A 72,089-nucleotide genomic window follows, 5' to 3' on the forward strand; every position below is an offset into this window, starting at 1 on the left:
CAAATATTTTCCATTTCCTTTAGCACCAAATCCAAGGTCCTCACTTTGGATCTGGACCTTGCTCTTTTTTCACTTTATTTCTCACCAGTTCCTACTCTGAATTTTAGGTGCCAGCCATAGCGAAGGGGAGTTCTCATGCTAACTCTTGCCTATAAGTCTTCTAACATGCTTGGCTTTTGACCAAGGAATCTGCTCCCCTTACCCTAACTTTTTACTCTGTCTTATCTTTTGGATATTGCCTTATGCCTCATGCCACTTGGAAACCCTTTCTGGGTCCATAAAGACTGGCATAGATGTCCCTTCTCTCTGCTCTCATATCATCCAGGTTTACTCCTATTTTAGGACTTACAACATTGCACTGAAATTTCCTCTTTAGCCTTCTCCATAGACTTTACACTTTCCTTGTGAGTTAGGACTGCATCTTGTCCCCCAGTGAAACCCCAGAACCCAGATCAGTGTTCAAACACATGGCAGGTGCCTCATGTATGGGTATGTTTGCTAAAGTGAATTGAATCAACATGTTCAGTTCTGCCAGAAGGCTTCTTTGAGGGGCTTGCCCTACCTGGGCTTATGCTAGGTTGTTCAGATTGACTGCAGGAAGCATCGGTGAAAAACATGATTTTATGTCTGAACTTAAGTATGTGGAAAATCTTGCTCAAAACAGGAACACTGTTCTGTCCTATAGTGTGTAGGACTCTGGTTATCAACAACAACAAACAAATAAAAGTAACTAAATTAGTTAAAGCAAAAGAGAGATGTATATAGAGGTAACTCATGAAAAATACTGGAAGGTGTATGTTAGCCCTCAGTCCTGAAGAAATTTGGAACTATGAAGCAAAATTGGAACCATAAACTAGAAAGGATTGTGTGCACCTAATATTTGCCTCTTTGCATTTCCATTGCAGACTTCTTCCACTGCAGGCTTTTCTTCTGCTTTTCAGACCACATTGCAGATGCCTGAGATTATATCACCCTATTCAAAACACAGGTCCAGACTGAGATAGAATTCATTCTGCATAACTTCTATGGAAAATACGATTGCTCTAACTTGGGGACAGATATAAATAATCAAGAGCTTTTTTCAGAAGGTAAATGGGTCATTAAGAGAGTTCACTGTGAGTTGAGAAACCACCCAAAAGATGTAATTTCTAAGAATAATGTTGCTTAATTTAGTAACATAAAAACCACCTACTACCTTTTTCTCTAAGACAGTATTATGAACGCAAAGATTTTTTTTTTCTTGCTTGGGAATCACTTGCAAATTTCTCTCTCCTAATTCTAACATTTCATTTGTAATCATACAGTTATAGAAAATATTATAGCTTTTCCTACTATTAGTGCTATCCCAACATTGGTGAGGCTATTTCAGATCTGATGTTTGGATCCAAACAATTCCTACCCATTCCTTTCACTAAGGTTATGGACAAGTCATCAGGATTGTCGTAATGGTCAGAGGATCTGCAACTCACTGACTTATTTCCATTAGATGTAACTTGCCTCTAGTGTGTTTAGTCCTATTTGACTTGTTCTCTGGTAGTTTTTGCTTTTTTATCTAAGGTTAATTTCTCAGGTATTTTGTTCCCTCTTTTTTATCCAGTGGGTTTGAATGTGGAGAATTTCGCTATAAAAACAAAGAAATTTTATTCTAAATCTGTTAGTTACCACATTTCAGATCTTTGCTTTTTGTGTCCTGTTTCCTGTGTCACAATTTCAGTTGTGTCTGCAGAAAATCTGTAATTGAAATTTTGAAGAAAAAAATATGATCCCTTTTCTATAAGGAGCACACTCTCTTCAGTCTTGGTTTCCTTCCTGACTGAGCTTTGAGTTCACTCAGTTTACTGTGATCCCTTTCCCTACGCAGGGCTCATCTATCATCTTGAGGGTCCCTGCATTGGAGCCACTGTGGAACTTCCTGCTAGTCTTCTCAGAGCAGGGTGCTCCACTGTGTTCACCATCTTCTGTTCTCCTTCATGAATTCTTTAGTCCCCTGTGGTCTCCCTGCATGGGACAAAACAATGCCTTTGTGAACAGACTTTCTGCTTTAGCTTCCGTAGAATCAAATCATTCCAGTGTTACTGAAGCAAACTGCAATGTAAGAACTGCCTTACTAACTACATCAGAGACATCAGTCCTTTCTGTTCATGTCAGAATACTTCTGCCTCAGGCTCCCTTGGGCAAGTCTGACCCCATTTGCAGTTTTTCTAGTTTCCCTGTGGAGATGGGCTTCACTGTTTAATGTTTAACAAATGCTCAGCATCACAGGGGTCCAGCTACAACATTTTCTCTAATCACAGTGATGTCATAGCCTGCTCCCGAAGCTGCATTTCCTCTGAAGGATGGTCTGTTTCTGCTTGCTGTGCTCCTGCTAAGACTGGGCATCCTTACGGATCAGAGTCCTGGGTGTCTGAGACTGTAGGGCTCCATGTACTGTAGGTCTTTCATGAGAAAAAGGAAGTGGGCATAGCTTGGTAAATCTAGAGGATAGAACAAGAACCCATGAGTAAAAGTTATTAGAATGCAGATTAAAATCCAACATAAGGAAAAACTGAAGAATAAATTAGGTGTATCTAAGAAGAGAATGGACCAGGTTTCCTTTCACTGTGGTTGATCAAGAAGATGGGCAAACAGTAGTTAGAGGCAAAGAAGAGATTACCAAACCTGTGACCAGATTGGCTTAGAACACTTCTCAGGCTCCTTGCAGTTTTAGGATTTTAATGATTTTATCTTAAGGCTTTTTTTTTTCTCTCTCCTCTCCCTTCCTTCCTTCCTTCCGTCCCTCTATTCTTTCCTTTCTTTTTTCTTTTTCTTTCCGTCATATTTTAAACGAATTTAATAGTTTGAAATTAAATTATACCAAAAGTAATATACTTGCCTTCAACATCAACAGAAAAAAGTAATGGTTGAATCTTTTTCCTCCCTTTTTCTTCTTTGTCTTTCTCAAAAAAAATCACAATAAGTTTATATGTTGAATGATTCTAATCTCAGGATATTTCACTTTCAAGATTTTTACTTAGTTTCAATATATATAGCCAGTGGAAGAAAACACATCAGTCTTTGAACTCCAGGGCTGTCAAACTTCTTCCACAACCTCAGTTCTGAGGTTTTGACGTCGGTTTTCACGACCTCATCATAGTTGAAAGTGTGAGCAGTTACCTTAAAATTTTTCATGGTCTAGGAAGCATTTGTCCTATTCCCCAGAGAAATTCAGATAAGTAATTGACCTTTTAAGCATTCCATTACAGAGCTGGTACAAAACCTGCTTACTGAAGAGCCCTTATTTTAGAAGTTGGCTTTCGACCAAATTGGTGGAAATTCAGAAAGCACTCTTATTTCTGTCTTTTTGCTAAAATATGTATTGCTTTTCATTTCTCAGCCTCCACCCTTAGTTTGGGCCACTTAACTCTGACTCGATCAGAGTGCTTATTGTTGATTTCCCCGGGACAGCGTGTTAGGTGTACTCCCACCCCACCCCCACTTTCAAAAGTTGATCTTTTTGTGCCAAGACATGTGGGTAATTTCTCAGAGAAATCTATGGCCTTGGGGGTAATACTTTGTTTGTAGGAGAGCAGAGTGGTGGTGATCAAGCAGTGTCAAGTAAATATCCTTCAATATTTATCTTTGTGTTTTTTGCCTGAAAAAGTGTAAGTAAATTTTGTTTGCCAAACACACTATGTTGATCTGTAGAACCAGAACAACTTCGAAGAAACAGTCCCTTTGTAAGGCATTTTGCCAAGTTGGAATGCATGGAGCAGAGTCATGGCTTTTATTGTTTCTATTCCACTTCCAGGCCAAATTAGCACACATTTAACATTGTTTCTCCGTTATTTTAAAGATCCTTTTATTATATTAATTGTTTTCTAGTTACTGTGATATATCAATTTTCTCTTTGGGGAAAAAAAAAACACACACACAGCTTGTAAATTATACCTGCAAATTTCAATGTAACATCTCTGTTGTTGGAAGTCTCATAGGCATCTTCTTAATATGTCTAAAACTGAATTCATGACCTTCTCAATTCTACCAATTTTCTAGACTTCTACATCTCACAAAGTGGTACTTCTTATCCCTTTTATATATATTTTTAATTACCTTAAACTTTGATTCACAATATTTAATATAATTTATAAATGTATTTATATTTTTGTAATTATTTTTTAATCATAGTCTAGGTTATACATTCTATGAGGGCAAGAGCCTGAAACACAGTAGGTTGTCAATGAAAGGTTGCTGACTAAGTAGTATAAATACGAAGCTATTCCATGATTTATTAGCTACTTATTAATTAACAATCATTATCTATGTCTCACCTTACCTTTTCAACTTTTCAAACTGTGTAATTTAACAAAAACCCACTGATCTCTAACAAAGTCTTAATGAACACAGAAATTCATTGCAAGTTATTACAGCAATCCTTCTTTTTTTTAAAAAAAAAAAAAAGTAGGTGGGAAAGTTCCAATAATTTTCACTTGCTTTGTCCAAATATAATAGGAAATAATCTCTAGGGTTATATGGTAATTCTTTGAGTTACCAAGCCTATCTATGCCAATTATATACTCAATAGTTGGAAAAACAGAGAAATTTGGGGGCTTCATTACACCTATTTTTCTTTTTTTTTTTTTTTTTGCAGTACGCAGGCCTCTCACTGTTGTGGCCTCTCCCGTTGCGGAGCACAGGCTCCGGACGCGCAGGCTCAGCGGCCATGGCTCACGGGCCTAGCCGTGCTGCGGACCGGGGCACGAACCCGTGTCCCCTGCATCGGCAGGCGGACTCTCGACCACTGCGCCACCAGGGAAGCCCCATTACACCTATTTTAAAGCAAGTGCAAACCAAAACTCAGTTATCATTTGATTCTCACAACTTGCTATTTTCATATACTCTAAAAATGTGGAGAAATTTCTTTCCATGAATACAGTCACACAGTGAGGTTTATTCTGGAGGGTGAGATAAACAGTGCAGACTGAACTGTCTGCTGATTGATCAGGCCAATCTAATGCATTTGTCAGAGCAGAGTTCATCTCACCTTATGTGTGTGATGGCATGCAGATGACACAGACTGAAATAAAGGCCTTGAGGTCCCTCTGACCACACAAATTATTAAATAGAAACTTACTTGGCTGCTTATTGTAACAGCCATAATCGGACATCAAAGCCTCACCATGAAGCAGCATTACCATTTCCAACTAGAGGAAATGTCAATAAAGATTTTTGTTTTATTCACTGCTCTTTAACCCAGTGCTTTAGAATAGAGTCTGACACATAGGCAATACTCAATAAATATTTATTAAGTAAATTAATATGACCAATGCAACAGCAATTCTTTGAGTCATCCTTGTTCCTTTTAGTACCACCGCTATTAGTCACTTTGCTTTTGTCACAATCTTAAACCTAAATCAGATTTAGACCCTACTACGTATGTACCTTCATATTAAGCCTGGTCATCAAGCTAGGTTTGGGTGTAGGATGATGGGAAGTGATTCAAAGTGTTTCACGTGTGTAGTGTCCCTAAACCTTTTAGGTTCTATGAGTCTTCTCATAAGTTTCTAACCCAACAGGTAAGTCTCTCAATCAATAGCCCATTTCTCAGGATGCTCAGGGTATACATGCTTCCTGTGAAAGGGTCATATGATAACTTTGGCTATGTTTTATCTTGCTTTTGTCTGAAACAACTGGGGAAGTGAATTTACTTAATTTACTCATGTAGATTTCCTGAAGCCATAAGATGCATCTCTGCAACTCCACATTTCCTGACCTCTTTTACATCTTTATGTCCCATTAAACTGGCAGCTCCTCTGGGCTTCAGTCACACTCCTCAACTCCTCAGGTATTATAAGCAAGAGCTTATATGTCTTAATTTCTGTGCCACTGAGTACCATGGGGGGATAACTGTCAACAAGGGATGACAAGGAAGCTGTTCATTTCTTCTAATTTGCCTGTTCCAAATCTCCTCTGAAGATCTGTACTTTTTTTGCATATGTGGGGTGTGTGTGTGTGTATCAGCTTCATTTCCAATACTGGTCACGGTTGGCTTGGCCACAAGGGATGGCTGTTTATGAGAATCAGTTGGAATTTGAAGTAAAACAGGATGCAGAAGTCATCTTAGAAGAATTGTGTTTCCCGTTCCCTTTCATACTCTCCAGGTCTTGCTATGACTCCCTTTACAGGGTCTGAATGATTTGGTTTTTGTCATTCTCTTCAGTCTCATCCTGAGCTGCTTATTCCTATGCTCACCATACACTAACTCCACAGGCTTTGATTTCTCTGTTTGTGCTGGACTCCTTTCCACATAGTGCCTTTGCAACTGCCATTTCTTCTTCCTTTCTCCATTTTCATCTGCCAGCTCCCACTCAAACCTTAAATGTTTCTTCCTCAGGAAAGCTTTCTGTCCAAATTAGCAGGCTCACCTAGATTTATCTCAGTCAAGCTAGTAGTACATTAAGACTCCAAGAGCTATATTTACCTCTGCTGTACCCTGGCTGTTTCATTGAATTCTGGCTTCAAATCAGAGGGAAAACATAAGGACTATGTAAATACCTTCTGTGTGACCATATGAATCTGGTTATAGAAGCTCCACCAGATCGGACAGATAATGATAAGAATATAATTAATGATAGCTACTAATTTTATTGAGAATTTACTGTGTGAGGCATTATAATAAATTATCTGAATTGTACTTTTGATCCTCATACAGATTTCCTGTGTTAATAATGATATGAGTCACACAAGCCCTGTTTTACACAGGAGGAAACGGAGGTCCTAGGGTTAAGTAATTATGACAGAGTCACAGGGCTAATAAGTGGCAGAAGCTTGATTTAAACCTAGAGAATCTTCCTCCCGAGTTAGTTCATGCTGGTACACTGCCTCTTGGTGAAATATTAGTGGCCCCTGTCTGTTTGCACACCGGTAACTAAACTACCAGATTTCTCCCCAAGGAGCAGTTTGCAGCTCTGTTAGCAGGTCCTATGCCCAGCCTTGCCATTCCTGAACCCTTGCCTCTCACCTTAGTTCTGCAGCCTTCACAGCTGAGACCTCATAGGATGTGAACTTGGCACGACATTCTCCTTGCAGCTGGAAAGGAAAGAGGGAAGATTTGGGACAGGACAGGTGGGGATATGGGAGAGAAAGAGAAAGAGAGCGAGTCAAGGGAAGGAAGAGTCATGTCTTTTCACTTGAGAAGATGGGTTAAATGTAAATTTGAAAAGTACTTAATCATTTTTCATACGTTCCTCTGAATATTTTCAGTGTCCCAAGAGAAGGAAAGAGGTAGAGTAAATAGTTTTATACATCCATGTTTGGAGAGTGCCTTGGTGAGTATGGTAGAAGGACGAAGAGTAAATTGAAGTCATTAGTAAGAAATTTGAAATTAGTGACAGTAGGGCACAGCTTAGATAGGGAAGTGAGTGAAGGCAGAAGCTGGTAGGTGATGGAACCACAGGAAAAAATCAAGTACTGAAGAAGTATACTCTTCTGAAGTTTGTGCTTGGCTCAGAGGCTATTTCATTTCTTTAGGTCACCAGTTACTTTGGTAGAGAAATTACCGTCCTCTAAGAATTCCAACACAAAAATCATAAGTCCCGGGAAATAAAACAAATACTCTTTATATTATACTTCTGTTCATTTGCCGGTTTCTTATTGATTGATACATATTTATACATATTCATGCATATGTACAAGAAAATTCACTGTAGAAAAATAAGGAAAAGCACGCAGATAAAGTTTAAAATACTAACATCATACACAACAGAATTAATAGCTGGAATATTTTCATTCTTTTTTATGTCTCTGAATACATTTGGAATGTATAATAGCATGTATGTCTATTTAAGATTTTTTAACCGAACAGTGTATCTTATAATTTTTTTCATGCCAAATAATACTCATAAACAAGAATTTATATATATATAAAATATGTGTGTCATAATTTCTTAAAATACTCTCCTAATGTTGAACACTTAAATTATTTACAATTTTCATCTTTATAAACAACTCTGTGTTTAAGTACATAACTCTCTGACTCTATTGCCTACTATTCTCTCAGAACAGATTTCTAGAAGTGGAATTACTAGTTCAAAGGGTAGAACACTTTCAAGATCATATATATACTGTTAAATTGCTTTCAGAAAAGCTGTATTAATTCTTCTCATGTCATTCATAAGAATTCTCACATCACTAAATTCCTGCTCTCAATCAATTTTATCATTATAAGTATTATAAGTGAAAAAAGTACCTACTTTTTACTTTAATAAATATATATATGACTATTACAGACATTAAACCTATTTTTATGTTTATAAATCCTTCCTAATTCTTCTGTGACTTGTTCATGTTCTTTGCCATTGTTTTCATAGAATATTTGAACTTGTCTTATTGATCTGCAGAGTATTCTTTATACATAAAGGATATACATTCTTTGTCATATTTGTTGCAAATATATTTTCTCTGTTGCCATTTCTTTCTAACTTTATTCTTTGATCTTTTCAAAAAATGCAAAGATTTTAAAGAATCACATTGTTGATATCATTTTTGTGGTTTCTTTGCTTCTGTGCTTACAATCACAGTTATATATCACTTATATATCTTTTAATTTTATATTTTTACTTATTTTTCTTTTTTAGAAATTAGAGTTGTATTATATTAATTTTCTATGTAGTTAAAAATAAAATAATACCAATGCAATATAAAATTAACACCAATATAGTAACAAAAATTTTATATCCTCTCCTCCATTCCCACCCCACTTCCCAGGCCCAAGAGCATTCTTTTAGCTCTTTGTTTTCGTGATTACTCCTATGTCTCTGAATATGTGTACTGTTCTTTATTGATTTACAAATTTTAGATATTGTCTATTAACTATCTAATGGCAGATGTTGATTTATCATTTGAGTAAAACCTTACCTCTCATTCCCTCACCTTTCCAGTGTAATTATATTACTATTTTTAGTTAAATCAATGAAGGGTATTTAGATTTTGATGATGTGGGTATTGTTCTATGTCAAGGCAAGCTGTGTATATGACTGCATTTCCTTTACTTGATATTTTTTTCCAGGACTTTCTAATCATTTTTATTTATTCAAGCTATTTCTTTCTTACATTAATTCTCAGATATTTTTTCCAATAAGACCACAATATCTTTTTTTCTTTTTTTTCTCCAAATCACGTCCTCCATACAAATCCCTGTGTCTAATTCTTCCTACCCAAAATGGTTTCTTCTAGGCTTTCTGCAAAGCTATCATCTTGGGCTTCAAGGTTTAACTACATTCTGAGATGAGTCTTCTTCTTCCTTGGACTTCATATTTCTGTCAGTCTTGGTCTTATTATTATTAGATTCCTACTGCTACTGTAACAAATTACTGAAACATTTAGAGGCTTAAAGTAACACAATTTATTATCTTATATTTCTGGAGGTTAGAATTCTAAAATGGATCAGCAGCAGGACTTCATTTCTTCTGGAGGCTCTAAGGGAGAATCTGTTTCCTTGTCTTTTCCAGCTTTTAGTGGCCACTTACAGTCCTTGGATCATGGCCTCCTCTTCCATCTCCAAATCCAGCAGCATAGCATCTCCCAAACTCTTCCTCTCTCTCCTGACTGCCTGCTGCAAGCTTGTAATTACATTGGACTCACCTGGATAGTCACCCCTTCGCAAAATCTTTAACTTAATTATGCCTACAGAATTCCTTTTGCCAGTCCATATAAGGTAACATATTTAGAGTTTCCTGGAATTAAGGCATGGACATGTTTGGAGTGATGTGGTGGAGATTGTTCTGTCTACCACAGTTCTGTTTGGTCTTATGTTTACCTACATTTTTTCTGGATATCTTGAAAAACTCTTCTTAAATGTGCCTAGACGATACATTTTCTGACTGTGCACATCTAAAAATATATATAGTGTAGCCTATAATCCACACAGTTTGTTTGTACCGAGATGCAGTATAGTTCCAAGTATTGATGTCAGTTTCAATTATTTTCATTTGAATTATGACTCTGCTACTTACTAGGTCTGTGTCTTTGAGCAAGTACATGAACCTTTCTTTGCTTCAGTTTCTTCATCTGCAAAGTGGGTATGTTAATAGTATCTATTCATAGAATTGTTAAAGATTAAATGAACCATTCATATACTTCCTGCCACAATAAATGCTATCTATTAGTATCTTCACACCTGATTAATAAGTTGGCTAGGCTTAGAATTTCAGGCTGAATATTATTATCTGTCAGAATTCTGAATTCATTCCTTCTTGTTTTTTAAGGATCTACTACTGCTGTTGAGAATTCCATTACCATTTGATTCATGTTCACACTGTAGACATGTCCTGTCATGTGAAAGCTTTAGAATCTTGTATTTATATTTATTGTTCTAAAACCTCAAAGTACCTGACTATACACGGGTCACTTTTCATTAAGGTAGCAGGACATTTTTCAATTTAATTGTGGGGTTCTTATCAATGCTCAGAAATTCTTTTCCATTTTTTTTCTCTGCTCTGTTCACTTTCTAGATTCTTCCTTGTCTGATATTGGTCCTTTTGGATCAATCCTCTGTGTTTACCATCTTTTCTGTCATATTTTTCAGCATTAAACTACAATTTTTTTAAAAATCAATTTTTTTTTTCCTAAAAATATTTTGATATCTTCTTATCATTCTGTAACTTTTTTTTTCATTGAATTTGGAACAATTTTGGCTTGAGTCCTCTGAGAAGCAGATGCCAGGGCAGAAATAGATATACAAGAGATTTTCTAGGGGAACACTTCTGAAGGAAAAAGTGAAGGGAGCCGCCCAAAGTAGGGGGGTCTTCAGAGAGTAAGACAGATCTGAAATCTGCAATGGAGGAGAAGGAAAGAGGGCAGGGGAAGCAGTCTCAGATGACTGTGCAGTTTTGAGAAAGCTTTGGCCATGCCACTGGAATGTCCTTGAACAAAAGATACACCTTAAAGAAGTCTTGCATCTTATAGTTTGGGTTTGTACTGAAACCCCCGCTGTGCTCACTCACTAGGTGGAAAGCAGCCTGTGGATAGTGTGGCACTAATGCAAACACAATGGTGGATCCACAAGTACAGCAGCTGAGGAAATAAATCAGTTATGCTTCCTGCAGCAGGAGATGGGAGCCATGCCTTTTCCTTGTCACCATGGTCCTTCCTATGTGTCTCACAGATCTGCTGGGTGGGGAGCAGGTCGTCCATGGATCCTGTGGGCCTTTCCTCCTGAGGAGCAGAAAAAAAATGATGAAGGTTAGTGAGATGAACTTGGTCTCTGTTGTGCAGTTAGTCTCAAGACTACCACTGCCACTCATCCTCTTCCTCTTTCACTATCCATTCCAAATTGTGGAATCCTCATTTTCATCTATCACCTCTGGAGGTCCTAGGGGCTTGCTTCATGGTGTGACCCAAACCTTCAGCCCTGTGGGGTCTGAGCTGTAGACTGCTGTTTTAGTTTGTACTACTATAACAAATTGCCGTTGACTGAGTGGCGTAGACAATAATATTTATTTCTCACAGCTCTAGAGGCTAGAAGTCAGAGATCAGGGTTTTATTGCTGTCAGGTTCTGTCTGATGAGAGCCTTCTTCCAGGTTGCAGACAGCTGACTTCTCCTTGTATTTGCACATGGTGGAAAGAAAGGTAGTTCTCTGGTCTCTTCTTATACGGTCACTAATCTCATTCATGAGGGGTGTAATTAGCTCCCAAAGGACCCACCTTTAAAGACCATCATATTGGGAATTAGGTTTCATGTATGAATTTTGGGGGAGCACAAACATTCAGTCCATAGAATTTGACAATCATACCCCTCAGACTGTGGTGGAGCTGCACATGCCCATCGCAGTTACAGTGGTGCAAGGGGCACAGGAGACATCCTTCCTGCACCCACTGTGGAAATGACGTCAGTTATTCCTGTCTTAGCAGTGACTCCTTTTCTTAGCTGTGAGTCTCTGGATACAAAGAAGTCCAACGTGTCCTGGTAGCAGCCATAACTTGTAGTTCGATGGAACCCCATGGCTCTTCCTCACCTTCCTTTGTATCTGTTATGTCCAATGTCTAAGTCTAGCCTTGGTTATGAGCAGAAAATGGCTGCTCATCTTCACACTCTTGATGGAAGTTTTCTCTGGCCTGTTCCTTGTTTGCTCCTCCTGCACTTGCTTTCCACATTCCAGAAACTTGATAAACTCTCTTGAGCCTTATTGATTATTCCCTTCGCACCCCACCCACAATTTTTCTGGTCACTTTGATTTAAACTGTGTTATTTGTTTATTATCATTTCAAAGGAAGCTTTGGAGGGAAGAAAATAATATACATGGTCAGTCTGCCATATTAAAGTGGAAGCTTCCTCCTGAATCAGAAATGTACAAATAAGTTTAATATGTAGTGTTACTTGTCATTATTGTCTAAGCATTCACTCTAACTTTGTCATTTTGATGTCCTGTTTAACCCAGTAGTAATTTAAGGAAATATTTTCTTGGTAGCCTTTTCTCAAAATTCTCAAAATGGTTGTTGTGTGTGTGCATATGCATCATGCTTGTGTGAGTGTGTGTATAAGATTTATAGTTTTGAAAATTGTTTATTTTATTGCATTGTTGTTTCAAAAATGTGACCTGAGAATTTACTCTGTGTTTTTTTGTTATTTGATTAATTTCAGTGGCATAATGTAGAGAATTTGAGTTTCTGAGTAAAATAGTTTGAAGAATTTTTTTCAGATTTGAAAATTTGTATTAACTAAACTCCCTATCAGTTTGTGAGAAGACTTGTTTCAACTTATGCAAGCCCACCCTGATTATTATAAGTTAAAACTAAAACAAAACAAAACAAAAATAAAAATTAAAACCAAATTTATCCATGTTTTTACGTGAAAAATAATATCATGTTATAGATAAAGCAATATCACGTTATCAATTAAATTGGTTTCTAGCCATTCAAATTTCTGTGTGTGTGTGTGTATGATATTTGCATATTGAAAAATTTAATTCGAAGTGAGGTTTTTTCCCTTAAGGAAATAACCTTTTACCTGAATTATTGTTATAATTACTTTCCAGTTTGACATTCTGCTTTTAATTTATATTTTGGTGTTTTTGAAAATCAAACAATTTAAACATAAATGCCATTAAATATCAAATCAATCTGAATTTATATTTTGAAATACTTCCCCTATTCTGATAAAGAAATAGAAATACATTTAGAAATGTTTCCTTGCTTCCTGCCTCCCTCCCTCCCTCCCTTCCTTGCTTTCTTCCTTCATTTCACCACCTTTGAATCATTCAGTAAACTAATGATACTTCAAAGATGTCAGAGATCACTATCTTCTATATAATAAATGAGTTTTGGTTGAACGTACTGGGAAAATAAAGCATGTTAAAAATGCTAGACAGGGCCTTCCCTGGTGGCGCAGTGGTTGAGAGTCCGCCTGCCGATACAGGGGACACGGGTTCGTGCCCCGGTCTGGGAAGATCCCACATGCCGCGGAGTGGCTAGGCCCGTGAGCCATGGCCACTGAGCCTGCGCGTCGGGAGACTGTGCTCTGCAACGGGAGAGGCCACGACAGTGAGAGGCCCGCGTACCGCAAAAAAAAAAAAAAAAAAGTTAGACAATTGCAAGAAGTTTTGACTTGATTGTATAGACTAAAAGGAGTCATTAAAGACTCCTGTTCACAGATGCTTAATGTTAGTTACATGCGTAATTGAGCAGAGGTTTAAAATAGCAAAAATGGTATCCCAGGAAGGCTGTATGCTAGTAAGAGAAAGCCATGCCTAAAAATCATTGCCTTTTGATTCCTTTTTCTGATGTAAATAATAGAGCATACTATATTATATTAGAACAAGACAAGGCTATTCTCAGACTAGTCAGATATCTCTCCATTATTCATTCATTCAGTAAGTATTTATTGTGCCTTTACAATATGGTCAGTATATCTTCTATATGTTAGTGCTACAAAAATGAATAAGTAACATTTCTTCTTTTAAGGAGTTTAAAGTCTGGTTAGAGCAGCCACTTTGTACACAGATATATTACAACATATCAGGGTGACCATAATAACAGAGCTATAAACAATTTGTTATGAGAACACAAAGGAGAGAGGAACTGAATCAGCTACAGAGTTTAAGGTCTGTTTCAAAGAGAAGATGATGTATCAAATTGATCTCAAAAAATGAGTCATGAAAGCTGATCTTTTCACTGGTCACTGACCTCCAGGTTGATTTTGGAATGAACAATTTCCATGGGGAGTGAAAGAAAAAGCCACTCTGTGAGCAGATTTACTTAAAGAGTAAATGGTAGAAAATGGGACAGCCAACTACCCTTTCTAGAATTTTGTTTGTGCTGTGCAAGAGGAATAAGGGCAATCACCACATGTCTCTGAGCCCCTGTCATATTCATGAACAAAGTCTGGATTGTTTGCTGTTCTTCTTATGGCCACATTCCCAGAAGAGTTGGTGCCAAAGTAAAATTTTTGTTAGGCTAACCTCTCTGGTTTGGACAAGATGTACATGCCTTTCCTCTACACAAGGAGGAGTATACTTTGCTATTTTTCTCAAAAGCGTGGAATACACTGAGGCCTTATAACATTCAGATTCAAATCTAACTTATGTTAGTTCAACAGTACTATGTGTCAAAAGCATTCTTGGGCTTCCCTGGTGGCGCAGTGGTTGAGAGTCTGCCTGCCGATGCAGCGGACACGGGTTCGTGCCCCGGTCCGGGAAGATCCCACATGCCACGGAGCGGCTGGGCCCATGAGCCATGGCCGCTGAGCCTGCGCGTCCGGAGCCTGCGCATCCGGAGTCTGTGCTCCGCAACGGGAGAGGCCACAACAGTGAGAGGTCCACTTCAAATTAAAAAAAAAAAAAAAAAAAAAAAAAAAAAAAAGCATTCCTGACCTTTTCCTCATGTATTTTATATTAATCAAAACAGAATAGTGAAATTCCAGCCTAAAATTGTGCTTTTTAGCCCCCACCAAATCTCTCAAATATAGAATTTTCTTTCAGTTGCATACAACTGCTTATGCATACAACATACTAAAATGTAGGATACGTTAAGACAATTTGACCTCCAGACATTTTGTTCCGAAGCTGATGCAGCAAGCATCTTGTTGACAGAGGGCTGAACTTTGCAGGTCCTGTTGAAAAGTTGGTTTGCATAGCAAAGATAAGCTATGAAGAATCACTCACACACACACACGTGTGTGCACACACACACACACACACTTCAAACCAAAAATCACTTAGCTTCAAAATAAATAATAAGAACTTCAGCTATATCTTCCTTCAATACCTGCTTGAGAGGACTTCCTCAGAAGTTGCATAGGGTTGGTTTGTTGGCCAAGGGCAGCTGAGATAAAGTGACAAAGCAGAAAATGGAAAGTGTTCACTAGATCCTCAAAGCTGAAATCACTTTATATCGATTTTAAATTAAATGCAAAAAAAGAAAATGGTGCTATATATTTTCTTCTGCTTCATTTCTTTTACATTGCCTTCTCCTGGGCATTTTGCTATGTAGAAAGGTAATGTGTTTATACATTTTGGAACTAAGCAGTCAGAAAACTGTATAGGCACAGCTTGGAACCACCATCCACAGATTAGAAAGTTTCCCTAGACTTGCCCATTTTATAAACTCTTTAAGAAGCAAGAGAGAAAGAAAAACAAACAAAACCCCAGGAAGACGGTTTAGGGTTTTTCCCCCCTTCTCTTTCTCCATATAACTGCTAAATAGTTTATTTGATAATTGTACAGCACAGAAATAAGATGCAAAGTAACGTAAATACAATTTTCATCATACAATGGAAAATCTTAAAAATTGCCTTCAGCAGTATCAGCTGGGATTCAATAGGTTTTAGGCATTTTTGAAATAGAAACCAAATACACTCTATATTTTATTTTATTTATTTTTACACTCTATATTTTATACTAAAAGCAAAGACTAATTGAAAGAGGCATCAGTAAACATATTTTGGTTTTGTTTCTAAGGTATTTTTCTTGCTGTGAACTAAAGATTTCAGAAGTTATTAGTGGTCAGAAGTAACATTATCTTTTCCAAAATCTCTCTGATGCTATTCTGTACTTTCTAAACAATCTTCTTGCTATTTGACCCATCTAATTTCAGACAAAATGCTGAGCGTTGGTAGCTTGGACAAAGTTTCTAACACTGTTTCTGATGCACTCCCATTAAGATGGCAAGTCATTTGCATCAAAAAATGTAAAATAAACAAAGCATAAGGCACTGCGTGTTGAAAATGTAACTCCAACAAAACAATGAATAACTTATTTACTTGCAACAGCAGTAATTTCCTCAAGATTACTGCCTCACTGCTGTAGGCACTGAAATGATATTAAATACAGCAGTATTAACTGCTGCTTTTGTTTTGATCAGATGAAAACTCAAAACCATGAAAAGTTGAAATAAATATAAAAATTGAAAAGATAAGTACATATTCAAGTGCTGTCAGTGTAGGCTATAGACCCAACATTCTACTAGTACACATGCTTCAAATAAGAGATATTCCATGTTTTGTATTTTGCCAAATTTTGTCATCTATCCCATCTATCAACAAATGACAGATTGAATTATGGTAAGAGGAGGGAGTGATTGTGAATGCTGGTGAAAGAATAGATAATGGTAAATAAGACTGATTTTAATACACTATCGAAGATCTAAACATGTTCCAAAATTAGACTAGGTATTCGGCAGACTGTAGCTACTTAATAAATATCTGTTGAATGAATGGATAAACTATATTCATTGCAAAAAATGCCAAAATGCTCCCCAAGGAAAAGTAAGTACTGCCTAGTATGCTTCTCATCTCAAGTTTTATTTCATAGGGAATTGAGCATGCTTTAACAGAAAATGAGTGGTCTATAGAAGTTTAGGGTGTAGGTAGATTGATAACCACCTTTGATGCTCAGCAGGGAACTCATGAATAGTTAAGCATATGCAAATTACTTGAGAGAAGTTGGTCTTCATTTGTGGTTTTAGGTCAGACTAATGATTTTCTCTTTCAAACAGAATCAAATGGATGTGTCAAAAAAGGTAAAATTCTTAATGGGAGTGGACATAAATAGTTTCTAACCTGCTGCTAAGGTTACAAATGTCACTGGTAGTTGTCATTATAATAGAGCAGAGGGTCCTTCATTATTTCAAATGCATTTCCATATCCACAGGTAGTCAGATAAGTGACCATTACCACATGCACCAAAAGGACAAACAGATGGTGTTCAGATCATTCATTTTTTTTTGAGTGTCTTATAGGATTCAAGCATTTTGGAAGTCATTCAGAGTCATGTGTTTTTTATCAACTTATGTAGAAACATTTACATATATTGAACCCTTGCCCTTTCATTTCTGGCTTTGTTTCCTCCATCTCCCCTTTACTATCTCCCAAGAGTGTAAGTGTGAAAGTGAAGTACAGACCTTTCCGCAGGGTGACTGGGATATCTTTTGTGGAGATTCTAAGTGAGAATTTAATCTTCTGGTCTCCCAGAAACCTCCAGGCATAATAAACAGCCCAATCTAGATCACATGCCAATAGTCTTTCCCCCTCCACCCCCGCACTTGAGTTTTTCACATTCAACAGTTTTGCCACAGAATTTGAAGTGAGGATGGTGACCACATTGACAGAACACAACCAGATCACCCAGCGTAGCTGATTCAGAACTTCCCAGGAATTTCAAAGCAGAGTTTCAAACAGATTGTATCCATTATTCAAACAGACAATGGATATGGCCAAGGAAACAGAATCAGCTGGGCAGAGTCCATTTTAGGGCTGTTTTGTTGTCACCTGGTCATATAGATAAAAACAGTGGGTATCCATTACACAAGGTCTCTTCCTAGCCTGTTGCAATTACCTCACTACATACAGTCCACCATAGAGCAGGTGGTAAGCTTATTTGGCCCAGCCGAACCCAGCTGATACAACCTGTGATATGGAATCTTTCTAGATGTTGCTGAGAATTGTGGGTTTGACAGCCAGGCATGATAGTTCTGGTAGAGGGTGATATCAGATATTTTAGGATTGATATAGCATTTTTATCTGCAATTCTCTCCCACTCAATCCTCAAGCACATGCCCAAATGAAGTCACTCAGAGTGTCCAGGATTGATGTGTTAAGTAGAGTGACATTAAACCACAAGATTTCCTGGCCCAAGAAGAATGTCTTATGTTTTTTCCTAACCAAATTTCTACCTCAGTCTATGCCCTACTGCATTCTTCCCTTTAATTTGAATTTTCTGGTTACATTGCTTACATTTATTGGATTTAGCACAATGAGTTCAATTACCTTCTGCTAAGTTCAGTCTTCAAAATTCAGCCACATTAAAGCCCACTCCCACTTGACCTTACCTAGCTGAGAAAGGTCTGTTAGGATCAGCTTTAGAGATAAACTGGTTCATTTCATATTTAAGTCCTAGAGAAATTAGGCTACATGGATAACACATTCAATAGACACTGAGCTAATCAGGGCCAAGTGTAGAACCTAGTTTTCCCATCTCCACATTCTTTCCAATATATGACAAAATTCAGCACAAAAGTTAGCCCCCCCGCAAAAGAAAAGGTTTATACAGAAGTTTACTTAATCAGTAATATGCATTTCAGTAATCTGTGATATTTGAACTAACGCACCATATGAAAAACATTAAGGAAACCCACAGCTATGAGTAAATCAGAGCATGTGAAATCTCCTTATACAGTTTTTGTTGCCACAGGATTTTGTTTTAGTTTTTCAGCACTTTTTGTAGTAATTAATATTTTTTGATGTTGCATCTCTTCTTATGTGGAAGTATAATACTGTGACATTTGAAACGAGTACCCTAAAGATTGGTTGAATCATCAGTGTATTTCTGGCTACAAACCTTCCTGGTCAAAAATTCTGTATTTAGGCATTACCAAGTTACTGAGGCTTAGAAATGTGCTTTTCAATGCAGAGCTAAGATGCTCAAATTTGTTTAGGTCTTGACTAAAAACTTTCTCCTGTGGTGTAATATAGATAGTAACTTTCTTTACTCAGATTTCTCATGTGAATAGTTCTGCAGTCTTGTTTCAGAGAAAAGGTACTGGATGATGGATTCATTTTTGTTTCTATTTATTTACAGTATCATATTATTATGGATCACAAAGCAACTTTGAACCAACAGTAGATAATCTGAAATCTCCCTCATCATCAAATAGCATAGTTCCTCACTTCTCCATTTTCTTTGAAAGGACTCAGTAGGAGAAGGACAGCCTGGAACACCAAGAACTTATTCAGTTTACCTGAATAATTATCTTTCTTATCTTGTCCAAGATCTCTCTCCTTCTACCAGAGGTGGCCCTAAAAAGTGAGTTAGAGCTCTCAGTTATGGAGATGAGGCTGCTGACTGATGTATTCACTGGGATTGGGAGTGAGGATGTTAAAGCTAGACTTTAATCCACCTGTGGGAATTATTATCTGGAGGTGGACAAACCTGCCATTTAGGTTAAAGGTGGGTACGTAGTCCACAGATTTGCACCGATTCCTCATTCATTCATTCAACAAATTTATTAAGCACTTCTATGTGCTGGTCATACTACCAACTACTAGAATTATACAGTAAAATAAGAGAGACATGGCCCATTCCTTCAAGTTACACATGTGTTTTTCTCCACTTTTATTTATTATTTGGTCATCACACATCCATTCATGTTCTATCTGTGGCTTCTTCATCGATCTCAGCTTTTGCCTTGCCTACTATTCCATCTTTCCTCTATTTTTTTTTAAAACATTTCTTTTCATCCAAGAAAGACAAACACAAAATAATCAAAATCAAAACAAAAAAATTGTAAACCCCAATCTCAAATGTAACCACTTATTTTTCAATGATCGAAGTCAATGATCTTTCCCTCAGTCTTATAATTTCCTGAACTACTGCCAGGTACATTACACATTGGAAGCACAAGCTTTACATAAGAAGTGACCAGCTTGTCTTAACTTTTATTCCACATAATAGTAATTATTACAGTGCCTGGTACCACATCATAAACTCAATGACATCAAGGGAATTTAACTGTTTTTATAAATTTTTTATTGGGGTATAGTTGATTTACAATGTGCTAGTTGCAGCTTTAAGCGTTTTTAAGAAATACATTTTTATAAGTTTCAAATTACTTAGAAATTATTTAACATTATTTAAGAGGAGCTAACCAATGTAATAAACACTGAAGCAATAACAAGTGAATATATTCATAATTTAAAGGCAGATTCTGAAAGATCATTGTTTGAACATAATATAAATATTTACCTAGAAAATTTGTTAATCAAATGACAAGCTGAAAGAAACAATTACTTAAGACATTTAAATGATCCAATATTTGGTTAATGTAAAAATTTGATATTGTAGAAAAATTTTGGTATTGTAAAAAATTGATAGCTTTCTTATATGTCACTAATAGCAAGCAAGAAAGAAAATATAATAGGAAAATATAATAGGAAAAATTTTATTGCAGCGTAAAAAGAAAATAACTATATAAAATAACTCCATGAAACTTAGGACTATAACAGAATACTTATATAAATGTAAAATAAAACAATCATAATATGCATTTTGGTGAGGGGATTCAATGTTATAATTTTTTTTTTATTTTTCCCAACTTAATTTTTAACCTTAACTCAATAAAATGTTGCATGATACTGTTTGACACAACTGTAAACATTTTTTTCTAAATGTCATTTAGAAGAATGTATTTGCAAGAATAGCCAGAAATTTTGACAATAATACAAAAAACTTTTGTCACAGATATTGAAATAAAACAAAACAAAACATACATATAGCTAGAGAAATTAAAGCAGGTTATATTTAGTTTATTTATTTTACATTTGTGGAGGAAGAGACAAAGTAATTGCATTACAGAATAGAGTTCAGACAGCATACACACACACACACACACACACACACACACACACACACACATAAATCCAGATAGATGGAATATTTATATAAAGCATAAAGCAGCAAAACCACTGAAACACAATATAAGTAAATATTTTGATAATATTGAGGCACATGAAACAAAAACCAGAAGTAGTAAAAGAAAAGAAAAAAACAACTTTTATCTCAAACATTTTAAAACATTTTCTCTATAGGAAGTATACATTACAAATAAAGTTAAAAGATAATTTCTTTGGGGAAAATCACTAGAGTCATCAGACATAATATCTATGTTTTATCCACTGCTTACAGATGTAAAATAAAAAGTCCCAATAAAAATGGGAAAATGGTATGAAGACAAAATTAAGAAGAAAAAACTACAAATGATCATTAAACATAAAAAAAGTGCTCAACCTCACTAATACTCAAGGAAATGCAAATGAAAATAACAGTGATACAGTTCACTATCAGAATGGAAATGGAGAAGAGATGGAAAAGCGGTCATTCTCTTAAGGTGGTCCTGACTGAATTACCTTTTATTTGTTGGTTTATTTATTTTGTACTAAAATTTATATAAATTTATTCAGCTATTCTTGTAGAGCTTTGTCCAAAGAGACCCACCCATTTAAAACCACAAAGAGCATTAATTATGGCAATGTTGGCAATGGTAAAAAAATTAGAGACAAGCTAAATACCCATCAATAGGGAACTAGTTAAATAGAATTATACCTTTATAAAAATAATGCAATAAAGCCATTATGAACACTGTATTCTTTATAATATTGAAAGATGACTATTAAATGATTGACCTCTAATGAAACCAGGTGAAGCCAAAAACATTCCAACTGAATCCTTCCTGAATTCCTATCCACAGAATCTTGTGAATAAAAAATAAAAGTGTTGTTTTAAAGCCACTACATTTTGGAAGGATTTCTTATACAGCAATAGAAACCCAAAATAGCCACTAGGACAGAATAACAATCTGCCTATTTTTATGTAGAATGGAGTAAGATTAGCCTGACTGTACAATGGAGAAAAAAAAAAAAAAAAGGATATATAGTGTGGGGTAAAACTTTAGGGTCTTGAAAACTTGGCAAAAGATGCTTTGTATTCTGAAGAACAGAGAGATACTTGTTGTATAGCTGAGTTTCAAAATCATGGTTTTAGAGAAAGAAAGAAGGAATTATATTTCCCTATCTAGCTGTCTCAACTACAGAGCCTTTCTTCCTGGAGAGAGAAGGAAAAGAATTCTGTTGGAAGAGTCAGTCTCAGCAAAGACAGTCAAAACTTCTCTGTCACATCTGCTGGAGAATCTGAAAGCTGTCACATCAAGCACTTGGACCAGAAGACATTTAGCAGTCCTTCCATTTCTTTGATTCTCTAGAAGAAGAGCTTCATTTTCCTAAATTATTTCTCAAATGGCCTGGACAGTGCTCTCAATGTCCTGCTAACTCTCTGTGGATGTTTTTTTTGTTGATGGAGAGACATCTGGCACTGGGTGACATACTCCTGACATGTGGCCTACATAGGGTGGTGGGCACTGAATCTCAAACAATCCCAGTTATTTTGCATGCCAGATTCCCAAAAAAATTCTAAACATTGAAGGACAATATTAATGGAATATCTAAATATTAATTAAGTAGCTAAATGTTAATAATAATAGGGAATACAAAGTCTAAAAATCAATGTATTCTGGACATATTTTTAAAAATGATCTTATTATAGAGGTAGGTTATTATGCTTCATATTTGCAGTTGATCACCATTTTCTTCTTCTGTGGTAGCATCCAAATAGCATGCTTCCCAACATCTTTATCCTTTCACTCACAGCAGATAATTTCACTTCTTCCTTTTTCATAGGAAATTTATTTAATGCAGAACCCCTAAATTTTCCTTCACTTTACCTAGAAATGTTTTTGAGTGAGTCAGGGTCTCTTCTAGTTCTCTCCTTAAATTTCATCTAGATTCTGTCCCATTGCATGTAGTAAGGCTTGCTCCAAAGTCACTCTTACTTCCTCAGTTTTGCCTGTTATATTGATTGACATCCTCCGGTGTGCCTACAAACACATTCCCTAACCCACTCATGGAACCTGTCATCAGATATCCATGCTTTTTATCTTTGTTTCTTCTTCACTGAAATCTTTTCCTTGGTTTAAACGTATGGTAGTCTTCTGACCACTCTTCTGCTACTGATCTTTGCTACAGTGTAGCTTAATGTTATGAGCACAGCTTGGAAGTCAGTCTGCCTAGGTTCAAATCCCAGATCTGTCGCTTATTAGCTGTGTGAACTTGGGTAATTTATTTAATATCTGTGCACCTCAATTTCCTTCACCATAAAATGGGGATACTCTCAGGAGTGATTGTGGAGATTAAATATGTAAATTTTATAAAGCTTAGAACTATACCTGGCACACTGTATAGGCTGATGTTTTCATCCCCTTCATCCTCTACACTTTGATGGACTGCAATCTTCAATTGGATCAGAAATACATTCCAAACGTTCTGTGATCTTCTACCCACTTAAGATCTATGGACATAAATATCTCTCAACTGAATATGATTGGTTGATCTATGTAGGGTTTAGTTATGGCCATATCCAAGCCTTACTCCCTGAATATATATATATACAGGTAAACACTAGTTTATTTCCATTCTGGGAAAGAAAGTACAGATGATGTAACTCTAGTAAAGGAATATTAAGAACCCAATTCCAATGCTATGGTCTTTGAGTTGAACTCTGAGTGGTCATAAACACTCTCAAAAGCATTCAGCCTGTGACTGGGATGTTTCCTTGAGTGAATATTTGAAACACTGACATGGAGTAAAGGGCATATATCAAAAAAATAAAAAATATGCATTTTAGAGCTAAGCAATTTGTCAAAATGCCAGATATGTTATCTGTGCCTAGAAATCTACACTTAAAAAAATTAAGAACATTTCTTTGGCTTGCTAGACCTAAAAGAATAAACAAAACCACACCTGGAACGGTGTTAATGTTGGAGAGAGCACTCAGGTAAATGGATTGTCTTTAGCAGAATTCTTTCCATATAGAAAATTACTTAAATAAGCTTCAATCTGGGAAGAAAAATGAAATTTTTAAGTACTCTACTTTTTTTTTTAACATCTTTATTGGGGTATAATTGCTTTACAATGATGTATTAGTTTCTGCTTTATAACAAAATGAATCAGTTATACATATACATATGTTCCCATATCTCTTCCCCCTTGTGTCTCCCTCCCTCCCACCCTCCCTATCCCACCCCTCCAGGCGGTCACAAAGCACCGAGCCGATATCCCTGTGCCATGTGGCTGCTTCCCACTAGCTATCTACCTTACGTTTGTTAGTGTATATATGTCCATGCCGCTCTCTCGCCCTGTCACAGCTCACCTTTCCCTCTCCTCATATCCTCAAGTCCATTCTCCAGTAGGTCTGTGTCTTTATTCCTGTCTTACCCCTATGTTCTTCATGACATTTTTTTTTCTTAAATTCCATATATATGTGTTAGCATACGGTATTTGTCTTTCTCTTTCTGACTTACTTCACTCTGTATGACAGACTCTAGGTCTATCCACCTCATTACAAATAGCTCAATTTCGTTTCATTTTATGGCTGAGTAATATTCCATTGTATATATGTGTCACATCTTTTTTATTCATTCATCCGATGATGGGCACTTAGGTTGTGTCCATCTCCAGGCTATCGTAAATAGAGCTGCAATGAACATTTTCGTACATGACTCTTTTTGAATTTTGGTTTTCTCAGGGTATATGCCCAGTAGTGGTATTGCTGGGTTGTATGGTAGTTCTATTTGTAGTTTTTTAAGGAACCTCCATACTGTTCTCCATAGTAGCTGAACCAATTCACATTCCAACCAGCAGTGCAAGAGTGTTCCCTTTTCTCCACACCCTCTCCAGCATTTATTGTTTCTAAATTTTTTGATGATGGCCATTCTGACTGGTGTGAGATGATATCTCATTGTAGTTTTGATTTGCATTGCTCTAATGATTAATGATGTTGAGCATTCTTTCATGTGTTTGTTGGCAGTCTGTATATCTTCTTTGAAGAAATGTCTATTTAGGTCTTCTGCCCATTTTTGGATTGGGTTGTTTGGTTTTTTTTGTTATTGAGCTGCATGAGCTGCTTGTAAATTTTGGAGATTAATCCTTTGTCAGTTGCTTCATTTGCAAATATTTACTCCCATTCTGAGGGTTGTCTTTTGGTCTTGTTTATGGTTTCCTTTGCTGTGCAAAAGCTTTGAAGTTTCATTGGTCCCATTTGTTTATTTTTGTTTTTATTTCCATTTCTCTAGGAGGTGGGTCAAAAAAGATCTTGCTGTGATTTATGTCATAGAGTGTTCTGCCTATGTTATCCTCTAAGAGTTTGATAGTTTCTGGCCTTACATTTAGGTCTTTAATACATTTTGAGCTTATTTTTGTGTATGGTGTTAGGGAGTGATCTAATCTCATACTTTTACATGTACCTGTCCAGTTTTCCCAGCACCACTTATTGAAGAGGCTGTCCTTTCTCCACTGTACATTCCTGCCACCTTTATCAAAGATAAGGTGTCCATATGTGCCATGGTTTATCTCTGGGCTTTCTATCCTGTTCCATTGATCTATCTTTCTGTTTTTGTGCCAGTACCATACTGTCTTGATTACTGTAGCTTTGTAGTATAGTCTGAAGTCAGGGAGGCTGATTCCTCCAGCTCCATTTTTCATTCTCAAGATTGCTTTGGCTATTCAGGATCTTTTGTGTTTCCATACAAATTGTGAAACTTTTTGTTCTATTTCTGTGAAAAATGCCAGTGGTAGTTTGATAGGGATTGCATTGAATCTATAGATTGCTTTGGGTAGTAGAGTCATTTTCACAATGTTGATTCTTCCAATCCAAGAACATGGTATAGCTCTCGATCTATTTGTATCATCTTTAATTTCTTTCATCAGTGTCTTATAATTTTCTGCATACAGGTCTTTTGTCTCCTTAGGTAGGTTTATTCCTAGATATTTTATTCTTTTTGTTGCAAAGGTAAATGGGAGTGTTTTCTTGATTTCACTTTCAGATTTTTCATCATTAGTATATAGGAATGTCAGAGATTTCTGTGCATTAATTTTGTATCCTGCTACTTTATACCAAATTCATTGATTAGCTCTAGTAATTTTCTGGTAGCATCTTTAGGATTCTCTATGTATAGTATCATGTCATCTGCAAACAGTGACATCTTTACTTCTTCTTTTCCGATTTGGATTCCTTTTATTTCCTTTTCTTCTCTGATTGCTGTGGCTAAAACTTCCAAAACTATGTTGAATAAGAGTGGTGAGAGTAGGCAACCTTGTCTTGTCCCTGATCTTAGTGGAAATGCTTTCAGTTTTTCACCATTTAAGTTGATGTTGGCTGTGGGCTTGTCATATATGGCCTTTATTATGTTGAGGAAAGTTCCCTCTATGCCTACTTTCTGCAGGGTTTTTATCATAAATCGGTGTTGAATTTTGTCAAAAGCTTTCTCTGCATCTACTGAGATGATCATATGGTTTTTCTCCTTCAATTAGTTAATATGGTTTATCACATTGATAGATTTGCATATATTGAAGAATCCTTGCATTTCTGGAATAAACCCCACTTGATCATGGTGTATGATCCTTTTAATGTGCTGTTGGATTCTGTTTGGTAGGATTTTGTTGAGAATTTTTGCATCTATGTTCATCAGTGATATTGGCCTGTAGTTTTCTTTCTTTGTGACATCCTTGTCTGGTTTTGGTATCAAGGTGATGGTGGCCTCGTAGAAGGAATTTGGGAGTGTTCCTCTCTCTGCTATATTTTGGAAGAGTTTGAGAAGGATAGGTGTTAGCTCTTCTCTAAATGTTTGATAGAATTCACCTGTGAAGCCATCTGGTCCTGGGTTTTTGTTTGTTGGAAGATTTTTAGTCACAGTTTTAATTTCAGTGTTTGTGATTGGTCTGTTCATATTTTCTATTTCTTCCTGCTTCAGTCTTGGCACATTGTGCATTTCTAAGAATTTGTCCATTTCTTCCAGATTGTCCATTTTATTGGCATAGAGTTGCTTGTAGTAATCTCTCATGATCTTTTTTTATTTCTGTGTTGTCTGTTGTAACTGCTCCTATTTCATTTCTAATTCTATTGATTTGAGTCTTCTCCCTTTTTTTCTTGATGAGTCTGGCTAATGGTTTATCAATTTTGTTTATATTCTCAAAGAACCAGCTTTTAGTTTTATTGATCTTTGTTATTGTTTCCTTCATTTCTTTTTCATTTATTTCTGATCTGATTTTTATGATTTCTTTCCTTCTGCTAACTTTGGGTTTTTTTTGTTCTTCACTCTCTAATTGCTTGAGGTGCAAGGTTAGGTTGTTTATTTGAGATGTTTCCTGCTTCTTAAGGTGGGCTTGTATTGCTATAAACTTCCCTCTTAGAACTGCTTTTGCTGCATCCCATAGGTTTTGGGTCGTTGTGTCTCCATTGTCATTTGTTTCTAGGTATTTTTTAATTTCCTCTTTGATTTCTTCAGTGATCACTTTGTTATTAAGTAGTGTATTGTTTAGCCTCCATGTGTTTGCATGTTTTACAGATCTTTTCCTGTAATTGATATCTAGTCTCATGGCATTGTGGTTGGAAAAGATACTTGATAAAATTTCAATTTTCTTAAATTTACCAAGGCTTGATTTGTGACCCAAGATATGATCTATCCTGGAGAATGTTCCATGAGCACTTGAGAAAAATGTGTATTCTGTTGTTTTTGGATGGAGTGTCCTATAAATATCAATTAAGTCCATCTTGTTTAATGTATCATTTAAAGCTTGTGTTTCCTTATTTATTTTCATTTTGGATGATCTGTCCATTGGTGAAAATGGGGTGTTAAAGTCCCCTACTATGAATGTGTTGCTGTCAATTTCCCCTTTTATGGCTGTTAGTTTTTGCCTTAGGTATTGAGGTGCTCCTATGTTGGGTGCATAAATATTTACAATTGTTGTATCTTCTTGTTGGATCGATCCTTGATCATTATGTAGTGTCCTTCTTTGTCTCTTCTAGTAGTCTTTATTTTAACGTCTATTTTGTCTAATATGAGAATTGCTACTCCAGCTTTCTTCTGGTTTCCATTTGCATGGAATATCTTTTTTCCATCCCCTTACTTTCAGTCTGTATGTGTCTCTAGGTCTGAAGTGGGTCTCTTGTAGACAGCATATATATGGGTCTTGTTTTTGTATCCATTCAGCCAATCTGTGTCTTTTGGTGGGAACATTTAATCCATTTACATTTAAGGTAATTATCGATATGTATGTTCCTATTCCTATTTTCTAAATTGTTTTGGGTTCGTTATTATAGGTCTTTTCCTCCTCTTGTGTTTCTTGCCTAGAGAAGTTCCTTTAGCATTTGTTGTAAAGCTGGTTTGGTGGTCCTGAACTCTCTCAGCTGTTGCTTGTCTGTAAAGGTTTTAATTTCTCCATCAAATCTGAATGAGATCCTTGCTGGCTAGAGTAATCTTGGTTGCAGGTTTTTCTCCTTCATCACTTTCAGTATGTCCTGCCTCTCCCTTCTGGCTTGCAGAGTTTCTGCTGAGAGATCAGCTGTTAACCTTATGGGGATTCCCTTGTGTGTTATTTGTTGTTTTTCCCTTGCTGCTTTTAATATGCTTTCTTTGTATTTAATTTTTGACAGCTTGATTAATATGTGTCTTGGCATATTTCTCCTTGGATTTTTCTTGTATGGGACTCTCTGTGCTTCCTGGACTTGATTAACTATTTCCTTTCCCATATTAGGGAAGTTTTCAACTATAATCTCTTCAAATATTTTCTCAGTCCCTTTCTTTTTCTCTTCTTCTTCTGGAACCCTTATAATTTGAATGTTGGTGTGTTTAATGTTGTCCCAGGGGTCTCTGAGACTGTCCTCAGTTCTTTTCATTTTTTTTTCTTTATTCTGCTCTGCAGTAGTTATTTCCACTATTTTATCTTTCAGGTCACTTATCCATTCTTCTGCCTCACTTATTCTGCTATTTATCCCATCTAGAGTATTTTAAATTTCATTTATTATGTTGTTCATTGTTGTTTGTTTCATCTTTATTTCTTCTAGGTCCTTGTTAAATGTTTCTTGCATTTTGTCCATTCTATTTCCAAGATTTTGAATCAATTTTACTATCATTATTCTGAATTCTTTTTCAGGTAGACTGCCTATTTCCTCTTCGTTTGTTAGGTCTGGTGGGTTTTTATCTTGCTCCTTCATCTGCTGTGTGTTTTTCTGTCTTCTCATTTTGCTTACCTTACTGTGTTTGGGGTCTCCTTTTTGCAGGCTGCATGTTCGTAGTTCCCGTTGTTTTTGATGTCTGTCTCCAGTGGCTTAGGTTGGTTCAGTGGGTTTTGTAGGCTTCCAGGTGGAGGGGACTAGTGCCTGTGTTGTGGTGGATGAGGCTGGATCTTGTCTCTCTAGTGGGCAGGTCCACGTCTGGTGGTGTGTTTTGGGGTGTCTGTGGACTTATTATGATTTTAGGCAGCCTCTCTGCTAATGGGTGGGGTTGTGTTCCTGTTTTGCTACTTGTTTGGCATAGGGTGTCCAGCACTGTAGCTTGCCAGTCGTTGAGTGAAGCTGGGTGCTGGCGTTAAGATGGAGGTCTCTGGGAGATTTTCGCCATTTGATATTATGTGGAGCTTGGAGGTCTCTTGTTGACCAGTGTCCTGAAGTTGGCTCTCCTACCTCAGAGGCAGAGCCCTGACTCCTGGCTGGAGCACCAAGAGCCTTTCATCCACATGGCTCAGAATAAAAGAGAGAAAAAGTAGAGAGAATTAGTAGAATTAGGGAGAAAGAAGAAGGAAAGAAAGGAGGGAAGGAAGGAAGGAAGGAAGGAAGGAAGGGGAAAGAAAGAAGTAAAGAAGGAAAGAGGACAAGAAGGAAAGAAAGGAGGGAGGGAGGGAGGGAGGAAGGAAGGAAGAAAGGAAGGAGGGAAGGAAGGAAAAAAGATAGAAAGAAAGAAGATACAGTAAAATAAAATAAAGTAAAATAAAGTTATTGAATTAAAAAATAATTATTTAAAAAAAAATAAGGATGGATAGAACCTTAGGACAAATGGTGGAAGCAAAGCTATACAGACAAAATCTTACACAAAAGCATACACATACACCCTCACAGAAAGAGGTAAAGGGGAAAAAATCATAAATCTTTTTCTCAAAGTCCACCTCCTCAATTTGGGATGATTCATTGTCTAAAGGAGGGAAGGATGGAAAGAAAGAAAGAAAGAAGGAAAGAAAGAAAGAAAGAAAGAAAGAAAGAAAGAAAGAAAGAAAGAAAGAAAGAAAGAAAGAAAGAAAGAAAGGGAGAGAGAAAGAAAGAAAGAAAGAAAGAAAGAAAGAAAGAAAGAAAGGAAGGGAAAGAATGAAAGAAAGAAGGTAAAGTATAATAAAGTTATTTAAATTAATTATTAAGAAAAAAAATTAAAAAAAAAAAATGGACGGATAGAACCCTAGGACAAATGGTGGAAGCAAAGCTATACAGACAAGATCTCACACAGAAGCATATACATACACACTCACAAAAAGAGGAAAAGGGGAAAAAATCATAGATCTTGCTCTCGAAGTCCACCTCCTCAATTTGGGATGATTCGTTGTCTATTCATGTATTCCACAGATGCAGGGTACACCAAATTGATTGTGGAGCTTTAATCCGCTGTTTCTGAGGCTGCTGGGAGAGATTTCCCTTTCTCTTCTTTGTTCTCACAGCTCACAGGTGCTCAGCTTTGGATTTGGCCCTGCCTCTGCATGTAGGTCGCTGGAGGGCGTTTGTTTTTGGCTCAGACAGGACGGGGTTAAAGGAGCAGCTGATTCGGGGGCTCTGGCGCACTCAGGCTGGGGGGAGGGAGGGGCACGGCGTGCGGGGCGGGCCTGCGGCGGCAGAGGCCAGCGTGACGTTGTACCAGCCTGAGGCCCGCCGTGCGTTCTCCCGGGGAAGTTGTCCCTGGATCCTGTGAACCTGGCAGTGGCAGGCTGCACAGGCTCCCCGGAAGAGGGGTGTGGATAGTGACCTGTGCTCGCACACAGGCCCCTTGGTGGCGGCAGCAGCAGCCTTAGCGTCTCCCGCCCGTCTCTGGGGTCCGTGCTTTTAGCCGCGGCTCGCGCCCGTCTCTGGGGTCCGCGCTTTTTCAATACTCTACTTTTATGGCATTGTATTTTTAAAGGGTTATTATTATTTATTTACGTGATCTCTGACCACAAACAGTTATTGAAAAATACCACTATAACCACTTTAAAGATAGACAAATGGAAGAAAAAGACAAATAACACTGAGACCTCACTTTAATCACAGGCTTAGTTAATGAAAAAGTGAGGAATAAACTCACTTTCCATTTAAGTTCTCTCAAGTCCACCCACTCAGGTTTTCTAGCAACAAAATACATTTCAGGAGGAGAGAGGTAGCCTCTTACTAATCTGCTGGTGCAGACTTCATCAAATAATTTCAATTTCAATATTCCTATGCTATAGAACTCATCAGAGCTACTATGTGGTTGGTTAGGGCAATACTATCAAAATGAATTTGAGAATCTAATATAATGACTATTATCACTATCAGAATGTTTTGTATTTATTTGGATCAAGAGTGATATTACTCTACAAAATCATAGATAATTTACTGGAAAATGGATAAAGAAAAGAAATAACATGGTCCTTGAGAAGTTGTGAGCATAAGGAACCACATCCTTTGGATATATGTGGTGGGAAATTTAGAATCATTGAAGTGAAGGAGTTTCAAATATTGTTCCTACAAAATCATCCTTTGAAGTAAATAGTTAGCTAAACCTCAACAGAATCCACTATTCTACATAAAATAAGTATACCTGGGCAGTTAACTTCATTGAACATGAGAGTAGATCAGAGTTTAAAAGTCATGAAAATGTTCAATACAGGTATCCCCTGCTTTTCAAAAGTTTGCTTTACACCACTTCAACTTTACTAAAGACCTACTTATTTTCACAAACAGAAACAAATCCTAAGAGGATTTTCACTTTTATGAAAAAAAGGCAATTGTTTCTTTGCTTTATGGCCATTTTGGCTTACAAAAGATTTCATAGGAATGCTCTACTTTTGGATAGTGGGGGAAACCTGTAATAAAATATTGAAAATAAGCTACTGTAAGAAAGGGAAACTTATTTCCACCATTTTGGTATATTGCATTAGCTACAATTTATTTGGTATTGTTTAATTAAGAGAATTTCCCAGTTCTTAATCTTACTTGTTTATTCATTCACTTATTTGCCTTTATTCTGTTTCTCTTCTCATCAATTTTGTATCGACAACAATCAATACTATGTCTAGATGTGAAACAGGAGTCAGAGCATGGAAAGATGAAATATTCTGCAATCTAGCTGGTTAGGCTCTGTGAAATTTCACTATCTAAGCACAGAAAAACTCTTGAACAAAATGTAGGGAGAATGTAAATAACATATAAGGATTTGCAATCATATGTGATAGATATAAGAAGAATGGTAGAACAGCAGAGTTGAAGTGTGCTTTTTGCTAGTGTCAACATGACATTGTTCATTTTTTACCATAGACAATCCCTCACCATCTCTGATTTTTTTGAATTCTCTCCATTACATGCATATATACATGCACATACTCAATCACCAAGATAATTGCCATAATGCTATGCCAGAAAATACATGGACTCAAACACTATGCTTCCTCAGTTTGAATATAATGAGAGAGAGAAAGGGGATGGTGAGGTTCAAACTATGGGGACTATCCAACATGGACCTGGGATGAGAAGAACATATCATCTAGACCTTGTAGCATCAGTTATCTCATCCTGATGGAAGCAAGCCATTAATGTATGGAACTTTGAGCTAGACTCTAAGGGGTAAGTTCTAGTGGATATAACCTTCACCAGAAAGTAGAAATCCCATATTCTTCCATTTCTGTTGCTAATTTACTGTGTAATTCTGAGTAAATCACTCAGCTAGATTTCTGTCCTTTCTGTCTCATAGGGTTTTGACTCTTATTTGTCATTGCACACTCCCCACATCCAACAAGTCACTTGGTACTGTCAGTTATTCCTGTATTTTATATTCGGTGAGGGCAGGGCCTCCACATTGCATGCAAAGTAGTAGTAATGGTAGATGATTAAGTTATAAAAGGGAGAATAGTGAGACAAAGATGCCTTAATTCACATTAAAAACTTATTCTGATATATAAGCCAATAGAAAAGGCATTAATTGTAATCACAGAAACAATTCATAATACAACACAGGGTTTAGTTGCAGGGTGGAGTATATCATTTCATATAAATCAGAATATCATTTTGTTCATCCATTCATTCAATACATAATTATTTAGTGTGTGTGTGTGTGTGTGTGTGTGTGTGTGTGTGTGTGTGTGTTAGCCTCTATTTATTCTTGGGAATATTTTGTTGAATGGAACAAGGATTTCTGAGCTCACAGTTCTTATGTCCAAGAGGAGGGAGGCAGAAAATAAACTATTAATACAATAAATAAGTAAATTATTTAATGTGTTCTTAGGTAATAAGTGTTATGGGGAAAAGTAGAATAAGGCAAAGGAAATCAAGAGTACCAGGGTTTGGTGAAGGGAGTTAGACTGCCATATTAAATACTGAGGTTAGGGTAGCATCATTGAGAAGGTGACATTTGAGCAGAAATTTAAAGAAAGGTAGGGAATTAGAGATGCATACATCTGGAGGGAGAGTGTTATAAGCAGAGAACTCAGTTAGAGCAAATCCTTTAAGGTGAGAATGTTTTCATCATGTTTAAGAAAAAGTAAGGAGATGTCATAGCTGTACTCGGGGGTGGGGGGAGGAGAATATTAGGAGATGAATTTAGTGGGGTAACTGCATTCAGGTACAGAGGTAGGGGACATTTAATATTCAAAGAATTTTGGCTCTTAGTCTGCATGAATATGAAGATATTGCACAGTTTTGAATAGAGGAATGATATGAGTTGTATTAACGTTTAAAGCATTACTCTGGTTGCCATGTTAAACATAGACTGTCAGAAGAAGAACGTGGAAACCAATTAGGAGGGCATCACAGTAATTCAAGTAATAGATCGTGGTAGCCCACACCAGGATGGTATAAGTGTGGATGAAGAGAAGTGATGAGATTCTGGCTACATATCAGAATTTACTGATAAGATGGATGCAAAGTATGAAAAAAGAAAAGGCTCAAGGATATACACACACACGCACACACACACACACACACACACACACACACATATATATATATATATATATATTTTTTTTTTTTCTGAGCAATTAGATGGATGAAGTTTCCACCAATTGATATGTAAAAGGTTGCAGGCGGTGTAGTCTAGTGTTTATTTTAGGGCAAAATCTAATTTTGAGATGTCCATTAGATATTCAAGTGGATAGTTAAGTAGACAGAGATATAAATGTGCTATTTGGGATAGATGCCTGGGCTAGAGATATAAATTTGTGAGCAGTTGCCATATGGGTTGTATTAAAATCCATGTGATTGGGTGGGATCATCAAAGATGTGAACGGAGATAGTGAAGAGAAGTCTATGGACAAAGCTGTGGGGTGCTCCAACATTAAGAGTTTGGGGAGTAGAAAAGAATCCAATAAACAAGGTTGAGAAAAGAAGAAGAACAAAAATCAAGGGAGTGGGTGGTATGAAATGCAAGTGAGGAAAATATATCAAGGAAGTGGGTATGCTGCTGATAGTGGCCACTGGATTTACCAATGTGGACATCAGTGGTACACATGATGAGAACATTTTGATGGAGTGATGGAGGAAAACACCCAACTTGTTTGGGTTTGAAGGAATATGGAAGGAGAGAATTACAAATGACAAGAATAGATAACTCTCTCAGTGTTTTTCAATAAATACAACAAAGCGATGGGTAGAAAAGTGACAGGGAAGATGAAACAAGAGAATTTCTTTAACTGTACTTATATACAGTGATTTCAACTATATACAAGAAAGAGAGAAAAATATCTATGTAGGAGGAAGAAGGAAGAATTGCTGGAGTGATGCTGTGCAAGGAATTCCTGGAATGATGTCCTTAAATAAGCAAGAAGAAATAGGATTTATGCAAAGGGAAGGAGTTGGCTTCAAACAGAGATAAAATTAAAATCTATGGCTTACTCTCTTCAGCATTTTCTATTCCATATTATACCATGAATATTATGGAGTGACTAAACATTCACTGAGAGACTATAATGTGTCTCTGTGTATTATAGAATAAGATTCCTATTATAGTAACGATGATGAAGTTGAGAAAATTTTGAAAAGTCAGAAAGGATCAACCTGTTGTCCATATTAGGTTTTTAATCTATAGGGAGCCTTTGCCAACAATGTGGAAATGGACATTAAAATGAATCTCATGCCCTTTAAACTGTTTATATCTTTATATTAATTTCTTATCCACTAGACCACTTAATGCAAAACAGTCTTGGAACTAATTTATCATGTTTAAATCCATAGATTCCATTTCACTTTCAAGTAACCAACTAACTGAGTTTGAGCTGTCAAAAAGTCCTCTAATTAAGATACTAACATCTAGAAAGATTGAGAACCTATTCTTGAATATGGGCCTCAGAATGGTTTCATTGTCTGAGGCTCTTCATTAAATATCAGGTTGTGAAGAGATACCCCCCTTGCATTTAACCATTTTTGTTGTTGTTGTTCAATCTTTTGATCTTGTATTCTGTGCTGCTACTCTCCTTCTGCTGTAATCTGTTCATGAAAACGTGGTCAATTTAATTTTCCTAAATTAGTAGAACTCTGTTCCTGTCACTATCTGCCTGCTTAAAAGCCTTTAATCATTCACCATTTTCTAGAGAATTAAATCCAAATTGCCCTGATTCTGTAGCCTTGTTTTCATCCTCACTATCACTTAGTCCAAGCTGCTATTATGTCTTATTGCAATAGCCTGAAAATCATTCCACTCTCAAGCACACTATATACCACTGCCTATCCATTTTCCACATTTACCACTATATCAGTTATCTATAGCTATATTTATGCCACCTAGCAATCACAAATACTAGTGGCTTAAGACATTAAATATTTATTTAGTTCACAAATCTGTGGATCGATTGGGTAGTCCTTTTGGGTGCACCTGAGGAGCTCTACTGATACAAGCAGGACTTAGCAGGATTCATTCACTAGTTACAAATCAGCCAGGCTGCTTTGCTTATCTTTACTGGGTTCTTCCAAGGGTCTGGCTGGTGGTTGGGTGGCCTGAGTTGCCCTCAGCAGAGACAACTGGGCAACTCAGCTCTGCTCCACATTTCCTCATTCAGCAAGCTAGCACAAACATGTTCTCATGGTGGAGGGACAGGAAAGAGCAAGGTGCAAGTGCTATTTCAAGTCTCTGCTTGGGTCCAGCCTGCTACTGTTCTGTTGGCCAAAGCAAGCCACAGGGCAAGCTTGGAGTCATTGTGGGGAGGCAGTAGAAGGGCATGAATTTAGGGAGGTGTGATAGATTGGGGCTGTTAGTGTAATTAATCTACTACAAAGACCTCAGTCTTTCACATGTACTAATATGGTCTCTGGATCACAGACCAATCTCACAGTTCTCTTCCCTTACCTGTCTAGACATGACTTCCTTTGCCTCATCAATTTAACCTAGTTAATTCTCGTTTATCCTTTATCTCACTTAAGTATCAGCTTGTACAGGAAAACTTCTTTGACCTCCCAGGCTATGTCAGAATCCTTTGTCATAACCCCTCATGGTACTATGTTCCTATCACAGAGTACTTGACTTGTGTTGAATTATTCATGTGGTTATTAAATTAAACTAAACTAATACCTTTCTAAAAACAGGAACTTTGACATCTCTTGTGCAACATCTAGTGTCCAATGTTGTGCATGGAACATAATAAATGTTCAATAAATATTTCTTGAATGACATCATTTAAGCTGACTGGATTTTCATGATTATTATTTCTTTCTTTTTCCTCAAGAAATCTTACCCATTCTGTAAGAGTTATTAAGATACATTTTTTTAATGCTGAAATGATCATCTCTTATTCCATGGACCTAATACACTGACTATTTTTCTTTTTTGCTTATTCTCTTAGACCTTTAGTTCAACTTTGTTTCTAAGTTCCTGGTCTCTCAGTGATGATTCCTTCATTAAATAGCACAATTGAATGATAAAGTAAGTAAGAAATTAATTGTCATCCCTCAGGCCACACCCTCCCCAGTTTATTGTAGTCTTTGAGAAGAAAGTAATAATGTGCATATTGGTCTTATGAATTAGGGACACACTACCATGTATTTCCCAAAGGGGTGTTTGCTGTAGTCAATAAAACATTAGATTTGGAATTTGGAGCTGTGAGGTAAATGAGCTGTGGGTCCCTGCATGAATCATGTTATCTCTTTAGGTTTTAGTCTTATCCATAACATTTAGAGAGGACATAAAGTCAGATGAAGTCTAATGTCATTTGTAGCTGTAAGAAAATTTTCCAAGGAGGGTTTTGGCATGCACAAATCACATTTCTTCTGTGTTCTGCCTTAAATGGTTGCATATTTCTCTGATTGAACTTACTTCACTATGCTGCCTAAATTCTAGCTTCTATATTAGACTGTGATTTCTTTTTAGCATAAGGACCATATATTTTTCCTGGCACTTGGCACAACTGGGTGTTGACTTTTTTTTTTTTTTTTTTTTAACCTCGGTGAAGATTTCCATCTAATTCTTATTTGTTCCTGTACATTATAGGGCACATATTTTCAGAGAACTCCCTTGTGTGGAGGCTATTGCCTTAGGTATATGTTAGACACATTGGAGACTCCAACTGGGAGCTGTTAACTCTCATTCATTTGTCCTTCCTTGAGCATGATAAAGTTACATTGAATGGGTGTCTTGACATGCTAATTTGAGAAACAAGTGCAAATCTAAAATGCAGAAATATAAAGAGCATTTTTCATTTACAACTTTGCCTTTTGGAATCACATATATTGGAGAGAATGCCCTTAAAACCAAGTTTTGCAATATTTAACATATACTAGAGTGACATGAAAATGTTAATTTCAGGTTGTGAGAGTTCCAATTATTGAAGCCATCCACCAATAACTACACTGAAATAATGTCAAAGAATCCCAAGAGTGTGCCAGTGAAAAAAGAGTTTATTATGGAAAAACTAATGGACCGTTTTCTGTAGCTGTCCCTGCTGGTGCTGCTATGATGGGTAACATACACCAAGTGAAATATCCTTCTCATATGTTAAACCACACATTTTCACCCCAGGGAAATAGAATGGGTTTCACCTCTGTTAAATATGTTTGGCTGTTTTTGGATATTTTCTCTCCTTTTCTGTTTTTTCTATCACTGTTTTTACTTTAATAAAAATATTTTATAGCATTTGTGCAAAAAACAATTCAATTGTATCTTTTTTTGTAAATAATTTTATGTTTGGAATCAAGTTAAATGGCTCTCCTGTGGCATCCATCTTGTTATGATCCAGTGGTCATTAGAATTTTGCCTTGAGGGTGTTAGGCTAATGAATCCAATGTTTACCATAATAAAAATGACCAGGTTCTAGTGGTGCAAGGTGAGTGTGCTCTACTTTTTAACTGGTCCAAAAAATAAAGTTGTCTGATGGTGGTCAATCTTTGCTACATGCATGGGAAGTTGTGTTGGTTTGCAGAAGTTTAAAACTTTACATATGTTCTCCATTAACATTACTTTGTTAAGAAAATAATTTATGAAAATAATTTCTTCAGGAAACCTGCTTAGTCTTGATTATTCCAGGATAGTAAAGAGTTAAGAAAGCTGAAATCTCCTAGACCTTGAAAATAAATCACAGTGTTTTCCTAAACATATTGCACAATTCTTTGCAGATGTTAGGAGGAAATGTATCACAATGGAAAGCCCAGTCATTTGTAATTCCACAGAGCATGAATGGGAATATCAGTTCTCTGCCGAAGCTATTTCTGTTTTATTCTGTGCCTGCTTCATGGACTGTTCCAGATCCTTAGAGAGCAATCAGTGAGTCTACTTTAACCTATTAGATTATGGACCCAGGTCCCTTTTTTTAAAAGGAAAAAATACTTTTTAAAGATCTATGTTTTCTTTGAGGAAAAGGAAGAATTCATCATTTCTACTTTCAATTTATTTCATCTGAAAACTCTAATTCCAGCCCTTACCCCTGCAGGGTTAGTAGGTAATTAGACTAATGCAACATATAAAGTCCATAAAACTTATTGCTGATTAATTTTTAACCCAGTCTCTAGTGGAGAACTTTGACAATCATTCCAAATGCGTTAGAACTCAAAAGTTGTTCTAGAATATCATTCAAAAGTCAAAATTGATGGGTGTGTTATTTGTAACTCATTATCCTTAAGAGATAACTTGTGGAGGTTATTTCACTCGCAGATTCATCCAGTACAGGATGCAGGAATCATTTGCCTTTGCAGTGTTGATTAGTAATTTTTCTGCAGTCCTTTCATGATTGCTTTTGGGTTCAATTCCACAGAATTTTTACTTATGGTGTGTTTCTTTGGCTTAACTTCCCATTCTGTCTCTATAGATCACAGTGCTTGACAGAACCTCAGAGGAGAGAAAGCTTTACTACCAGATTTTCCACTTGAACTAAAGATTAAGTCAAGTTCACACTGAAGATTCCTTAATCAAAGTTGTCAGCTGACATATGGTCACTAGGTTTAATGTAGTCAAGTGTATCTATATTAAATGTAAAGAGCAAATTTAGGATTCAGTGACATACCTGGAAAACACTTTGGATCACAGATTTATTCTCACTTCTTTCATGAAAGTAAAAAAGAAGAAGAAAAGGAAGAAGAAGGAGAAGAAGAAGAAGAAGAAGAAGAAGAAGAAGAAGAAGAAGAAGAAGAAGAAGAAGAAGAAGAAGAAGAGGAAGAAGAAAAACTATTACTACCTTTTACTAAGTGCTAATTATAGCACCATTCTATTAAGTGTTTTATTTCAAGGTAGGATTTGTGGGACTATAGTTATTTACATTTTATGGTAGTTCAGAGAGATCAAATATCTTGTCCTTGATGATATTGCCTTTAAGATGTTTAAAGTGGAAAATGGTACCAGACCCATCTCCCTTCAAGGTCAGTATTCCTAATCATTCAGAAATACTACTTCTCATTTAGGTGACCATAATGCTTTTCTCTAAAGATGAATAACTGTGTATCTCAAGGAGTTTCCAAACCCTTAACATTGTATAAATATGTGATAAATCCCCTCTAAGGGTTTCTTTAAAGGTAGTCTCTACCAGGATAGAGGATCAAACTAATTTGATTATATAATATGACAAGTATTGTCATATTATATGCTGTTAGTGTTGCTGGGGTTCTTCATATTCACTAACCTTAAAATTAATCTTTGGGATTTTCCTTGAGTAAAAGTCAATAGGCAAAAGCCTAGAATCAATTTTTCCTAACCCTCACTTTCTGCACGTTGAGTCTGTGATAGATCCATGCCCAAGGAATCACATGGCCTTTGTAATCTGGTCATCTAGGAGAAACATGTGCCTTTGTAACTGTGCCCTCTTGGGATCCCAGACCAAGGTAAAGACATGGCTCAGTCTGGTACCTGTGATGTAAATTATGCAACATCTCAATCTTGACACAAATTTTATAAAGATGTATCCTTTGTCTACATCCCAATATCTTCTCCAAAGCCTCCAAATTTAGTTCATTCTACCCACCTAAACAAGCCACATCCAGTAAATAGCAGCTGAGTCATTTACAAGGTAAATGAAGCCTGTAACTCCTCAAACACGTTGTCACTTATTCTTTTTTTGTCACTTTTTCTTGAACAACAATCCGAAGCCTCATCATCCTCTGGTGAGCTCCAAACCAGTCATAGTTTATAAAAGTTAGATCTAAGATAAGGTGGATGCATGCAATCCAGGGATTATGCAAAATGATTCATGAAATAGTAGAAAAAATATTAAGAACTTTCATTATATTTATTTTATGTCAGCATTTAAAGCTTTTATTTTGGGGTATGTTTTATAAAATAAATTATATGTAAGTATAGTTGTACATTTAAATTACATAGTGGTATATTATAATATAAATACACAAATACTGGGAATTTGCATGCAAAAATATTTGACAATTTCTGATCTATAATACTATTAGGCTAAAAGAATTCTAGGTGGAAAGTATGTGGCTACTTATATCATACTATAAATCCATAGGTATTGATACATCAATTATCCAAAAATTACATAAATCCTATACTGTAAAGAGGGGGCTAAAACTACTGATGTTATACATTTGTTTTCAATCAACCGGTAAAAACCAAACTTCTAAATCCAAGACTCTCTTTTGAGAGAAGGAAAAATGTAGAATGAGGTTTTCCATCTAAATACCTTTACTTGTAAGGGAAACGATAAGGGAGTGGAGGAGGTGTGTTATATCTCAGAACAGTATTTTTCAGCAAGTGCCCCTGTGTGTTACTAGTTATTCTAAAGGAAGAGAGGGATTTGTTAAACAGATTTCTTTACTAGAAGAGTTCTTGGAGCTCTTAATAGGAGCTCATGATAGGCAGTGTGAATCTGTAGAGGCAGAAAATATTGGGCAAAGTTCTTTAACCATGCTATCATGCTTTTGAGAAGCATTTTATGGGGATGGTACACCATTGAATGTACTTGGAAAATGTTGGCTAAAATAAGTTGTTTTCTCTGAAGTTTTCTGCCCAGAAGCCAAACCTCTACCCTTAAATTAGTGTCCATTCTAATTTAAGCTCATTCCAGTGTAATGTAGGCCTTTCCAACAGTCAAGATAGTCTTTCTCTTTTCTCTTCTACCTCATTCCTCTTACACTCAATCAATATTTATTGAGTACTGTGCTAAGAATAGGAAGACAATTGTAAACCTACATGATTTTTGTCCTAATTGAGTTCAATCTGATTAGAGAGATAGACATTATACATATAATTATTTACAATTGTTATAAGTGAGAAGTTTTAAGTAGGTATTACAGCGATACTGGACTTAAATTTGGTGGGTTAGGGAAATACCCATGAAGAAGTGGTGTGTCTGCTGAGACATAAAGGAAGCGTTCTAAGTGGACATGTGAGGAGCAAGAGAGCTCCTGAAAGCAGAAACAAATGTGTGAATGCTCTGAGATGGGAGAGATTTGGTTATTGTCACCATTAGCTAGAGGGCCAGTGTGCCTGGGACAGAGTGGGTGAGGTGGAGAACAACGTGGAATGAGATGGCAAAATCAATAGGAACCAGATTACACAGGGCATTGAAGGCTACATCAAGGTATTGGGGTTTAATCAAGAGCAATTGAAAAGTATGAAAATGTTTTAAATAAGTAGTGACAAGGTCAGAGTTCTCTTTAAAATGATCACTCTGGATGTTGTGTGGATAACAAACTTCAGGGACACAAGAAAAGACACATTTCCTAATTCCTCTACATAAACTCCACAAAGACAGGGATGCTTTCCCCTCAAAAAAGTAGTCAAGCATCTATGACAGTGCTTGGTACATGGTAGAAGTCCCATATATATTTGCTGAAAAAGGGAATTAAGGTATATATTCAGTTAAGATTCCATTTTAGCAGTTCAGGCAAAAATGTTAGTATTTTGGACTTAAAGCTGACAGTGTAGAGAAGCCTAGACGTATGATAGGGATGCCTGGTGGGAAGAGCAACAGCACTTTGTGCTTTTGGTTGGTGAACAACCATAGGTTGGAAGAAATCTTAAGTTATTTTCAACACAATTTTTGTGACTAATGATTGGCTTGATCTGCCTCTACTTTCTGAAATATGTGCATTTCAGTGTGAGACAATCTTTTGTTGGAACATCAGATATTAGTCAGACACTGGCAGTGTACATATATTGGAGGTATGAGCAATTCTTAGCAGCTCAAATGCATCTTACATCATAGACAGATGTCCACTTAGCCTATGAACCTGAATAGTAGTGTTTAGTCACTTTTCAGTTTCCAGTTCATTTGAACTTTAAATGTTTCAAAATTAAAACAAACAACTACAGAATCTAACTTTAAGTATTTCATGTATTATTTTAAATCTATACATTTTTTCCAGCGTTTTACATTTTTTCTTTTTATTTCTTATTTTTCAGTTTTATTGAAGTATGATTGACAAAGAAAATTGCATATATTTATGTTGTACAATGCTATTTTTTTTAAAGATGTACAATGTAATAATTTAGTACATGTATATGTCACTGAAATGATTACCACAATCTGATTAGTTACATAAATTGCTTCACGTAGTTACCTTTTTCTGTGTGTGAGTGGTGAGAACACATAAGGTTTACTATCTTAGCAACTTTCAAGTATACAATATATAATTGTTAACTCTAGCCATCATGCTGTACATTAGATCTCTAGAACCTATTTATCTTTGTTTTGTTTTGTTTCTGAATTTTATTTATTCTTTTATACAGCAGTTTCTTATTAGTTATCCATTTTATACATATTAATGTATATATGTCAATTCCTATCTCCCAATTCATCACACCATCACCTGCCAACAGCCACTCTGCCCCCCCCGCCCCCGGTGTCCATACATTTGTTCTCTACATCTGTGTCTCTATTTCTGCCCTGCAAACGTGTTCATCTGAACCATTTTTCTAAGTTCAACATATATGCGTTAATATACAATATTTGTTTTTCTCTTTCTGACTTACTTCACTCTGTATGACAGTCTCTAGATCCATCCACGTCTCTACACATGATCCGATTTTGTTCCTTTTTATGGCTGAGTAATATTCCATTATATATATGTACCACATCTTCTTTTTTTTTTATTTTTTTTATTTTTTTCACATCTTCTTTATCCATTCATCTGTCAATGGGCATTTAGGTTGCTTCCATGACCTGGCTATTGTAAATAGTGCTTCAATGAACATTGGGGTGCATGTGTCTTTTTAAATTATGGTTTTATTTGGGTATTTGTCCAGTAGTGGAATTGCTGGGTCATATGGTAATTCTATTTTTAGTTTTTTAAGGAACCTCCATACTGTTCTCCATAGTGGCAGTATCAATTTACATTCCCATCAACAGTGCAAGAGGGTTCCCTTTTCTCCACACCCTCTACAGCATTTGTTGTTTGTAGATTTTCTGATGATGCCCCTTCTAACTGGTGTGAGGTGATACCTCATTGTAGTTTTGATTTGCATTTCTCTAATAATTAGTGATGTTGAGCAGCTTTTCATATGCTTCTCGGTCATCTGTATGTCTTCTTTGGAGTAATGTCTATTTAGGTCTTCTGCCCATCTTTTGATTGGGTTGTCTGTTTTCTTAATATTGAGGTGCATGAGCTGTTTATATATTTTAGAGATTAATCCTCTGTCTGTTGATTCGTTTGCAAATATTTTCTCCCATTCTGAGGGTTGTCTTTTCATCTTGTTTGTAGTTTACTTTCCTTTGCAAAAGCTTTTAAGTTCAATTAGGTTCCATTTGTTTATTTTTGTTTTTATTTCCATTACTCTAGGCGGTGGGTCTAAAAAGATCTTGCTGTGATTTATGTCAAAGAGTGTTCTTCTTATGTTTTCCTCTAAGAGTTTTATAGTGTCCGGTCTTACATTTAGGTCTCTAATCCATTTTGAGTTTATTTTTGTGTATGGTGTTAGGGAGTGTTCTAATTTCATTCTTTTACATGTAGCTTCCCAGTTTTCCCAGCACCACTTATTGAAGAGACTGTCTTTTCTCCATTGTATATCCTTGCCTCCTTTGTTGTAGATTAGTTGACCATAGGTGTTTGGGTTTATCTCTGGGCTTTCTATCCTGTTCCATTGATCTATATTTCTGTTTTGTGCCAGTGCCATATTGTCTTGATTACTGTAGCTTTGTAGTATAGTCTGAAGTCAGGGAGTCTGATGCCTCCAGCTCTGTTTTTTTTCCCTGAAGACTGCTTTGGCTATTCAGGGTCTTTTGTGTCTCCATACAAATTTTAAGATTTTTTGTTCTAGTTCTGTAAAAAATGCCATTGGTAATTTGAGAGGGATTGCATCAAATCTGTAGATTGGTTTGGGTAGTATAGTCATTTTCACAATACTGGTTCTTCCAATTCAAGAACATGGTATATCTCTCCATCTGTTGGTATCATCTTTAATTTCTTTCATCAGTGTCTTAAAGATTTCTGCATACAGTTCTTTAGTCTCCTTAGGTCAGTTTATTCTTAGGTGTTTTAGTCTTTTGTGTGCAGTGGTAAATGGGAGTGCTTCCTTAACTTCCCTTTCAGATTTTTCATCATTAGTGTATAAGAATGCAAGAGATTTCTGTGCCTTAATTTTGTATCCTGTAACTTTACCAAATTCATTGATTAGCTCTAGTAGTTTTCTGGTGGCATCTTTAGGAGTCTCTATGTATAGTATCATGTCATCTGCAAACAGTGACAATTTTACTTTTCTTTTCAGATTTATATTCCTTTTATTTCGTTTTCTTCCCTGATTGCCACGGTTAGGACTTCCAAAACTATGTTGAATAATAGTGGCGAGAGTGGACATCCTTGTCTTGTTGCTGATCTTAGAGGAAATGCTTTCAGTCTTTCACCATTGAGAATGATGTTTGCTGTGGGTTTGTCATATATGGCCTTTATTATGTTGAGGCAGAACCTATTTATCTTATAACTGAAAGTTTGTACCCTTTGACCAACATCTCTCCATTTCTCTCACCTCCCAGGCCCTGGCAACCATTGTTCAACTCTTTCTTTCTATAAATTTTTGATGTTATTATAAATGTGATTGTTTTCTTAATTTTTTTTGGAGAGTTTATTGTTAGTGTATCAAAATGCAGTTAATTTTTGTATATTGATTTTGTATTCTGCAACATTACTGAATTCATTTATTATTTCTAACAAATTTTATTTTTTGGTGGAGTCTTTAGGATTTTCTCTATAAAATCATGTGATTTGAAAACAGAGGCAATTTAAGTTATTCCTTTCCAATTTGGATAAATCTATGTAATTGTGAAGAACCATCCACATACTATTCCAAATACATATTTTATAATCTATATATTTTAGACAATAAACAAATAAAATAGTTAATAATATTTCAAATAAAAATGAGGAAAGTGCCTGTTATGTGGTGAATTGTGTCCCCTCAAAATTTATATTTTGAAATCCTGAATCCCAATATGTCCAAATGTGATCTTATTTGGAGAAAGAGTCTTTAAAGAGGCAATCAAATTAAGATGAGGTCCATTAAGGCAAGTTCTTATCAAAGATAAAGGGAAATTTGGAGATAGATATATACACAGGGAAAACATCATGTGGACGCAAGATGGTGATCTACACTGTAAGGCAAGAGGCCTGGAGCAGAGCCTTCCCTTACAGACCTCGGAAGGAACCAACTCCACCAACACATTGATTTTGAACGTCTAGTCGCCAGAACTGTTGGTCAATAAATTTCAGTTTGCAGTACTTTGTTAGGGCAGCCCTAACAAATTTGTATTATATCTGTAATAGCAGCAACTTAAAGTCTTTAACTACTAACTGTTATTTGTGTTTCTTTTTCTGGTTAAATCTGCCGGACTTGGGGGAGAGGCAGCCTCCGTGATGTATGTGTTCCTCATGATCCAACGCCACAAGACCACCATCTTCACAGACGCCAAGGACTCGGACACCTTGTTCGAGCTGAAGCGCATCATTGAGGGTATCCTCAAGTGGCCACCAGACAAGCAGCAGCTGTACAAGGACGACCAGCTTCAGGACCACGGAAAGACATTGGGAGAGTGTGGCTTCACCAGCCAGAGAGCACGACCTCAGGCCCCAGCCACTGTGGGGCTAGCCTTCAGGGCAGATGAAGCCTTTGAAGTCCTTAGCATCGAGCCCTTCTCCAGCCCACCCGAGCTGCCAGATGTGATGAAGCCGCAGGACTTAGGAAACAGTGCTAATGAACAAGCTCTGCAGTGAGAGCCCACCACCACCTGCCCCCCTCCAATAAAAGAGATTTGGGTGTCCAAAAAAAAAGAATAATAAAATAACCAGATTTAACAACATATACTAGTTCCTACTGAGTACAGTATAGAATAGCTCTGCAGTTTACAAAAATATACAAATTGTATTTTAAATGATATTTTAAAGTTGGAAAAGTGTTGGAAAGCAGGAGTAGCAATCAGCATTTCAGCCAAAGCCTGTTTCTGACCCTTTATTATTGTTAGAAATATAAAAAAACAGAATGAATACTATTTTATATTGAAAAGCCCGTTCTTTCCCTGTGTGGCTGTTCAGAGTAAATATTATTGGCAAGGTCACTGGAGGATTAGTTTGAGATGGTGCAAATGTTATATGAATTCTCAGCATTTTGCTTTTTCTCAAACATGTTTTTTTTTTTCCCATTTAGCTATGAATACACTCACTTCATTTTCTTTAGAAAAAAATTTTCTTCATTATGACTGAGTCATCATTTTTAAATGTATTTAAACATTTAATGGTTGAAATGACATAAAGAACGATTTTAATTTATTTCTTCATTTTGGGGGAATTGGAGGATATAAAATTTAAATAATAATACACAAGGGTTTAAGGGTTATCTTGAATTTAATGCTGTTAAATTAACACCATGCAGATCAAATCTGTATTTGTCCTCAATGTTTTATCTTAATCAGAAGGTTCAATACTTCAAAGAATTTTTCAGATTTTGTATGCTAATTTTTAAAATCACTGTTAATGCAGATGCTACAAAAAGGCAGATCCAAAGTTATATTTCTTCAGTGTTTGAAAAATTACATATTGTTCTCTTTTCATTATTTATAAATTGCCTAGAATAACAGTATATATAATGGAAATTGCCAACAAAATTGAAGATGCAACTCTTCTTTCAATAGACAATAAAGGTTTTACAGAATAAGTTGAATCTGAGTTCAAGTAAAAAAGACTCTGTGTGGGTGCACATATGTATGTGTGTGTAAGTGTGTGCATACACTAAAAGAATAGCATGAGCCAAACACAAGGCCATGGTGAGTACATTTTTGAAGATAAGTATATTTGTCTGATTAGAACATAGATTTGATGTTGATGAGACCTGAGTTTCATTAGAATATACATGTGAGGAGAGATTACTGCAGGGCTCAAATACCAATAATGAAGTTGTACCTGAGGCTAACAATAGTAGGGGACTTATTACAAGGAATCTAGAGTCTGACAACCTACCTTTCTATGCTGGCTTCATGATTTCCTACCAATTGCATTGCATGCACTTGCCCTGATTTATTTTTATAGCATGTATCACTCTACCAAATATTGTTATAAGATCCTTTGTTAAATTGTTTTATTAAAATGTTTAAATTTTTAATAGTCTATTTCCCCAAGAAAAATGCCCTGCTTCTAGGACAGAACTTTATTTTGTCCACTGTTACTTCCTAGGTGCTAAGAACCATGCCTGGGACATTATAAAAACTCAATAAAAATGTATTGCTTGGATGGATGAATCAGTGACCTTGAGCAATTGCTTAAAGTATCTCTCAGTTTATATGGATATGGTGGTTATGATTATTATATTAATAATAATAACAATAATAGTACACACCTAGTGGTATTATGAGTATTACACATAAATACACCAAGCATATAATATATGCTAGTGTTTTGCATATAATATATGCTAGTGTTTTGCATATAATATATGCTCAATAAATTTAGACATTATTTTACTTATTGCAGATTTTTGCATTGAAACCAACATTACAACAACATTCTAACAGGAGTCTTGTATATTTATTTTAGGATGTTGATCATTTGTAATTTGTTCATTAAAAAGTGAAAAACTCAGGAGTATAATAGGTACATAGTCCTGATCCTCAAGAAACAAAAATGTTACTTGAAATTAGACTTAAATGTAAAAGTAATGAAGATAATACAAGAATTGTGAGATCCAGAATATACCAAAGCATTTGAGAAAAGAAAAATACCAGTGAGAGCAAGGGCAAGATGCAAGAAAGTCTCCAGGAAAGACTTCGTGGGAGAAGAGAGGGTTTGCATTTGTAATTGAATAGGCTTGATCTGAATCCATGAAGAAGATCTTTCAATGGGAGAAGAGGAGCAAAGAAGAACAGAGTTCAGTTAGAATGACTATGGGATAAAGGTGAGGGTGGTGTTGATGGAAAAAAAAAAAAAGTTGGGCATTTGGAAAAGGACTATACTTGCATATGCAGGATAATATGTCCTTGAGGAAACATGAAGTATACTGTTTTAGCCCATTTAGGCTGCTGCAACAATATCACAGATGGGGTGCCTTATAAACAGAAATTTATTTTCCCACAATTCTGGAGTCTGGAAGTCCAAGGTGAAGGTGCCAGCAGATTCAGTATCTGGTGAGGACTCTTTCTGGCTCAAAGATGGCCATCTTCTTGCTGTGTCCTCAAATGGTAGGAGAGGTGAGGGAGCTCTCTGGGTCTCTTTTATAAGGACACTAATCCCATTCATGAGGGCTCCACCCTCATGACCTAATCACCTCCCAAAGACCCCACCTCCAAATATCATCACCTTGGGGATTCGGTTTCAACATATGAATTTTGGGGGGCACAAACATTCAGTCTATAGCAGACACTGAAAGTCAGGCAAAAGAGCTTAATTTTGATGTCATAAGAAACAAGTAGTTACTGCTAAATTTTGTGTGTGTGTGTGTGTGTGTGTGTGTGTGTGTGTGTGTGTAGTAAAATGTCATAACGTCACCCAGGAGGACTGGAATTAAGTAAAGAGCTCAGAATAAGGAAAGCTTTGGTGGGAGACAATATTCATGTCCTTCATCCCATCCTCTATTTTCCAACCTCTTTCTTACCAGCATGACCATTCTTGGATATAGACCTAATTATGCACTTGGCTGCTCAAATTCCGATCATCTATCCCACCTTCAGGGTCAAGTCCAAACTCCTTATCAAGTCATTCAAGATCCATAGTAAACCAGGCTCAATATCTTTCCAGTCTCATCTCCTAACAACCCTTCCAAACCCAAACAAGTTACATAAACACTGTCCCCCACCCCACAGGCACACCAAAGTTCTTGCCACTTCTTTAAATAAGTTATGAATATTTATTGCCTGGAATAATATTTCTCTTTCTATTATGCCTCATATGACCTTCAACTTATCTTTCAAGACCCATCTCAAATGTTGCCTCTCCTTTTAAGCCTTTTCTAATATTGTCCCATGCTTCTCTGGACTCCTTTTCTCCTTCCATAACAACTTAAACATCTTGAACTTGTAGTATACAACTTATTTAAATTTTATGTTTAACTCATGTTAAATCATGAGTTTCTTGAAGTTCAAGCAACATTGCATCTATAGTGCCTGCCAGGGTAGTGACATATTCTAAGAAATTAATAAGTGGTTGATGCTTAATATGTAAAATGTCATGACAAGTGGAAAGCAAATGCATACAAAGCACTAGAAACACTTATATTTTAAACATGAAAAAAATAATGTTGCTACATAGAGCAATAGGGTCATTAGTAAGTAGAGACTAGGTGTGGATTCTAAAGGAATGAACATGAAGGAAAATAAATATCTGATTAGAACTTGGGATTTGTGACATGAGAGGAGCAGTGAAATCACTGGATCAGGAAACAGTGATCAAGAGAGTAATCTGAGAGGTGGGAGGAGAATAAGAATGATGTGGCACAGAGGACCTGGAGCAGAATGCATTCAAGAAGATAATGAACAACACTATCAAATGCCTCTGAGACACTGAGGGAGTTGAGTCTGAGAAATAATCAGAAGGGAGTAATTGCTAATTTTAGAGTGAGAGATTTAAGCAGTGTGATTGGAATAGAGGATGTGGAATTCAGATAACAAAGAAAGTTTTTGAGCAGGAATTACAGTTTTCATAAGTGGGTTTCAGTCATGTCCACAGCTTCAAAAATGGGAAATAGAATGTTGTTAAGTGTGAGCATACTATCTGCAAGGTTTTTTTTTTTTTTTTGATGCTACTGCATTCTAAAGGCTGAGTTTGTAACTTCAAGTTCAGTTATGGGCAAAATAGAGCATATTTGGAGTTGGGAACTCCCCAAATGAGATTTTCATTCTCTCATCTGTCACTCGTGAATATTTCAGAGTTAAGAATTCCCTTTATAAACTTTGCTTTTCTTGTAGGTAATTCTACCCTTGGACACATTTTCCTGTGCATAATCTCTAAAAGAGTTAGACTTTGTAGGTGAGTTCTGCAGAAGTACTGAGAGCAGCATTTCCCAAAATATGCAACACTAGTGCCATAGGCTGTTAACAGGTATTAAAGGAAACAAAGTTATCCTAGTCAAATGTATTTTTGAAATGTGAGTTGAAACAAACTCAGACAGCTTTTTTATACTGCAGCACCTCTCAGAACCTCTACTATATCCACTGTGACTATTGAAGAAATATATATCATTGCAGTTGTTTCTCAAACATTTTTGACCAAGAAATCATTTTGTCAGACACTCACTTTGGGGTGTACTGGCCTAGACATATTTTATCTAATATTTTCCATTTCCTTTTTCCTCAGACTAAATGTTGCATCATATTCATATGTTGTACAATGTACTATAAAAATAACTCGGTAATAATAATATTTATACATAAATCCATTGCCTTTCTTCCTTCCTTCTCCCTCCCTTCCCCTTCCTTCCCTGATAGGTTCCCTATAAAAAGGACATTGTTTGAATGGACTTTCTAGCTTTTATTTAAATTAATGAATTTTTGCCAGTGAATTAGATTTCATTTAATAACTATATATGGAAAAAAATATAAACAATCACTCCTGGGAAACGCCATTCACAAAATCTGTGGGACTGAGATATCTAAATTCCCTCATTTCCAATTTGTAAGTTCTAGAATTGTAGGGTTCTAAATTTCTTTGAAAACATCTGAGGGTTTGAGGTGCTGGCATGCATCAAATTCTTCAGTAAAACAAGGATATTGAATATGCTTTCAACTTTAACACTTAGCATTGCTATGATTGTCTCGCAGCTCTTTAATCATATCTTGACTGCAGTAGATCTCATCATGTGGATTCATGAGGAGGGCATATGTCCTTAGCAAAGACATGTAGGATGACTCTGCATTACATCACCACCACCCACCTTCATTTATGTTCTGGAAAAAGACAACCTCTACCAAATGTTTCCAATTTTTATTCTGCTTCAGTCTCATACAGATACTTCTCAGGAATGTTCTTATCTCATCCACCATGACTTTTTTGTTTCTCTACTTTGTTCGTCTGCCCTTCACTGAAGTTGTACAATCAACCCCTCTTACTCCAAGTCAGCTCTGGATATATGATCCCCTCAGTTATACCCCTCATCCCTTCTCCTGCTTTTGTGGCAGTTTCCTTGGTACCCAGAGGCTGTCACCTGGTTTCATACTGAACTCACTTATGTTTCCCCTGTTTTTGATTTACAGCTTTTCCCTACCTCTCTATGTTTTTTCTGGGCTATGTTTGACCTCCTTACATTTTTTAAGCCACTACAAAGGAACATTGACATTGTCTATTTAAATTATTCAGATTGTTCTTTATAAAGACATTCTTTTGTGAAACTTACCTTTCCAAATTCCAAGGTAAATTGACCACTTAGAATTCTGCATTCCTGTGGTCTGAAATTCTTATGCTAGCTCAGCAGAAGAATATTGGAATGCTGCCGCAGAAACTGTGATAGTCTCTGTGTTGTGATAAAACTTTAATCACTCCTCTTGGGACACCTTTTCCCAGAAGCCCTTCCCCTAAAAAAGCCCTGTGCCCCACCTCTGCTCCTATTGTCTCCCCCAAAATGAAAAGAAAGGCCACCCCTTCCATAAATGGGCACCTACTTCAGATAGAGCTATTTAGGCTGAAGTCACAGGATGTCTGAAAATACCTATTTCACAAGCATAAAACACTCTTAGTGATTGAAATAGAAACTCAGCCTTAAGTGTTTCATTAAAACCACTGCAGGGCTTCCCTGGTGGCGCAGTGGTTGAAAGTCTGCTTGCCGATGCAGGGGACATGGGTTTGTGCCCCAGTCCGGGTAGATCCCACATGCCGCGGAGCAGCTGAGCCCGTGAGCCATGGCCGCTAAGCCTGCGCTTCCGGAGCCTGTGCTCCGCAACGGGAGAGGCCACAGCAGTGAGAGGCCCGCGTACCGCAAAAAAACAAACAAACAAAAAAAACACTGCAAATACTATGCATAACAATTTACACAGAGCTCACGGAGCTGCTTGTTTAATAAATGAGGTTCATCTATAGTAAATGGCTTGGTGCAACCAAAGTGGCTCTAATCAAATTGGGGACAGATGAGTTCTTATTTCATTAATTTACTACTGTTTAGGGTTCACAGTCAATGACCAATTGATATTATTTGTGACAACACTAAATAAAATAAGTAAAGGAAAATAAGTTGCATAATGTATTGCAGAGATAAATCACACCCCAGCATGTGGGGTGATGAAACCCTCCAGCAGAAGCACTTAGCACACCTCATTTGATTCCCATTCGTCAGCCTCAGTGCCAGTGGCTCAAAAAGAATGCAGAGGTAAATGAACACCAAAATATGATTTACAGAGTTGAAAAACAGTCCTACCCAAATAAATCAAGGTTCCACTCCATTTCAGCCACTGGCTTATTCATAATACAGGGCTTTTACAATCAAACCCACCATTGTAAACAAACCCCCATGTAACACGTACTCGCCCCAGGAGACAGTCGTGAAACTGTGTGCGCACAGAGAGCGAAAGAGGTTCAAAAACAACAGCATCTATTGGGTGGATTGAAAAAGGAAACAGACTGCACGTTTTAAAAGATCTTGCTGGTTTAAGCAATAATGTTGCGTCCTGCTCACATTGTTAGGGCAGGAGAAGCTACATCAACTTTCAGAATATGTATATTTAAAATGTTTAACCAGACTGTGTTTATATACATAGCTTTCTCAAAACTCCTGTGAAGTCTTCCTGGAAGGTCCATTCTCTATAAGATTTTAAGAATTGAGCGAGGGCTGACATAAAAGGGGAAAGAGAGGGATAAGTAAGGGATAAGTGAATCTATTAAATGGGTGTCCTCTAAAATGATTTAATGAAATTTTATTCTAAGCTGAATAGATTATAACTACCATCTTGCTACTGGAGAACTTTTCATCTGATAGAAACTAAAGATAATAAAAGACAAAAATGAAGGGTTGCCCTCACAAACATATATCTCTTTAGAAAATATAGGTGGTTGTATGACAAACATAATTCTATGTTGATTTTTAAATTAATAATAGGCTTAAAGTAAGGAAGGTAATAATTGAAGACAAATAAACAAAAAGAAAATCTTAAGATGGTAAGATTTTAGAATGAGAAGGACACTTACAGATCATTTAGAAGTCCACTTACCAAATTTCAAACAGGAGATCCCAAGTGGTAAAATGAATGATTTAGCCAAGGTCCCACCACAGAATAATAACAGAGCCAGTCTCCAACCTTGGGTTTCTGGCTCTACATTAAATACATGCTGTAGATCCACCCAGATCAAGGACTGATCACGGAAGAACTTCAATTTCTTAGAAAGTTGTAAGCAAGCATGTATTGAAATCTTTATATCCCACAGACTTATTGTGATATACAATTAAAATACATGGAAATGTTCTACCTTCTTACATATCCTGTGAGTGTGCATGCATGTGTGTGTATCACAGACTTTTTATTTTTGGTTTTCTGTCTTTCTTATAAACCTATTACCATGTTTTATTTACTTTTATTGTTTTCAAACAATTTTCCCAGGAAGCATTTAGTGTGGCTTCCAACCTGGAAGTAGCCTCTCGCTAAGATTATTTTAAGCATTGTTGCACTTTAAATGGCTTTGTTTCCCTCTTTCCTAATTATCTTCTGAGAAAGAGATGCTAAACTGATTGGTTGTCTACTTAGTGCCTAGTCTCCAAAGGTTATGCGTGGACTGTGATTCCTCTAATATGCTGCAAAGCAACTGCCTTGAGAAGCACTGAAAGCCAAGTACAGAGTGTCTACATATATACATATATATATGTGTGTGTGTGTATCTATATCTATATACACATCTTTCTTGAAAGATAATGTGCTTTTTCAGTATTTGTACTACAGATACTGCTTATATTATTGAAAGTTAATATTTTATCCCTAGCTGCATAGGTATTACAAATTACTGAACCCGCAAAACCATGCTGCCTGAAGTTAGGATTATACATCATTGACGTTTGAATAGGTGTTCGCCTAAGAGCAGCATTCTCCGTAGAAAATACATTTTCAGAAGGAAAGCAGAAACAGTTGGGTTTTCATTCTATTACCATTGAAATTGCTCTTCTTTTTGTTAATGATTGAATAAATCAGAATTTCAGTGGTGTATTCTCAACATTTTTTCCTATTTATTCCATCTGTTGTGGGAAAGCACCGGCATCCTGAGAAATGACCCACTTTATAGTCAAAAAGTATAGTCTGCAAATTTAAGCCGTTTATTGTGGGATAAAAATAACCATAAAACAAACAAGCTCTCCTTGAATATTTGTGCCCCTGGTTGGAAAGCCCTTCCACACCCTTGAAGGGTTTTGGCTATAAACCACCCTGAAAAACAAATTCTCACAGTCCTAGCTCACATGTAGGAAGCTGTTTCCCTCATTCTGATTAGCTTGACTTCAGGTTTGCCTGGGGATTAAATAAACTAGCTCACTTCCAAAACCCCTTTCAGGGAAAAAGGTCTCTCTTGCCTTTTGTAGCTTTCAGTACTAGCCCTTGACACCCAGGCGGGGGGTTTTACTTGGCCTGAACTGAACACAGAAATAAAACCCCGAAGAACATGAAGGTTTCCTGTGGCACTGCTGGGAAATAAGATTCTGGACCATTCCTCTTGGTTCACGTTTTCCCTACCTGTTACAAGCCATTTATTTTTATAACACCTTTAATGAAAGTGACCTATAGCATGGGCTTTATCTGGGCTGTGGTGAACTAAGGAAAGAAAAAGGAAGTTGGAATTATAGTGGTTTAAGTAACTATCAAGTAAATAAGAGGAATAAGAGAAACACGTTTTCACAAGGAAAGATAAGTTATTAAAAACATTATTTTAAGCAAAATAATATAACACACGACAGGAAGAAACGACTGTGTGAAATAATATAACACACGACAGGAAGAAAAGAAGCCCTCTTTTCAACCAAAATTGACTCAACAAAAATGCATTCAATCCCAGTCACCTGCAAGCTTCACTTCTTTGTCTATTCAGTGTCTAAATGTTACCTCTGTTATAAATATCTGTGCTTCAAAGTTCACATTTTTGTAACTTAATAAATACCATTGACCCAGGTTAAATATTTTCCCCAAATTTACAATCATTAAACAAGTTAGTATTTTGAATGATGGAGAGGCTGGCATAACACATTTTTTTTTTCTTATATTTATCTGATACTAAAGCTTGAGGGCAATTTCTAAGTTTTCCTTCCAAATATGCTTGTAGATTATTTCCTTGTTGGCAAGGGAATGGAACTTACCATCACTTGGGAAAATTCTGAAGTCAAGCTGTGAAATTGAACAAAATTTTCATCAGCAAAAAATTGAATTTGAAAAACATGTGTTTCCCCTTTGGTAACAGGAGGATGTGAGGTAGAGAGGAAGCAGAATGGGAGAGTTTAAGCCTTCATTATTCTTTCCTGTGGAGCTCTTCAGTAGCAGGCAAAGAAAGGAGAGGAATGCCAGCTGCAATGCCCAAAGCAAAATCTTTATGAGAGTGAGTGATAGAACTCGGAGAAGCAAAACAGGTGTCCACCTCCTTGATCTTAACACACAGCATTTGTATACGCAACAGAAAAGGAAAGACAAGCCAAGAAAGGCCAGCTCACTGGGGAGAATGGGAAAAAGGAGAGGGTAAAGAATCATAAGAGGCTGCTCAGCCTCCTGATTGTATTCATACAGGCTTGCAGAACATGTCCAAGATCACATTTTTCATAAAGGATATGGCATAATTGGCTATTTCCTTAAGTCATGTAAGCCCAGCCCAAAGGATACATTTTTTGTTGATAACAGTAGCTTAAGCTTTTATAGCACTTTATGTCATCTTGTTTTATCTTATCTGAGCCAAACAACAAGTCTGTAAGATGGGTTACAAGTACTGAAGAACTTAATGCTCAGAGAGGTTAAATCATTTCCTCACGAGCCAGAATCACTATAATTTTTTGTACCACTGAACCAAGCAAATTTAGACTAAAAAGTAAAATGCCACAGCCCCATCATTCTCAAGAAACATACATAAGAATTACATAGCTTGCAATGAAGGACACATCTTTTGTAAGAATTGATATTATGAACTTAAATATATAGAAAAACTTAGGATGAGTGCTCTTTCTTGCACTCATGCCCTTAAGTGTCGGTCCAATGGTCCTTGTTATGTAAATGTACAGTAACTTTTATGTCCCACTGCTCAAATCTATTATTCATGACTATCCTTTCACTCTTGAGTGTCGACATTACACTGTAGATCTTAAATTCTCTTGCGAGAGAGAAAATCAACAACACCATAATCATTACAGTAAAAAACACTTAGTGAGGCCCAATCTGAGCACCTGCTGTTGTTCTGCAGAGTGGGTCACCAGACGTGGTTCTTGTCCACTGGGATCTTAAAGACAAAAGAAGGCCACCTAAAGGACATACAGACAACTAAACAAGCAATGAGACTTGTACACAGGCACATATGTGCTAGTTCCTATTTGCATATGGAAATGTTGACTTTGTAGATTCAAGTTAATGATGTTTTGCTTTTGTCAATCCATTATGAGTTGTCAGCTATTAAAATCTGGCCCCAAGTGGTGTCTCAGTACAACAACTTGCCTGATCCTGCTGTTCTGTTGTGTAGGTTAAGATCTCAAGGGCTCCTATTGAGCTTCAGGGAATTATTCGCTTGTAAAGATTGTGCATTCAGGGTCACTGATGTTTCAAGAAACAGCTCAGCCAAACATCAGTTTTTGTCTTAAATTTTTTAAAAATTAGTTTAACAACTGGTACACCAAATCATCTGCTGGCCTCTTCTTATAAGTTAGAGTTGCAAGGAACTTTGTGAATTGAAAAGGAAGCTTAAACCAATTTCTATTTTGAACTCTGATAGAAGATTTCAGACCACATATAGCATCTTATTTTTTCAGTTTTTAGTACTATGAAAACTTATTCCTACCTTAGGAATCCTCAAGTCATATTAAAATGTGTTATGCTTCATGGCATTATTTGATACATGAAAATAGGTGGAAGTAAGAAAACAGGGAGATTGTCAATTTTTACCTTGTTCAAGAGCTGATAAATTTTTTTTTTTTTTCTGATACGGTACCTTTTCAAGACAATGAGCTAGGTGGTACACATACATAATCTCATTTAGTATTCAGCATTGTTGGATGTGATAGTGGCTATTTTACCTCCCCTCCCTTCCAGACTAATCAGGAAACTTTAAATAAATTGACAAATGCCATACAATGAATACAAATTTGAGAGTGTTCAAATTACAATTTATCTCATTCCAAAGCCTATATATTTATCTCTACCTAATCTGTCCACTCTGTAATTCTAAAAGGATGCATTTTAAAAGATTTCTTAAGATTATCTTGTTTTCAAGTTCCTTCCCTCAAAGAAGGTGCACCTCCTTGAGGAGGCACTGGGTATTGAGTACCATAAGGGCAGAGTGTGCTAGGCAGTTAGACATCCCACCCTGACCACTTCACATTCTCTCAGCCTCATCTTTTCATCCAGTGTCTGCTGTACCATTCAGTTGCACGTAGGTTCTGACCAGACTCACACAGGGGAACCTACAGTGTTTTATTTAGACCCCATGAGACTTGCCTGATGCGGCAGCATGATTGTTCCCTTGTGCCACTCATACGCACACAACTGGGTGGTGTAGGGAAGTTCCTGCCCATGAAGTCACACTTAACAACTGGAGAAAAGGAACCAATGAATAGAATCACCTCCCGTTCCAAGGGAACAATTCTGAGACATATTTTATTGGTCCCCTTAGAAAATCTGGCAGGATGGAACACCATTTGCCCATGGTGGTGACCTAACCATTCATCTTTCCTCTTTCTTCTTCCTTGTTTCACTCCACTGTTTCTCAGTTCATGATCCTCGTATGTTCTCAATAAATAACCTTCATGTGAGCTCTTTCTTAAGTCTTTCATTCGGTGTACTTCAAGCTAAAACACAGGTATTGTGCATTATTTATTATTATTTGCTCCTTTCCTAATAATATGCCTGACAGAGCATATATACAGTGATGATAGAATTTTTTTTTTTTTTTACATTTTCTACTAAAAGCTTAGGTTAAAGGGAGTTAAGAAATTGTTATTTTTTTCATATTTGAGAAGCTATAATGATGCTTAGTTGTTGCCATGGATATGTTGCCTTGGAGGCTGGGGAAATCAGACAAGGCTGAATCCATTATGGACATTTCTAGGGTGTTAAGTGGGCACACACATCCAGAAAAAGTAACTTCTAATTCCCTTGATGCCAAGACCAATGTACCCAGCACTACCGCTTTCTAATTGTAAAAGCCATATTCCTATCACTAAAATTTGTAATACAGTTTCTATTACTCATTCTTTTATGCCCTACCTCAAAATGAGCTCTATAGTAAATTCCTTGCTTTTTCTGATATGGATAATTATTTTTGAGTAACTGGATAGCTCATATTCTAAATTAAAATATGCCCAGCTTATTGGTCCATATCCAATTTGTTATCAGATAGATATCAGTCTTTAAAAATAGAATTATAATTAGGATTAATTAAAATAATTTAAGAAGATCTTGTAAGGCAAGCCATACACTGAAGAGCACTTGAAACTGAACCCTTTCTCCCTGTTACTTCCTGATCAATGTTTCAATGCCTGGGGGCGTTCTGGCAATAACTGTTCTGGTGTGAAGGATTACAACTGGGCTCCCTTCAAGAGCAATAAATCCACTTAAAAATATGTAAATGTGTTTCACTTACCATTGACCTGGAGGTGAAAAGTTCTATATCAAATTACTAACAGCCTGAGATACCCATTCTCCTATTCTGATACTAATTAAAACGAGCTGAGAAAGGAGCTATGTAAGACTTGTATTACAGTGAAAATGTAAGGAAGATTTACTAAGTGTACTTGCCACACAAAGCTGTAACTGCAGGAAAACAAGAAGAGACATTGATGTTCCTTCTAAATAGTACATGTTTTTCTGAATTTATCCCCCCCCTTTTTTTTATTTTCATCACCGTAATCTAAGAATTTATTACTCTTTTGAAAAATTTTCATCCCTGTAAGAACTTATTACCTTAAATTGATCTTTTGTAAAGGCCTTTTAATTGTATTTCCCGAGACAAGGAGTTTCCTTCAAGTGTCTTTACACTCCTAGAGTAATGATGCTAAATTTTGTGTAGCACACAGCACTCCTATGTCCCCAAATTGTCAGTTGTTGACCCTTATCCAGAGTAGAAAATTCAAACTTTTTAATCCAAGAATTCTGGTTACCTTGCTACATGTCCATCCCATAGCTAATATGACTGCTAGGAGAGGCAAATACAAATCCTTTACTAAAAATAAAATGCCTTCTAAGTTTATTGTATCATAATGGTCAATCACATGTCCATTTATTTTCCTGGTCTATAGAAACTCTGTAAGGTCAGGAAACATCTTTTTCACTGTTTTTTTTTTTTTTTTAATAGATACTAGATACCCAAACATCCTCTTATTAATTGAATGTGTTATTATATCTCAGGGTGTTGCTTAGATGCTGTCCCACACACCTCACCTTTCATATACAATGATTTTAATGAACAAATTGACACATTTCAGATATGGTTATACTGAAAACCTACAGTAACCGGGGTAATATGGACAAATTAAGGACCGAATCCCGTCTCTGACACAAGGCCTCTCACACACCCCTACCCTAGGAGAGATGCAGGATGACACTTGCCCAGCAATTCTTGGCGGCCCTGCTGACCTCTGCTAACCTTATAGATTTGGAAAAGTTCCTTAACCTCCTCACTTATGAATAGGGGACAGCATGCTACCTTATGATTGTTGAGGATAAAATCACATTTTATTCTCTCCCAACACTATTTGCAATTATGAATTTGGTGAGTATCTGACTGCCTCACTAGAATATATATCCTTCATGAATGTAGGGAGTAGGTTTATTTTTGCTGATTGCAACCGTACTCTTTTTTTTTTTTTTTTTGTCAGTTTGTATTGTTATGTGCCAGCTCTCAAAACAAGTATTTGGTAAGGAATGAATAAATGAATGTATAAATTAAGTCATACAAAGTACCTGGCACATAACAGGGGCTAAATAAATGTTCGTGCCTTCTCTTATCCCCTTTTATTGTTTACTGAAGACGAAAGTGTCTAGGTAGACATCAACAGCATTGAAAATGTTTACAACGTTTTTAACCTATGTATATGCTTCTTTAGTGTTCTAGGAAAATAGGAATATAGGATTAATTGTACTGGGTTTTCAAAGCATTGCCTTTGGAATTGATTTGAGATTTTTTTTAACATATTTATTGGAGTATAATTGCTTTACAATGGTGTGTTAGTTTCTGCTTTATAACAAAATGAAACAGCTATACATATACATATATCCCCATATCTCCTCCCTCTTGCGTGTCCTTCCCATTCTCCCTATCCCAACCTTCTAGGTGGTCACAAAGCACCGAACTGATCTCCCTGTGCTCTGCAGCTGCTTCCCACTCGCTATCTATTTTACATTTGGTAGTGTATGTATGCCCATGCACTCTATCACTTCATCCCAGCTTCCCCTTCCCCCTGGCCGTGTCCTCAATTCCATTCTCTACCTCTGCGTCTTTATTCCTGTCCTGCCCCTAGGTTTGTCAGAACCTTTTTTTTTTAGATTCCATATATATATGTTAGCATATGGTATTTGCTTTTCTCTTTCTGACTTACTTCACTCCGTATGACAGACTCTAGGCCCATCCACCTCACTACAAATAACTCAATTTTGATTCTTTTTATGGCTGAGTAATAGTCCATTGTTTATATGTGCCACATCTTTATCCATTCATCTGTCAATGGACACTTAGGTTGCTTCCATGTCCTGGCTATTGTAAATAGTGCTGCAATGAATATTGTGGTACATGACACTTTTTGAATTATGTTTTTCTCAGGATATATGCCCGGTAGTGGGATTGCTGGGTCATATGGTAGTTCTATTTTTACCTTTTTAAGAAATCTCCATACAGTTCTCCATAGAGGATATATCAATTGACATTCCCACCAACAGTGAAAGAGGGTTCCCTTTTCTCCACACCCTCTCCAGCATTTATTGTTTGTAGATTTTTTGATGGTAGCCATTCTGACTGGTGTGAGGTGATATCTCAATGTAGTTTTGATTTGCATTTCTCTAATGATTAGTGATGTTGAGCATCCTTTCATAAGCTTGTTGGGAATCTGTATGTCTTCACTGGAGAAATGTGTATTTAGGTCTTCTGCCCATTTGTTGATTGGGTTGTTTGTCTTTTTGATATTGAGCTGCATGAGCTGCTTGTAAATTTTGGAGATTAATCCTATGTCACTTGCTTCATTTGCAAATATTTTCTCCCATTCTGAAGGTTGTCCATTGTCTTGCTTATGGTTACTTTTGCTGTGAAAATCTTTTAAGTTCCATTAGGTCCCATTTGTTTACTTTTGTTTTTATTTCCACTACTCTAGGAGGTGGGTTAAAAAGGATCTTGATGTTATTTATGTCATAGACTATTCTGCCTATGTTTTCCTCAAAGACTTTTATAGTGTCTGGCCTTACATTTAGATCTTTAATCCATTTTGAGTTTATTTTTGCGTATGGTGTTAGGGAGTGTTCTAATTTCATTATTTTACATGTAGCTGTCCAGTTTTCCCAGGACTACCTACTGAAGAGGCTGTCTTTTCTCCATTGTGTATCGTTGCCTCCTTTATCAAAGATAAGGTGACTATATGAGCATGGGTTTATCTCTGGGCTTTCTATCCTGTTCCATCAATCTATATTTCTGTTTTAGTGCCAGTACCATATGGTGTTGATTATTGTAGCTTTGTAGTATAGTCTGAAGTCCAGGAACCTGATTCCTCCAGCTCCGTTTTTCTTTCTCAAGATTGCTTTGGCTATTTGGGGTCTTTTGTGTTTCCATACAAATTGTGAAATTTTTTGCTCTAGGTCTGTGAAAAATGCCATTGGTAGTTTTATAGGGATTGCATTGGATCTCTAGATTTTGTTGGTTAATATAATTATTTTCACAATGTTGATTCTTCCAATCCAAGAACATGGTATATCTCTCCATCTGTTTTTATTGTCTTTAATTTCTTTCATCAGAGTCTTATAGTTTTCTGCATACAGGTCTTTAGTCTCCTTAGGTAGGTTTATTCCTAGGTATTTTATTCTTTTTTTTTGCAGTGGTAAATGGGAGTGTTTCCTTAATTTTTCTTTCAGATTTTTCATTATTAGTGTATAGGAATTCAAAACATTTCTGTGCATTAAATTTGTATCTTGCTCTTTTACCAATTTCATTGATTAGCTCTAGTAGTTTTCTGGTAGCATCTTTAGGATTCTCTATGTATAGTATAATATCATCTGAAAACAGTGACTGCTTTACTTCTTCTTTTCCGATTTGGGTTCCTTTTATTTCTTTTTCTTCTTTGATTGCCATGGCTAAAACTTCCAAATCTATGTTGAATAATAGTGGTGAGAGTGGACAACCTTGTCTTGTTCCTGATCTCAGAGGAAATGGTTTCAGTTTTTCACCATTGAGAACAAATGTTGGCTGTGAGTTTGTCATATATGGCCTTCATTATGTTGAGGTAAGTTCCTGTTATGCCTACTTTTAGGAGCATTTTTGTCATAAATCACTGTTGAATTTTGTTGAAAGCTTTTGCTTTTGCTCCATCCTGTAGGTTTTGGATAATTGTGTTTACATTGTCATTTGTTTCTAGGTATTTTTTGATTTCCCCTTTGACTTCTTCAGTGATCTTTCAGTTATTTAGTAGTGCATTGTTTAGCCTCCATGATTTTGTATTTTTTTTAAAGATTTTTTTTCCTGTATTTGATATCTGGTCTCATAGCATTGTGGTCGGAAAAGATACTTGATACATTTTCAATTTTCTTAAATTTACCAAGACTTGATTTGTGACCCAAGATATGATCTATCCTGGAGAATGTTCCATGAGCACTTGAGAAGAAAGTTTATTCTGTTGTTTTTGGATGGAATATCCTATAAATATTAATTAAGTCCATCTTGTTTAATGTATCATTTAAAGCTTGTGTTTCCTTATTTGTTTTCATTTTGGATGATCTGTCCATTGGTAAAAGTGGGGTTTTATAGTCCCCTACTGTGATTGTGTTATTGTCGATTTCCCCTTTTATGGCTGTTAGTATTTGCCTTATGTATTGAGGTGTTCCTATTTTGGGTGCATAAGTATTTACAATTGTTATATCTTCTTCTTGGATTGATCCCTTGATCATGATGTAGTGCCCTTCTTTGTCTCTTGTATTAGTCTTTATTTTAAAGTCTATTTTGTCTGATATGAGAATTGCTACTCCAGCTTTGTTTTGATTTCCATTTGCATGGAATATCTTTTTCTCTTCCCTCACTTTCAGTCCATATGTGTCCCTAGGTCTGAAGTGGGTCTCTTGTAGATAGCATATGTACTGGTCTTGTTTTTGTATCCATTCAGCCAGTCTATGTCCTTTGGTTGGAGCATTTAATCCATTTACATTTAAGGTAATTATTGATATGTATTTCCTATTACTATTTTCTTAATTGTTTTGAGTTTGTTATTGTAGGTCTTTTCCTTCTCTTGTGCTTCCTGCCTAAAGAAGCTCCTTTAGCATTTGTTGCAAAGCTGGTTTTGTGGTGCTGAATTCTCTTAGCTTTTGCTTATCTGTAAAGGTTTTAATTTCTCCATCAAATCTGAATGAGACCCTTCCTGGGTAGAGTAATCTTGGTTATTGGTTTTTCCCTTTAATCACTTTAAATATGTCCTGCCACTCCCTTCTGGCTTGCAGAATTTCTGCTGAAAGATCAGCTGTTAACCTTATGGGGATTCCCTTGTATGTTGTTTTTTTTTTCCCTTGCTGCTTTTAATATTTGTTCTTTGTATTTAATTTTTGATAATTTGATTAATATGTGTCTTGCTAGGTTTCTCCTTGGACTTATCGTGTACGGGACTCTCTGTGTTTCCTGGACTTGAGTAATTATTTCCTTTCCCATATTAAGGAAGTTTTCAACTATAAGCTCTTCAAATATTTTCTAATTCCCTTTCCTTTTCCCTTCTTCTTCTGGGACCCCCATAATTCAAATGTTGGTCTGTTTAATGTCCCAGCGATTTCTGAGACTATCCTCAGTTCTTTTCATTCTTTTTTCTTTATTCTGCTCTGTGGTAGTTATTTCCACTCTTTTATCTTTCATATCACTTATCCATTCTTCTGCCTCGGTTATGCTTCTATTGATTCGGTCTAGAGATTTTTAATTTCATTTATTGTGTTATTCATCATTTTTTTTTTTGCTCTTTAGTTCTTCTAGGTTCTTATTGAACGGTTGTTGTATTTTCTCCATTCTATTTCCAAGATTTTGAATCATCTTTACTATTATTACTCTGAATTCTTTTACAGGTAGACTACCTATTTCCTCTTCATTTGTTGGGTCTGGTGGGTTTTTACCTTGCTCCTTCATCTGCTGTATGTTTCTCTGTCTTCTCATTTTGCTTAACTTACTGTGTTTGGGGTCTCCTTTTCACAGGCTGCCGGTTTGTAGTTCCCATTGTTTTTGGTGTCTGCCCCCAGTGGTAAGGGTATTTCAGTGGGTTGTGCAGGCTTCCTGGTGGAGGGGACTGGTCCCTGTGTTCTGGTGGATGAGGCTAGATCTTGTCTTTCTGGTGGGCAGGACTGTGTCCAGTAGTGTGTTTTGGGGTGTCTGTGACCTTATTATGATTTTAGGTAGCATCTCTGCTAATGGGTGGGGTTGTGTTCCTGTCTTGCTAGTTGTTTGGCATAGGGTGTCCAGCACTGTAGCTTTCTGGTCGTTGAGTGGAGCTGGGTCTTAGCATTGAGAAGGAGATCTCTGGGAGAGCTTTTGCTGTTTGATATTACATGGAATTGGGAGGTCTCTGGTGGACCAAAGTCCTGCACTAGGCTCTCCTATGTCAGAGGCACAGGCTTGACACCCGGCCAGAACATGAAGACCTGTCAGCCACATGGCTCAGAACAAAAAGGAGAAAGGAAGAAAGAAAGAGAGAAAGTAAGAGGAAAAGAAAGAAAGTAAGAAGGAAAAATAAATAAAATAAAGTTATTAAAATTAAAAAGTAATAAAAAAAGAAATAAAAGATAAGAAAGAAAGAAGAGAGCAACCAAACCAAAAAACAAATCCACCAATGATAAGAAGCACTAAAAACTATACTTTAAAAAAAAAAAAGAAAGAAAGAAACAGGCAGACAGGACCCTAGGACAAATGGTAAAAGTAAAGTTATACAGAGAAAATCACACAAAGAAGCATACACCTACATACTCACAAAAAGAGAAAAAGGAAAAAATATATATATCTAAATATATAAAAAAAGGAAGAGAGCAACCAAATTAATAAACAAATCTATCAATGATAATAAACTCTAAATACTAAACTAAGACAAATGTAAGACCAGAAACAAATTAGATGCAGAAAGCAAACCCCAAGTCTACAGTTGCTCTCAAAGTCTACCACCTCAATTTTGGGATGATTTGTTGTCTATTCAGATATTCCAGAGATGCTGGGTACATCAAGTTGATTGTGGACATTTAATCCTCTGCTTCTGAGGCTGCTGGGAGAAATTTCCCTTTCTCTTCTCTGTTTGCACAGCTCCTGAGGTTCAGCTTTGGATTTGGGCCTGCCTCTGCATGTATGTTACCTGAGGGTATCTGTTCTTAGCTCAGAAAGGTCAGGGTTAAAGTAGCAGCTGATTAGAGGGCTCTGGCTCACTCAGGCTGGGGGAGGGAGGGGTACAGAAAGTGGGAAGAACCTGCAGCCGCAGAGGTCAGAGTGACGTTACAACAGCCTGAGGCGTGCTGTGTGTTCTCCCTGTGAAGTTGTCCCTAGATCATGGAATCCTGGCAGTGGTGGGCTGCACAGGCTCCCAGGAGGGATAGTGTGGATATCCCAGTGTGGATAGTGACCTGTGCTTGTACTCAGGCTTCTTGGTGGCTGCAGCAGCAGCCTTAGTGTTTCCTGCCGGTCTCTGATGTCTGCACTGATAGCGGCAGCTCACGCTGGTCTCTAGAGCTTGTTTAGGTGGTGCTCTGAATCCCCTCTCCTTGTACACCCTGAAACAACGGTCTCTTGCCTCTTTGTCAGGTCCAGACTTTTTCCCGGACTCCCTTCCGGCTAGCTGTGGCCCACTAGTCCCCTTCAGGCTGTGTTCATGTAGCCAACCCCAGTCCTCTTCCTGGGATCTGACCTCCAAAGACCGAGCCTCAGCTCCCAGCCCCCACCTGCCCCAGTGGGCTAACAGAGAAGCCTCTCAGGCTGGTGAGTTCTGGTCGGAACCGATCCTCTGTGCAGGAATATCTCCGCTTTGCCCTCCGCACCCCTGTTGCTGTGCTCTCTTCCGTGGTTCTGAAGCTTCCACCCCTCCCACCCCCTGTCCCCACCAGTGACAGGGCTTCCTAGTGTGTGGAAACTTTTCCTCCTTCACAGCTCCCTCCCAGAAGTGCAGGTCCCATCTCTATTCTTTTGTCTCTGTTTTTTGTTTTTTCTTTTGCCCTACCCAGGTACGTGGGAGTTTCTTACCTTTTGGGAAGTCTGAGGTCTTCTGCCATCATTCAGTAGGTGTTCTGTAAGAGTTGTTCCACGTGTAGATGTATTTCTGATATATTTTTGGGGAGGAAGGTGATCTCCACATCTTACTCCTCTGCCATCTTGAAGGTCTCCCTGATTTGAGATTTTGAGACCATGCTCTTAATAGTGTAACTGAGGCAGTCTGAACTCCATTGTAATTAATAACACATGTAGTCATTACCTATCTCACAGGTTGATGTAAGAATAAACATTTTGCCACTGTGACAGAGGGTTCCACACTGTGGCCCAATAGAACTTCAAGGCCTTGTGAGGTGTTCAAGGACTTATATCCCTAATATTTTAAAAGGCTTATATTTCCCCCACCTCACCAAAAAACAAAGCAAGGCAAAATATAACAGAAAAGCATCAATACGTATACACTAATACATTTTTGTATTTTCCCTCTCAAAAGTTTTTTTTTTATATCTTTGTTGCTTTTTATTATCATCTGATAAATTCTAGGATGATAGCTAATGTATCATACAATAATATTTCTAGTTGCATAAAATAAGATATACTTTTTTTCTCATTTTACAGTATAATTACTTCAAGGCCTTTCTAGGTCTTCTGCCACCCGACCAAGTTGAGAAGCATTACCAACAATGAACAGTGTCTGTAACTTTAATTATAAATGTCCTTTATTTTTAATACACAACTAGCCTGGATTGTCAGGTACAGACTTCAGGAAGATTTTCATCAGATTGAAGAGACAACCCATATACACAAAGACAAATAACTACAAGCAGTGATACTAAATGTGAGTGAACTGCAGAGAATAGTATCAGAATTTGGCAAAGGCAGCATGATAGGACAGTGTAGTCAGGAAAGGCATCCTGAGAATGAGTTTAAGCTGTGCTCTTTAGCTAGGGAACATAGTTCCCTTGAGGGGAATAACAAGACAAGAAAAGCTCAGAAGAAAATAAGGCATATTTTCATGATGGTGGATTGTTAATTTATAAAGAATCAATTCATATCAACTCAGTGGAAAACATATCAATAAATGAGTTTTGAGAGTACCATTTCACAATTTTAAATTATTAAATATAATTTTTTCTGTTTAGTACAAAACATACACAAATCATGATATCTTAAGTTGCAAATCCTTAGTGATGGACATTACTTTCTTCCCTTTTCTGATAATATCTTGATTTTCCATACTGTGTGCTTTGTGCCTCCAGCTGACCCCATCCAGAACCCAGAGGTAATTCCTAATTAAATTAAGCCATTTAGCATACCTTCTCCCTTGGGCAACAATGATTGATTTAGGAGATAGATGACTCAAGTCAGGCTTATCATGACCAATATAAATTCCATACATTTTGAGTGAGTTATTGAGAAAGCAGATTTTCTCTTCCTGGACGTAAACCAGGAAGTATGTTGCCTCAAAGCTTTGGAACCATAGAGGGGAATGGGACCAATACTGAAGACATAAGTCTAAGAAGTAGAAGGAGAAAAAAAGTGAGGTCTAGTCACACCATTTAAACACACAATCAAGCTTACTGGACATCAGATCTACTCTTGGACAGTGCAGTTATGTGAACCAATAAATTTACCCTATCTTTTCTTTCTCCTTTTTTATGAAAAGTTTCATTTGACCTACCATCCTCAATCATCAGGAACTTTTCAACCTCCATTTGAAGGGGTTTTATCTTTCCCAAATTTGTGTCATATTTATACCAGGTATTACAGTTTTTGGTGTATATAGATTTTTTTTTTCTTCTATTGTTATCTACTGAAAGCTTTGTGAAGGAAGTTTTTTTTTTTTTTTTTAATTCATTTTTCTCTCCTTCTAGCTAGCACCATGTCTCAAAATAGTGATTCATTGATAAATATAGAATAGTATAGTGGCTAAAACTCAGGCTTTGAAAGCAAAACTTAGTTGTTGCAATTCTGCTTATACTATTTATCTGTGTAAATTTGGGTAAGTTAAACTAATTTCTCTGAGCCTCAGTTCTCAGTAAAATGAGGATAGTAGAACCAACCTTATAAAGTTATTGTGAAATGTAGATGCAATGATATATATATATATATATATATATATATATATATATATATATATATATATAGTGCTTAGAATAGTCTGGTAGCACAAGGTAAGGTTTTTTTATGCTTGTTTTTGTTGTTTTTTGCATTATTAAGTGAGACTTTAAATGAGAGAATTAACAAATGGATGGATAAAAAATTATCTAGAAGTTGATAATGAGGAGAGTGATTAACTTAACTGTTAGGTGATAAAAATGATAAAACCTGAGAAAAATACCCCATAAACCTCCTGATCTAAAGGAATCAAATGCCAAAGTCTTTAACAATTGCTCAAGTAAATGAGACAGAGACAAAGACAACAAAATAACCAATGGTTAAATGTATTTACTGTAGTTTTATAAAATAATGTTAACTGAGAAAAATATCTTGGTAAAATGCTTCTGACCTTTGGGGATGAAGAGAAAAGCAGTTTAGGAAATGTTTAGCAAGATAATAGAATATACAAATGGTAGAACATTGCTCAAGAGGATTTGAAATTACTCTTAGGCTGGAATAATAACAGGATTGCAAAAGCAAAGTACATGTTGCTGGAGGTGGTAGAGAGCTGCCTTTTTCATGCATTTATGGAGCAGCCAATACTTTTAGAGGCTATTTTGGAGTAAGTCCTAAGAATTAAACCAACTATGATGAATTACACTGCATTGGGCAAACAGCTAAGGTTTAATGTTCTCCATATCAATTTTAGAATCACTCTGGGCTAGAGGAACTAAGCTTTAAGAAAGGTTTTAGATTTTTTTTTTTAAACCAGATTTTGAAGAGATGTATAAAGCCAAAATGTGACTGAAATAAGTATTTGTCAACAGAATTCAACACTGGAAATGTGTGAAATTTTTAAGAATCACTGGAAAGCATTAGATCAGTGTCCTCCCTTACCAACTCTTTCCCTTTCTTGCATTTTGGTTTAAAATAAATGGAAGTTACACAATGGGAAATCAATATTTTGTTGTTCCAAACATTGTATTCACCTTAGGTGCACAATATTTATGTAATTCTAGTGGGAGAATCTTTTGAAGGGGAGTTGAGAATAGCTGGAAAAATGTTGAGACTGATCAAAAAGAGTACCTCCCAGTACAGTGCTATCTTTCTAAGTGGTAGTCAAAAAATTTGAGAAACAGAGGCCCTTATTGAAGCTGACTCTGTATGGCTTTAATTTAAGTCTTAAGCCTGAGAGAATTCTTGCCTTAAAGCCATAAATACTCAGGATCTTTGTAAGAATAAACATTTTAAAAGGTAGGTGTACTCCAGTCTGCAGGTCACATTCCAGGTATCACCTAAGGTCAGTGACTCATTCTCCTTTACCACCCTGGGATATGTTGCACTGCCAGATCTCCAATGAGCATTCTTGGAAACAAGGATAGGTAGAAGGTAGGTGAAGGTTTTCGGTTTCTGAAATAGCAATAAAGTCCAGGGGTACATTGTCCAATTGTTTAAGAAATTCTATTAAGACATCCCTTTACAAAATACCTCTCATTCATCTTTCCATTCATTCAATCAGTCAGCAATTATATCTTGAGTGATTTCTATAACCTAGACACCTTTATTGCTCCCATACTTGAAATTCCACATAGAAATTAATTGCTTGGAAACCTGTTTAATCTTCAGTAGTCCTCCCTTAAAATGAAATAGCTGTGAAAAAGCATCTTATTAATAGATGCTTGTTTTTCATAATAGCTAGTTCTGAGTGAGTGACTGATGAAGTAAATTCTTTCTTAAAGAGTCTATACTCAATCATAATTGCATAGGGTAAGTTTTTGGGTAAGGCATGATGATTAGTTGGTTGGATGGTAAGAACATTGCTAAATATTATTGGCTTGAGGGTGCTGAGATCCATGATTACTCATAGGCTGGGTAAAGTCTCATATTTACAAAGGTGAAACAAAGGAGAAACCCAACTCCTGTGATTAGCTAGACAAAGAATCTGCAAAAATGGACAGAGAGATGACATATCAGGTGATGGAGAAGTAGAAAGGAGAATGCCAAATACAACACTGCTTATTTTAACATTTTACTTAGAATTTGCTCCTATCAAAATCCTTAAGAGTGAAAACTTGTAGGAAGAAGAGGATAAGCAAAATCCTTTCTATATGTCATTCCATTTAGACCCCGTAACATCTCTGTGATGTTGGTACCGATATGAGGTCTCTGGAAAATTTAATGGTGAAGACTTGGACCCTAAGTCTTGATCCAGCCACCAACTGTCTACTATTACTTGGTTCCCAAAGCCTCTATGGGCAAAGTTTACCATAAGCAGAGACACACATTTTACCTATAGCTCGTCTATCTGCCCCATATCTGTGCTCAGCATACTGCCTTTATGGGTGCTGAGCTGAATAAGGTTCTTGAAGATTCTGCTCCATGTATTCTTTATTTAGCTTCTATCTAGTTCCTATTTTTGATACGTGGGTGGAGAGGGATTCCAAATTCTCCCTGCTGACTTTGCCACATAAGATGCAACAAATATACAGGTGGAAAGAAAGAAGATGTTGTCCAGATCTATTAAAATGACTTTAATTATCTCATAA

At 36.6% G+C, this 72,089-nt stretch overlaps 1 protein-coding gene across 1 annotated transcript; it reads left to right on the forward strand.

Annotated features, from left to right (window-relative positions):
• Positions 1-46,329: 46,329 nt before the first annotated feature.
• LOC307176893 (elongin-B-like) lies at positions 46,330-46,686 on the forward strand (the record flags this gene model as incomplete). The annotated part of the gene is made up of 1 exon (XM_079903406.1): positions 46,330-46,686. The coding sequence occupies one exon, from the start codon at positions 46,330-46,332 to the stop codon at positions 46,684-46,686; it is 357 nt and encodes a 118-aa protein (XP_079759532.1).
• Between the last annotated feature and the right edge of the window lie 25,403 nt (positions 46,687-72,089).

The sequence above is a fragment of the Stenella coeruleoalba genome (genome assembly GCF_951394435.1).
Source record: "Stenella coeruleoalba genome assembly, chromosome: 1".
Taxonomy (NCBI): Eukaryota; Metazoa; Chordata; class Mammalia; order Artiodactyla; family Delphinidae; genus Stenella; species Stenella coeruleoalba.